The sequence below is a fragment of the Centruroides vittatus genome, unplaced genomic scaffold, assembly GCF_030686945.1.
Source record: "Centruroides vittatus isolate TY-2023 unplaced genomic scaffold, ASM3068694v2 contig_738, whole genome shotgun sequence".
Taxonomy (NCBI): domain Eukaryota; kingdom Metazoa; phylum Arthropoda; class Arachnida; order Scorpiones; family Buthidae; genus Centruroides; species Centruroides vittatus.
In genome coordinates this window covers 3,674,811-3,746,899 of record NW_027122474.1, presented here as the reverse complement: position 1 = coordinate 3,746,899, position 72,089 = coordinate 3,674,811, and the positions used below count along the sequence as shown (strand labels likewise).

The window sequence follows — 72,089 nt, the reverse complement described above, 5'->3', positions numbered from 1 at the left end:
AGTGGATTATTTTGTACATTACTGTAAATATAAAATTTGTCGTTTTCTTCTACTTCACTGTGTTATTTACATTATATCGGTATCTTCGGTTTTCGTGTATTGAAATTCAATTTTATATTTTCATACGTTGCGATCGTATTTCACACTTACATTTATGCTTGCATTCCTCGCATTTATATTCAGGCTTGCATTCCTCACATTTACATCATCATTCATATTACATATTTTAATCTTTATATTTATATTTTCAAGCAAATATTCCACGTATTTATTTTTAAACTTGCATATTTACACATTCATTTTCAAGCTCGAATTTCACATATTTGTATTCCTCTCTGTAATTTCAAACTTATATTTCACATATTTATTTTCATCACTATTATATATTTTTTTAATATAGAAAAGGAACATAGAAATAATTTAAATATTTATATACTGTACATTCATTTTGAATTGACAGCAATTAAATTGGTTATAATATTTAAACACAAAATAAAAATAAAATAATGCAATTCTCTAAAGAAATTTATGCTAACAAATGTACTTGGAGTTTAGTTATAAGGATCTTGAAATTTATTAAAGGTTTCTTTAAAGTTTTAAGATGTTTATAGAGTCCAAATAGCAGAATTCCCAATCTGATTTCGTCTATAAACAAAGTTTGGTAGAGCAACGACTAATAGTAAAGGATTAAGGTGGATTTACATACAAAAGGCTTTATTTTGAAAATCCAGATTGTCAAACAGATAATATTGTAATGTGTACAAAGAAAGAATTTTAAGGAAACGATTTGTAATGAAGTTTCCGAAAGAGAAACAAAGAATTTATTTATTATCTGAATTTTTGATGAGGGAATTTTTATACATCAATTAGAAAAATGGAACCGAAATAAAATTCTGAGATTTACTAAATAATACTTTTTATTTCCTTGGTTGAAAATAATTTTTTTCTAACTTTAAATTAATTTACAACTAAGAAATAACCCAATATTAAGCCAACAAACTGTAGTAACTAATGAAAGAACGTTAACAATTCCAAATAAATTATTAAGATGCGGATAAAATGCTAAAAAATAAGATTATTTATTATGTTTTATTAGATATTAATGAAAATGATAGTAAACAAAATAATGGGGAAAGAAATCAATTTTAAATCCTTGGTAATTTAAATCTTTTATTAAAATACGAAAGAAATTTGGTTTGTAGAAAATGGGTTTCTATATTGTTTAGATTGTAAAATATTTTATTTATAAGCAACCTTAAAGAACTGAAGTCTAGAGTAGGAGATTTTCAAATAGTATATTTTAAATTTAAAAATGCAATTTTAAGGAAATTAATAAAAATTTATTTATAAAAATATTTATTTACAACAATATCAAGAAAATTTTATTTTAATTCTTTATTAAATTTTCATTTTATAAAAACGAGATTAGCTTCTTACAAACAGTGATAAAATAAGAGAATCAATTCAATAAGATGAAAAGACATTACAAAAATGAGATGTAAAATTTGATATTATTTAGGTTTCTATTAAGAAGAAATTTTTCTATTTGTACTTTTTAAATGAAATTCTCGAGCAAAATTAATATTCAATACCAATTTTGCTATTTTTTTCTTCGTGAAATATCATTCTAACATTCAATAACGACAACAGCGCATCAAACTGACCTAAACTTTAACTGGTCATCTTATACAACATCAAATTCAATCACACTTACGTGAAGTAACACGCACACTACACTGTAATCGACACTACATTATAATATTCCAAAAATAATTCATATTTGTTGTAAAATAATCTACAACAAAAACAAATTTTGTTCTGTTCGTTGAAAATTATTTCAAAGCTATTCTTCTTTTATCTGGTTGAATACATTATAGAAATTAAATATAGATATATTATTACATTTTAATATAAACAGGTTGTTTAGTTTAACATTTATCCAAGTTCAAAAGAGATCTTCCTGGCATTACACGAGTATTTATATATGGTGCATTATATGATGTTTACAGTAAAATAAATTCATTCATTCAGAAAAAGGAGGCGTGTGTAAATCACGCGATAGTCCAAAGATAATTCTAGCAAAAAAACTAAAACCCTGTTGTTTTTTGGTAAGTACGTCTGTAAAACAGAAGTATCATAGAGCCCAGTATACTGAAATATATACAGCATACATCATGCAATATTATACAGCATGCATGCAACACAATATACATACATACAGTACAATGCACTGTGTACAACGCAGGTCTGCTGAACCCTGATTAATGTCTTTATACACTACTCAAGAATACTCATGTATTTTCTACGTAATAAACTAATAAATATTTAAACATTATTAAATTAATAATAAACACAATTCTCATATTTCATCCATAAATATACGTTTGATTAAAAACATGATGAAAAGTAATAATGATTATTTATCGAATGATTGATTAACGAACACTTAACACAAACAAAACTAACATTTACACTTATGACTAAGCTAATTGAGAATACATAATACAATACTTTTTAAAAGATAGGCTATAAACATTAAACAAACAATAAAACACCAGTTTAAAATTTATACCAGAAAAATGATTCGTAAACATTCAGTTTTTCCAATTGGGAGTATTTTGACTTTGAAAAATTGGGATGCATTGTTTTACCTCCTTTTTTTTCTGGCTAATTTACAAGGGAAAACTTTTCCAAATTTATTTTCCCACGACATGCTGATGCCAGGGTGATGCTACTCACCCACTAATTCATTCTCCCACTATGTGATGCTACTCATCACAGGATGAACCATCTTGCTGATAACAAACCTGTAGCATTAGCTCCAACGACGATTCATTGAGCTATTCGTCCTTCAAAAATCAAAGAGAATCGAGAACCCGCCCATTGGTGAACATTGTGACGGCTTGGGCAGGAAAACAAAAACTTCGGGGATTTTTCTGTATGTATGAAGTTAGTCTGCGTAGGGAGGATACGATATTGTTCAACCTCTTTAAAGCTTAATAACTCCTGTGCTTTCTGTCGAAAATTTCTGAAATTTTGTATAGAGATTTGTGTATTAAGAATTGATGCTATTAAATTTTGGTGGTTAAAGTTCGAGGAGTGGAGAGATAGCGGGACGTCAAGTGTCATATCTCGAGTGGGGTCGAATTTAATGAGGATTTTACTCATTATCATTTACAATTTTTTATAAAACCAATTCCCTTACCTTCGAAATTAAGCTTTCTGCCATTTTATAATAGTTAAAAATATAAAAAGATTTTTAAAATAAAATATCGTAACAAATGGCGCCAGCAAAATTTTATGTTGTCGGGAAAGTTAAGCAACTTGTTGGATTTTTTAAAGGAAATTGGTATCGTATGTCGTTACACGATTTGTCAGGATGCATTTTTAATTTCAACTTGTTCTTATGTTTGGAAAATTTACGTAGTCCCTCGGGTTACTGCGTGATTTACACGTCCTTTTCTGAATCAATTTATTTATTTTACTGTAAGCATAGCAATTGAACTAATGCACCGTATGCGTATACTTGTGCAATGATGGAAAGATCCCTTATGCGCCTGGTTAAATGTTAAAGTGATCATTTATAACAATTTTCACAATAATTCAGATGATAATATTATATGATGCATTTGCATTTAAGATTATATAATACGCAATCCTTTCAAGCTATCAGTTTGTGTCAAAATTTCAATGATTAGTATAGTTTCGATGTATCGTCATCTCGTAGCTATGTTAGGTCACATCATACAGATTTAATGTTAAATTCTTCGTTTATATATAGTGATAATTAGAAAAAATTCTACATTTTACAATTGTGTTTTCCTCTTAACAGTCTACAGCTATCCCAAATTTGTACCCCGCTTTCTACAGGGCCCTATAGAAGAAGTATACACTATGAGCTATGAACAAATTTAATTTTATTTAAAATATAATAAAGAATGAAAAATAAAAAAAAAATTAATATAATAAATTGATAATAAAATATTCATTTCACCTTCTTTGATTTATTAAAAATAAATAAATCATACTAAATATTATTTTTCCAACTAGAAAAAAATGTATTTTTATTCACCTTCCTCACAATTAAATGTATATTTTTCAACGAGCAATTGTTTTAATGTAACATCGTCATAATGCCAGGCTGCAATTTTTAATCATATTCTTAATTTATTTAATTAAAAATATACGCTCTCCACCTCAAATTAGTCGTGCCTTGCCCCTGTACATCTTTAAAATATATGCTATCCACCTCAAATTAGTAGTGTGTTGCCCCTGTACATCATACTTTTCCTAATAATAACAGAGTCATGCCACTCAGCTATTTAACTCCATTCTGGGGAGAATTTTTAAATTGAAATAACGTGACTTCTGGTCTAAACCGGAAGTCACGTTATTTCAATTTAAAAATTCTTTTTTTTTCCTATCCTCTTTCTCATCTCCTCACTCTTTTCCTTGTTTCAGCTTGTACCCTTGAGTAGGCTCTACCCCTAATAATAATAAATGATGCTATCAGTGTAAAAAGAAAAATCCAACATTGTAATGTTATTTTGTATAAATATAACAAGAAAATAAGATCTAAGTTTAGATTCTATTCTTGTAAAAATCTACAAAACTTTGAAAATTAAATCAGGTTAATTCTATCTTGTTTTAAGTTTTTTTTATGTTGATGTTTTTAAGTAATACATTTATTGAATTATTGCACTTAAGTTAGAACATTGGAAAGGAAGAAACATTTTTCAAGTTCTCAAGATAAATTTTTGGATGTTATCTGTATAAATTTAAAGAGAAAATCTAAGAGAATGTAAGAGAAGAAATGAGAATCTAAGAGAAAAAATGTTAAAAACGTTTTTATACATCAGCAAATTTCTCCAGAATAAATTCTATAGGTGTTTTTCTTATTAAATGGATAAATTTTTAATCATGTATAAATTTAAACTATCGTAAGGATCAATTCTATACCAAATTTATCGCTCTATATAGTAAGATAAGAATTTTTAACCGAAATCACGTGATTTCCGGTCCAGACAGGAAAGTTCTATCTAGTTAATCAAGGCCTCTGATCCCTAAGATTCCGTATATCGTCTCGATTTTTATCTATCTAACGCTTCTCACGAGATCAACGAAAGACGAACGGACAGACGGACGACATTGGGAATTTATAGGTCTGTAATTTGAAAATTGCAGCCTAATATAACCAAGCATTTTTTATACGAAAAATTAAAGTTGTTTATTAATTTTTAAGGGTTTTTAATAATATTACTATTTATATGTAAAATATATTTAATCTATTTTATAAAAATAGGAAAATTTTATTATAAATTGGATGGAATGTAGTAAAACAAAAAATAGCATTAAAAATATCTTTATATTAATGAATTGTTATGGTAAACATGATTTAATATTAATATAAATATTGTAAAAAATAAAAATAACATTTGTATAAAGTTTTAATTCTTTTTAAATTAAAAATGATTATTTTATTTTATTTGAATTCTCTTAATGAAAAAGTTAGTTTATATATTTGATTCTTTACTTTTTTATAATTCTAAAAAACGAAGAAATGAAAATAAACAACCTCAAAAATATAAAATGTAAATCATTAGCAAAAGCAAAAAATTAATTATAAACAAATAAATAAACAAGAAAAAACAGAAGGAACAACAAAAATTCTCTGTCCCTTCTGTTTCCATTTTTCATAGGTTCGACTGTTTTATTGAAACTTTATGAGAGTAATGTTATTTCTAATGATACGAGGAAGGAATGTAACAGAACCCTTTACTAGTGATACTAACCAATAGCGTAACAACTGTGTTGGGTGGGTTGAGAGGTTCAAAGGGGCCCTAAGGCCAAGAAGAGCCTCGTGAACTAGCCACTGTAGCTTCTATTAGAAGCCTTCTACTTTTCAACAAATCATTGTAAAGGAAGAATCAGCAAATGTAAGTTTTTTTATTTTTATTTTTCCGGCTGTCTATCCTTCCTTAATGTCGAAAACGGTTGTTAGATACATAAAAGTTAAGAGCAAATATGGAAAGTTTAGGAGCAGGAGGCTCCAATTAACTATATACGAACTTCCGATGTAAACTGAAAGTCACGTTATTTCAATTCAAAAATGTTCTCCCGAAAGAAGTTAATAGATGACCGGTACGACTCTATTGTTAAAAGTATAATGTACAGGGGCAAGCCACTAATAATTTGAGGTGGAGAGCATATATTTTAAATTAAATACATTAAAAAATAAATACAATAAAGATCCTACGAATCTAGTTTTTAGATTTAACAAACGGCTCAAAACATGTTTGATAGATCCTGATTTTATTCTTAAATCATAGTGATGAAGGTCCTAGCCTTCAAAAGACTACGCCTGCTCTGAATCCTGTGCTTTCAGCAACCAAGTGATCCTGATCAGTAGTGTAGCAGTAACGATCCGATCGAGGATTTACCACGTGCCAATGAGGCCGAATAATAACTTGAAGGAATGCATGGTGCAACATGGTCATTACCAATCAGAAGAGACGTTTGAGTGGGAGTGCTTAAGAAGCCATATTTTATGTATTATGGTTGATTGCAGATCACTCCCATCATCATTTTAAATGGGATTGGATTAATGGTATTGGAAGTTCGTCAGAGAGTATTGTTATACTTGTCAGTGTTGACTTTCACGCGTGATATTCATAACATTCTCGGAACGGTAACTAGTGCAAAATAATCATTCTCAAAACTCAAAACTATGAAATCCTATCTTTATTCAGCAATTAATCAAGAAAGACTGAGTGATCTATCAATTGTTTCTATTGAAAGCGAGCCACAAAGGATTTAATTATAGAAGAAATTGTTATATCCTTTTCAAACATGCAAGCAAGAAAGAAACTGTAGATTAAGTAGTAAGAAATCCAGCAACGAGTTGCTTAACTTTCTCGGCAACATTTAGTGGTTCCATCTGTTATCATATTTTATTAAAAATTTTTTATATTTTTCACTATTATAAAATGGCAAAAAAGCTTAATTTTGATGAAGTTTTATAAAAAAAAAAAATTCTAAATGCTAATAACGAGTAAAATTGTCATTAAGTCTGATCCTACTGGAGATACACACAAACCCTATTATCTCCCCGTCCTCTTGACCTTTAATCAGCAAAATTTAATAGCATCAATCCCCTTAATACACAAACCCTCCTGCAAACTTTCAGAAATTTTCGACTAAAAGCACAGGAGTTATTAAGTTTCAAACATGGTAAACAAAATCGAGCTCCCCAGACAAACATCCATACGTACAGAAAATACCCCGAATTTTTTTTCATTTCTCGACGTTTCAAGGTGTCCTGAGTCTAAAAATGTAAAAATCTTGAGGGTCATTCTTTGACCGATCGCTATACTTTCCCTCTGTTATATATATAACAGCCAGGAAAAAGTAAAAAGTCACACTGAATGCACTGTTCTTTTCTAATACTACACAGTAATGTCAAAGAGTGCTGTGTGAATTCATTTATAATAAAAAACCTGAAATATGGGCACCGATTTAACGGTCCAGAACCCGTTCTGTCCCCTTGCAGTTGGCACCCACGGCCTGAAATTACTTTTAGTATCTTAGTGAAGACCCTTATTATCCGTCAAGATCTTTACAAATGTTCCGTCTCGAGTTGTTCCTTACGACTCGAGAATGTGCGTTAGATGGTTCGAGGAAAGCTACACCTCCACACTCAACAAGTAGTTATATACAGTTTATTTACACTACAAATATTTACACAGTCTGTATAATGTTCAACAACATTACATACGCTACTGTAACAAAGCTGTGATGCCGCACGTCGGCTTGTCTGTCCAGGGAACTCAAGTCGCTTTTCCGGAGATGGCTCAACCGCGTGGCCGTCCGTCTCTACACTAACCTTTTTCCGGAGGACTTTCCAAGAGGAGAACGCTCTCTCTATACACCTCAAAGGATTACCTAGTGTCAGAGATCACCACGTATCCGGTCTCTCGCCCTTTCTCCCCGTTTTGCTCGCCACCCTACCAATTTAAGGGATCCTGCTACTACCTCCTGCGACCAATCAGTTCCTTCCCTTTCTTAGAGCTTTCAAAGACGTCCGCCCTATTTCCCGCCGACGTAGCTTACATTTGCGTCCGTGCTTTATTTACATTTTTTTCCCAAGCCGGCCGGCACGTGGCCAACACATGACCCTTAAGCGGAGACGCTACTCCTTTGATCCTTCCGGCCGTTTATGGCCCCAGCTCCAGGTGGGACTAATTATCCTGTCGTGCGGCTTTCGACTCAGGACGCTAAAAGCGACCTTTACAATCTTAATTTGGATTTTCGCGCTATGAATACGTCACAAGACAGCTAGAGATAGAGAATAGAGACATTGCCCCTATGAGGCCATGGTTCTATTCACAGGAAGGGTAGATAGGAGGCTTGAAAAAAATCTTCCAAGGAACCCGTGATCTAAGTTACGTCACTGATACTAACCGATAGTCAGTGGCGCGTTATCCTATGGGCAAAAAAGGTAATTGCCTGGGACATCCACTAACAGAAAGCCCGAAATAAATCTTTTATAAGAAAATATTTCCGCGAAGAAAAATGTCTGAAGTCAACACTGTACATTGGGCCCCCTAATTCCAATTCGACTGGTCCTGATGAAGTTATAATTGCCACTGCCGATTGTTGACGTTAACGAGAGTCCACTGTATTTTATTTTTAAAACAAAAATAAATACATAATGCATTTATTTTTATATTCAAATTTGAAAGTTTTCTTAGATTGATATTATTATTAACAAATGATTTTCTTAATGTTTACGTTCGTTGCCTGACATCACAATACAGGATATTACGTCAAATTCTTCCTCACTCCATTATCGAACGAGCCCGAAGGTGATCAGAAATGAAAGAAAGAAGATACAGTGGTGATAAGTTGTCAACTACACGAGGAATTTATTTGTGTCATCACAAATGTGATCGAGATATACAGCTGGATATTAAACTGGAAAGATTTTAATTAATTTCCCTAACGTTTGATATGTCTAATATGACGTTTTGTGATAAACTTTACGAATTTTTCCTCCTGTTTTCAATATAAATAAATATATAAAATTTAAAATTTTCAGTTCAAATTATTATAATTAACGTTTTTTATTTCTTTATATCTTTTATTTAAATATTTATTCGATTTTATTATTACATTTTTAAAATAATATATAAAATTCAAAATACTTTAAAAATTAATTTTTTTACAATTTATTTTATACCTTTAATTAATTCTAAGAGGAATTAATGAATTTATGAAGTTAAAAAGTTTAATTTTATCGTTAAATTTATAAAAGAAACATTAAAAATATTTTTAGATTAAATTAATTATTTTTATTTTATTAAATTCTTTAAGAAATTATTTAAAAAATTAATTAATCAAACGATTAATTTATTTTCATAATTCAATTAAAATTTATTTAATTTTTTATTATTTTAACTTCTTGTATTTTTATTATTAAGAGAGGTAGAGCATGCTTAAGAATCTGAGGAAAGGAAGAGAGTGAGGGATGAGGAAGAGGAGAGAAGAATCCAGTAGGGTCTGGTAGTTAGAGTGAATCAGAAAGTATGAAAAATAGCTGATAATGTTATCATTAGAAAGCATACTCTTATAAGGGTCTAAGCTGAGGGAAGGAAGAGAGTGAGGGATGAGGAAGAGGAGAGAAGATTCCAGTAGGGTGTGATAGGGCGACTCAGAAAGTATGAAAAATAGCTGATAATATTATCATTAGGAGGTAGAGTCTATTCAAACGTCTAAGCTAAGGAAAGGGAGAGAGTGAGGGGATGAGAAAGAGGATAAGAAAGAGAAGTTTCCTGAAGGATAGGATGAATCAAAATTATTAAAATAAATACGATGTATTTGAGAAATTTTTCTGCAATTATTAACGTTAAGTTTATAGATTTTTGCATCTTTTCTAATTAAAAATTTTCTTCATCAAAGTTAAATGAGGTTGTTTTTTTTAACTGGAAGTTTTAAGGATTTCATTATTTTACAAGTGCATTCTTCAAAAAGTCGTTTTGTCTAAAAGAAACGAGTGGTCGTTTATTATACATTTTTTTTAAATAAAAAATAATAAAAATATTTAAAATGTACGATTAATTACTTTTCTAAAAACTCCTTCACGTATCACTCTCATTAACTTTCGGTTAATGATGAAAAATATATCTATAAAAATCTATTTAATGAATGAATTTAATCGAAATATTTTATAAAATAAAACATTTTTTTTCAAGTTTAAAATATCTTTTTATATTTTCAGTTTTTTAATTATTATTATATTTTACTATTTTTCATAACTTTATATATATATAATATATTTATAGCTCTTTCAAGTCATGAGATACTCATAAATATATATTAAATTCAACAGATGGCGCCACGTAACATAAATAAATAAATATTAAAAATTAATAATCGTATTTTAAATATTTTTTTACGTTTGTCGTTGTGTTCTTTATCTAAATTTTAATTTAAATTATTACAAGTTTATTACTATAATTATCGTAAAAAATTGTTTATAACATTTTTAATTTCTAATTTAAAAAATGTAGACCCGTAAATGTCCTCTATCGTTCCTTAATCTCGAGAACGGAAGTAGATGAAAGCCGAGACCAAATATGAAAAGATTAGGGGCCTCCTGCCCTTAATCTTTCCATATTTGGTTCCTATATACGAACTTCCGATTTGTACTGGAAGTCACGTTATTTCAATTCAAAAATTTCCCCTGGAAGGAGTTAGATAGATGACCTGCACGACTCTGATGCTAACGGAAAAGTATGATGTACAGGGGCAAGCCACTACTAATTTGAGGTGGAGAGCGTATATTTTAAATGAAATAAGTTAAAAATTTTGATTAAAAATTGCATCCCGGCATTGTGATGATGTCACAATAAATAATTGTTCATTATAGTTCAAATGTTTAAAATTATAATAAATTCTTGAAGAAAATTATATTAGCTTGCTATTTATACAAGCTGTAAAGTATCAAAATAAACATTTGATAAGATTTAGGAATGAAAGATTCTTCAGTGATACTATTGAAAATTTGAAATTTAAACAATTCATCACTTTTCGTTTCATTTTTTAACAGTTAATGAGTTATTTTTACAGCTTTATGCATGAATGAACATGAGTTAAACTGAAAAAATAAGATAAAAAGTGGAAGTTAGTCTTTTTTTATAATTTATAATGGTTAATATAAAAAATGAAGTTGGTTATCCGTATAAATAAGGTTTTCTTAATTTATAAGAGGATAAACTAACCTTTTAGCTTGAATGAAAATGAACCCCATAAGACGTCTTCATTTTTTAAAACTAAGTATCTTACCTTGAATTTCTTAAAAATTTAAATTATGTAGATAATTAGAAAAATAAATTATGTATAAACGCCTCCATGCCTATTGATTAGTTTGTTAATTAAACTACGCGTTAATCTATAATAATGTGAGTATAATTTGAGGTATAGTTGTGATTTTGAATAAGTTGCCCCTGTATGTTTTGCCATTTTAAAATGTAAGTTATTTTCTGAATTTATAGAATTTGTATGATGTTAATGAATGTTTTATTTTTTGCAGTGTAGTTAGATTACAATAAGTGTAACCTAAATACACTACAATTCACTACAAATCACTACATTGTCACCTGGGTACACTAGAAATATACCATGTTGCAACCTGAATACACTATTAAGGCACTTCATTACAATTTCAATATACTACAATGCACTAAATTGTAAGCTGAATACATTATAAAATTACAATAAACTGTAGTTTTATACACACTGTAGTATTACACGACACACTATACATACACTATTGTAGCTTTTGTTTACACTTATACATACACTGTATACTCTACAGTTTATTGTAAGATTGGATTAATATGTGCCTCGTAAAGTATTAATATGTGTATATGAAAATAATAGCATATGAATTTATACGAAAAATTAAATATTTTTATTAATTTATGATAAGTATAGTTTGATTTTTATTTTCATAATTTTTCGTATAAATTCATATGCTATTATTTTCATATACACACATTAATACTTTACGAGGCAAAATTATGAATATAATATGTTAAATTTAATTATTTATCATGGAAAGAACTATACTTTTATTTATTTAGAACGTTTTTCTTGATAGGTTTGCGAAGAGAAACTCTCTAACTAAATATAGAATAAGTTCGTTTCTTTCTGTGATTAATTACTTCAGAAAGAATTAAAACAAATTATAAATGAGTTTTTTTTCTTGAGAATTTAATTAATTGCAGAAATGTTTTGCAGAAATTAAATTAGGAAACGTTAAGATTCATTTATTTACGGATGAATTTTGCATAAATCAGAAGCTAAATTAGTAGAACCCTTTAGAGTTGAAGTTGCAATAAAAAACCCCTCTAAATGATGGCCAGTTTCTTTTTGAAATGCAAACAGGACCTCCAAACAATGGCCATTTTTATTTTCCTAGCTGTTATATACTGTGTATAACAGAGGAGAAGTATGACCAGATGTTTCACCTCTTTGACACTAAATAACTCCTGTGCTTTTGTTCGAAAATTTCTGAAATTTTGCAGGGAGGTTTGTTTATTAGGGGGGGTTTTATACTGTTAAATTTTGGTGGTTAAAGGTCAAGGGAATGGGGAGATAATCGGGGTCGTGTGTATCTCAGTAGGATTGGACTAAATGACGATTTTATTCGTTATTAGCATTAACAATTTTTTATAAAACTCATCCTTACCCTGAAAATTAATCTTTTTGACATTTGATAATAGTCAAAAATATTTTTAAAAATTTAAATAAAATATGATAAAAGATGGCGCCACCAAAATTTTGAATATTGCCAGGAAAGTTAAGCAACTTGTTGCTGGTTTATTTTATTTATATTTATTATTATAAATAAATTCTCATACGAAAGAAATCATTTTTAATAAATATTTGCAATGCAGGAAAGCTAATATGTACACAAATTTTATTTTTGTATATTAATTCTCCTGGCAATTCGGAATAAAAAATTAAAATCCTAAAGGAATTAAATTTCAAAAAGGCTTTAATAAATTTTTATTTATTTGTATAAATGTTTTTACTAGAATTCTTTATTTATTTCACTTTATTTCAGAAAAGTCCTTGCCAATTATGTAACAAAATACATAATAAAATAAAAAATATTATTAAAATTAGAATAAATAAAGTTACAAATTTATATAAATGTCAAATTTTTAATGTTATTTTCATTAAAAAAAATTTATGCTAATTAACATAAAATTAATATAAATAAAAAGAAATGTTTATAAATGTTGGTTTTCCTGCATTACAGCCATCAATTAAAATTCATTAATTTTTATATCAATAGAGAATTATAAAGAAAAATCCATGATTAGAGAGGGAATTATTATTAATTTATTACAATATTTATATATAAAATTATTAAATATTATTATGGCAATTTATAGAAAAAAATCATCTGCATGAATTGCATGGTAAATTTTAGTTTTATAAGAAGATTCTGTACTTAAAATTTATATACTTAACACTCGAAGCAATGACTAAAATATATACTTTTGATTGATACTTTGGAAGAGGGCCAAACTAGATCAAAGTCGTAAGCTGTCTAAATGCTTTCCTGAATGTAATCTTAAGAGTCAAACAGTGGAACAAAGTATTATTGTCCAGCTTAATACTTGTCTTAAGACTTGCAATACTTAGTGAAGTACAGCATCTAATTGTTGGTATCAATGAAAGGTGACAGTTTGTCAACTTTCTTCAACTAATCTACCCTTACAGAAATCAACTTAACACAGGAAAACGTAGAAGAAAATATCATTTTCTTGAGCAACTTTCTATATAAAATTATTATATTCTACGTTTGTTTATTTACTATGGAGTTATATATTTTGATTGGTTTGATAGCTTTATTTTTGGAGAAAAAATTACTAGAAAAAGTCTTCTAGAATGGTTCTACACAAACACTGAACTGCTTAATGTCGTAAACATCTGGAATTTCTCATATATTTACAGATTTTTAGACATTTTATATATGATTTTTTCGCTCATTATATTACGCATAAAGATATCCTACGATAATTTAATCATATTGTTATCAATAAAAAGAAAGTAAATATTATTTTTTTTAATATTATGGAATTTTATTGCTTATTTTAAATAAATTTCTTCTTTTTAACTCAATATAACTGAATCTCATTTGAGTATATCGACTCATCTTATTCATCTCTGTGCTTTCTCATGCAAAGATAACATTTTTCATCCTCCCTTTAATGCAACTATTACTCATATTATATATAATATTATATGATAAACGATATACAAGAGATGGAAATACTTGTTTCTAGCATAAAATCTCGGTAGTCATCTATACAAGTTTATTTTTCCACCCCTCTTTCTTGACTTATATCTTATCATGTTTACTCTCGCCCATTGAATCATTGATATAAATGTTACATAAAAATGATCTTACAAGATATAAATGATAGGGAATTTACCAGAAAACTGTATCTATAATCTTATGAGAATTGCTGTTTTATATTCTAATTCATACAGTTGAAGTAACTTAATATTCTACTCACAATTTTTTCCTTATCTATTCTTTGTAACTAGACTTGTATTATTTTATTATTCTTATCCTTCATATCTATGCAATTCGCATCCGACACTGATTGCATATATTGCTTGCTTAGTAAATCAACATTGATTTATACAATAACAAGGTATCGTGACTTGATGTACGAATCTATAACTTCACAAGAAACTACTTTTATCTCCTTAAAAAATTCACTAAATTTAATAAAATTTTCCTTGTTAAATTCATAAAAATCTATCAGATTTATTGAAAATTGATCTTAACTTTATCTTTTGCTCTTTGCAAGTAAATTTCTAACAGGTTTTCTGTCACAAAACTTGATATAATCGGATTACATGGACTAATGAATGCCACCTTAAGCTCCGAAAAAGAAGGGAAAAAACTTTTTAAACCATCTTTTGTTCCAATTAAAAAAAATCTATAAATACTTTTACTAATATTTATACAGATTTTTATTAAAATTTTATAAGTTATTAATTAAAAATCGAGTTTAATTCACCAGTAACTGTGATGAAAGTCAGTCGAAGTAGCGTGTTTTTAAGTCAGATTTAACGAAAATATACTTATAAAAATTTACTATTTAATGTTAAAAATATAAATTATAATCATTCCTAATATAATTTTAAAATTTATAACATAATTTTTATTAAATATTCTATAAAAATTCCCATTCTTTTTTTTATCACATTAATAATATAATAAATCAAAATATAAATCAAATATATTTTAATTTTAAACCTTCATAAACCTTTAAAATTCTTTACAAATTATTCATTTCTAATATTTTTTTATCTTAGTTTATTATCTTTTAAAATAATTAATAATAAATTTATCTTGTTTTAAATTTTCTGGTGAATATAAATAATATTTTATTAATTGTTTTTAATAATTTATATATTTATAATTCGAATTTTTTTCCTAAGATGCTACTCTTGTTCATCCCTGGAAATCAGATTATAAGAGGCAGAAGGATGAATTGACGTTACTCCAGATACATCCTTCAACAAATTGTTCGTATGTCGACCTATCCACTTGTTTCAACAATGAATTCTATCATTTTATCTGAGAATTCTTTAACTTTAGGCTATTTTCTAACATTACATTATTGATAGAAGCTATCCAAGATGGTTATATATCAATAGAAAGAAAGCGTAATTATTTATAATTTAACTTTGTACTGTTTTATAGAAAATAATATAAATTTTATACAATTTAAATTAAATTTTATTTAACATTTTACATAAATATTTTTGATTTTATAACCTATAACGTGAGTAAATTAAATAGAGAAGATTAAAAAATCATTGTTTTCCAATGAAATTTTAATGATGTAAAACACTTTTAACATTAAAAAAATGCAATTAAATAGAATTTAAAACGTAAAAAAATTTAATTTAATGTTTAAAAATATAAAAATATAATTTATTTTACGAATATACAATTGATTTTTCTGTCGTTTATAAGAATTTTAACAGATTTATTTCTTTTTTTTCATTTTTCAGGAGTAAAATACCAATTTTTTAAAAATATTTTTCCCATTTTTTCATATTCATTCGAAGAATTTTTTGATAAATGATATTAAAATATCATTTATCAAAAAATGATTTTTTGGTAAAGAAAGATAAATTATGAATAAAAATTATTATGATTTTGTGTATTTTATTATGAAAAAAATAATATATCTTTAAATAAGTTCACGTACTTTAATGATAAATAGGATAAAATACAGCTTTAGAATATTAAAAATTGTTGAAAATTCGAGTAAATTGCAAAGAAATAAATTATAAAATAAATAATATTAATTGTTTATTTACTAAATTATGATGATTAATATAAAAATCTAATTTGAATTAAGAAAATGAATTTTAATTGGATTTTTGAACAACTTTACTTGTAATTTAAATAAATAATAATTCAATTAAAATTGCTGAAAGTTTTATAACTTTCTTGATAAATTTATAAAAATTATTATTATTATTTTTCTCATTAATTATCATTAAAACATAATAAAAAAATTTCTTATCCAATAAATGAAGCGAATTAATTGATTAATTAGTTCAAGAAAGCCAAATATGAATACAAATTCTTCAAAATTATCCATTAAAGGTACAAAAATTGAATTTTCTATTATATTTTTATAATATATTTTTGAATAATAAGGCATTGAATACAATATTTTTATTTTATTCCTTGAAGGACAAGTGACAATTTCAATGCAAATTCAATGGAAACCTCGAAGAATATCTTTTATTTTTTAGACTTTAAAAACTAAATAATAAATTTATATTTGAAAGTAAAGCAATTTTATATTCTTTTATTCATAAATCAATATTTATTTTTGATAGAAATTGTGAAAATATGTATACACTTACGTATACTGACGTAACAAAAATTGTTGTCGTCTACACGTAAATTCGTATAAATTGTAAAAAAAAAATGTATTTATTTATTTATTGTTTTAAAAATATGTATTTTTTGTTCTTTATCTTCTTATTTTTATAAAAAAAAAAACAAAAAATTGCTGAAAGTTTCTTACAAAAAACATAAAGAGATTCCTTAGATATAAACATAGAGAACAGCTCAAATTTTTTTCATTTATAGAATATTTTAAATAATTATTAAAAGAATAACAAATTAAAATTAATTTTTAATATATTTTTTTATATTTTTAACATAAAAATTTTACAGAATATGCGCTAATTTAAATACTTTCAAGTTGCTTAAGTAAGAGCTTTCCATACTTTGATTTTCTTTTAAATAAAATATATAAAAATTATATTTATAAAATTTATAAAAGCTTACTTTAATGTAAATTTTTATTAATATTTTAAATTTTAAATCCCAATTTAAAGTTATATTCTCTTAAATTTAAGAGTTTTGTAGGAGTTGTTTACATGTCTTTACTCATCGTTTACCAAAAACAAATAAGTTATTTTATAATATTCTGATGTCAATATTTAATTATTCGTTATTTTATCTTAATTTAATGTTAAAAAATAATTTAAATTATATAATTTTACCAAAAAACCAAATTTTTTCAGCAGAAATAAACGAGTTTTGTTCGGTTTGATACTTTCCAAATTGTCTTGTAACGTTATTTAATGCATCAATTCAATCATTGTTCCATATTTTAATGTTGAATGAAAGATTCACAAAAGATAATGAATCAATAGAATGAACATGATAATGATTTGAAACGATTTATTAAGTGGAAGAAAGGTTTCATTATCATGCCAATCAACAATACAAAAGACGAATAAAACTTTATTTTTCTCATTCTATTTTATATATTTTTTTTAATTAAACATTTTAATTAGTTATTTTCTAATTCACTAAATTGATTTTTTTAACCTTAAAAGTAAAAATAATAAGTATTTCCAATAGAGTTTTACATAACAAATAAGTAGAGAAGCGATGCAACGTCTGTAAACAAAATTAACTTTCCCCCCTTTATTCAAGTAAATTAAAAACAAATTTTCTTTTATTGGATAAATTTAGTAATTTTTTTTAAATCGATTTACCCATTTAAATTTAGTAAATAAGTTGATAAATTGCATCAATTCCATACAAAAGATGCTCGAGATCAATCGAAAGAGGCGCATTTATCTAAGACACTTTAAACATAAATGGTTAAATATATTAAAAATAAAACGTTTAAAAGGTGTGTTTTTTTAATTTTATTTTATAAATATTTAATTTTAATAAGTTTTAAGGCAATTAATAGCATGGATATATAACGGAATTTAGCCTCTAGTCTGTGGATTGAGGCCAGTGACATAAAATGCATTTTTAGAAAAAAATAATAATAATAATAAATAAATATATAAAAAAAAGGAAAAGGAAGAATTCTTTTTCACGATAACATTTCAAAAGAAATGACAAAGTAGAATAGAAAGAAGAAATATTTTTCTTCATTTCTTTGAAGTCTTAGACTTCAAATAGATTGATGATTGAAGTGTGTCGAAAATTCTGCTGGGACGGATGGTGGTTTGTTTCGATCATTGATATCTAATCTTCTACTTTCTTCTTTTTATTTTTTTATTTTTTGGTAAGTTTGTCTGTCTGTGTGTTGAAAAACGTGAGAATAAAGTTTCCTTTACTTCAAAAAAACAATAAAAAAAACGTTTCTTTTGTTTATAAACTCTTCTTCTAAAGCATCTTTTAAGTGAAATTAATTGGCATTTTATCAGTAAAATTCAAGTTAAATTTAAAGCTAATAATATTATATTATAAAATTTTTTATTAATAAATTTTAAATATTATTCTGCTAGAAAATTATTTTAAAAAAAATATTGGTAAACAAGATGAAATCGGTCGATGTTTTACAAGTTATAAATGCATTAAAATTGTATAAAATGAATTAATGATATAATATAAAGTTTTAAAATATTTATAGAATATTTTACAATCGCATTTTATTATAACATTATTATAATAACTAAAGCTGCTTATCTGCAATTCATTATTAAAGAATTTATATTGGATCAAGATGATGATGAAACATGATTATCATTTATAATAATTGGAATTATTTGGTATTAAATATGATCAGGAACTTCGTTAAGTCATATTTTCAATTATTTGTCACTAAACTTTTAATTATGTTTACTTTTCTAACTTTCAATTCCCTCTTATCTATTATTTTATCGCATTTTATATACGATTCGAATGTGATAAAAGATTTTAAAATGTAATTTTAAGTAAAATATTTAATTAAAAAAATTTTTTTTTACATTTAATAAAATTCTATATTAAATAATAATTTAATCGTTTTAATGTCATTTTATTGAGTTTTACATTAATTCTTATGTAAAATATTGTGGAAAATCAGCACCCCATCAATAGGAAGCTCAAGAGTAAAATCATTGTTAGCATCTTTCTTGATAAAATTCTTTTATATTTTATGAGTTTTTAAAATTTTAATGTTTAATTTTGTATATTATAATAATAAATTTTGTAATTAATAATAACAATAAATCTAATATTATTCATATTTATACAGAAACTGAATGAGATGAGATATGTAAAAATATTAATTTCGATTAAAACTTTTCTGTTAAAATTTTTATTTAAGTTTTTTTCATCAAATAATTCGATATTTTAATCCATTTTTTATGGACTTTTATATATAATAGTCAAGGAAATTAGCATCGCATGAGTAGGAAGCTCAAGATGAGTAGCATCTTCAGCATCGTACAACTCGTATTCTTTAAAAATTTATTTAATTTCTATTGAATTTTAAAATTTCAATGTTGTATATTTATATTTTAACTGTAAATATATAATATTTTAACGTTTTATTTGTTTATTTTAACAATTAATTTGTATATTTTAAATAATAACTTTATATGCATACAATTTATTTTCGTAAATCTATGATGTAAAATCTAAACAAATTTATAATTTTTAAATATAAACAAATTGATTTTAATAAATAAAATAAATAAATTATTTATATTTTATTTTTCGTATATTAAAATATATAATAGAATTTTTATTTAAAATATTTAGAATACGATAAGTCATAAATATATTTAATATTACCTACTTGAAATACGTTTTAAAATATTTATTACAAAATTTCATATTTTTGCTTATTTATTTTTTTTTTATATTCAACTTTAAATATTGATTTTTTTTTTATTCCCAATATATAAAAAATTCCGTTTTGGACAGGTTTACTGTATTTAAATTTTGTCTTTGAACCTCTTTGAAGCTTAATAACTCTTGTGCCTTTTGTCGAAAATTTCTGAAATTTTGCAGGGAAGTTTGTGTATTAGTGGCATTGCTGCTATTAAATTTTGGGGGTTAAAGGTCGACGGAGTGAGGAGATAGAGCGAGGGATCATACGTCATATCTCGAGTAGGGACTCGTTATTGTCATTTACAATTTTTTCAATCTCTATTTTCAAAATTAAGCTTTTACGCCATTTTATAACAATTATTTATATCAAAACATTTTAAATAAAATATCATAACAGATGGAGCAGCACACAATTTTTAATTCATGCCGGGAAAGTTACGCAACCTGTTGCTGGACTAAGCTATCATCTAGAGTCAGGGTTGGGAAAGAGGGAAAAAAACAAATTTACTTTAAAAATTTAACATTAACCATTAATATATTTTAAAACAACTGTTAATTTTGGTCAATAATAAATACAGAAAGTCAAATAAACAGTCTTTGAAGGCATTAATTGATTGGAATTTATGATTAACATAGATGCATTCTGTAGCGAATTAAAGAGAATTGGCCCTTTGTTTTCTGAAATATTCTGCTAAAAATGAATATTTTGATGGCAAATTTACGATAGATGAACACAATATGGCGATTTCTCAGACTCTTGATGGATCAGTGCCAGGTTTTTACACATTGGTTGTCAGAGCATATCTCAGGTTGGAATTTTATAAAATATTTAATTATATATATTACTAAAAAAGATATAGAAATTCTCCTCTTAATTGCCGTCCTATAGCCCTTTTTTCTGTTTTTGGAAGATCTTTTGTCATTTACTAAAAAATAGACTTTTAATGTGGATGAATGATTACTTACTAGATCCTTGGTTATATACAGTATTTATTTATATAAAAGTCATATCGAATAATTGCTGTTATATGCTTTTATCTTAATCATTTTATAATTACATAAACTTATTTAATTTGTTTTAATTTATTAAATAATGTTTAAAATGTATAAATATAATTACATTAATTCATTGTCTGATAGAGTCTTCCCTCAAGTCAATAAAGATTCATTTAATTGATCATTGCATAAACATTCTCACGTTAGAAAGCGTTAATTTATATTAAAATCTTCTTATAAATTTATTTTTACATCAAATAGTCGAGAGACTATCATCACATCAGTAGGAAGCCCAAGATGAAGATTATCTTTAGATTCTTAAATGTTCGGAAAAAATGAATATGAGAAATGAATAGGCACTCTTCGATTTTAGATATGTTAAATATTTCATATAAAAATCACACACAAGCGAAAAAATCACAAAAGTTTCGTATAAAAATCACACATTTAATGATCAAGGACACGTTTTGCTTCAAATTTAGTTATGAATTTCATTAATTTAATATCTAGACGTTGGAACAGACTTTTAATTTGATATTAAAACTAATTCTGTGGCTGTTTTTCTAATATAAAATATATATTTTAACTGTTTTTTTCCAGAAGAAAGACTAGTAACTATAAGAAAATTTATTGTACTGGATCGTGTTTACGATGTTTTATTATTATTTTTCTTGACTGTAATGTGTTAAACGAATGCTAGTGCTTTATTGATGTTCCATGTTCATTATTGTAGAATACTTTTAAAGCATTATCTCTTATACTTTCTAAGTTAAGATATTTAATAGCAGGAGAATAAATATTCATTAATCTAGATTAATTTAAATCCTTTTAATAGATGTAAGCTCTAATAATTCAAGTTTTGTAGTCATTAATGAAGCAAATTTCATTAAGAAATTGTTCCAGTTGCTTGAATAAAAGTACCTTTTTTTTAAAAAATATTCCTTTATAATAGTTTTTAGCTTTACATTTTGGTTTAAATTTGCATATAAAGATACAAAACATAATGTTAAATTACAAATTATAATCCCTCTTTTGTAAGTATTTTAATGAATATTCTTAAATAAATCAATAAGATTCTCTTCAAAATCCTTAAGCTGATTTTATACAATAGCCTAATCAACTAGTAGAACGCGGTAACTTCGAATAATGTACATATTTTTATTAAATTAAACGATATTTCTGTCGTTGGAAAGTGTAAATAAGGTTGGAAATATCTCATACAATAGTCTATAATATAGTTTCTCAACTAGTAGATCTCGACTCCATCAGCATCACTATCCTACGAGGAAAGAGCATTGCTCTTTCCTCGAAGAATAGTGATGCTGATTTAGAAATTCTAAAGATATTCTATAAAATGTCTTCCAGCTTTCGTTGTAATAAGATATATTTTTTAGAGTTTAAATTGTAATCAATAAAATTCTTTGTAATCATGGTAAAGAGTTTTCTCAGAATCTTGTATTTCTTGGAATTCTCTTCGAAGTTATACAATTTATAACCGTTTAAAAATGGTTTAAATCGTTGAAAGAGATTAATGAAGATGTTCAATTTTTATTTTTGAATTATTTAACATTTTACAATTGCAAAATCAAATCATTTATCCTTCACAAGATAGCAACACCATTAAACTTTCAATATATAAATGTCTCTTATAGTAGAATTTAAAAAGAATCTCTTTAATTAATTTTAAAAAATGAATTTATAAAAAAAAATCCAAAAAATAAAATTTCATTTATTATATTTATTAATAACTTAAAATATCGACTTTATTATTTTTTTTGTAGATAAAATATGTTATAAATGAGGTTATTAATAAGAAATATGAGTCAGTAAAATTAATTTTAAATTTATTAATTTCGACCATCAAAAGATATTTTAATATATATATAATGATCATTAATTATATAATTAAATAGAATTAATAATAAACATGTTTTTATGATGAATAAAGGAATAACTAGACTAATTACTCATTTATGGTGATAAAAATCATCTGGATATTTTCTTAAACGTTATAAACTTGTACTAAGAAAATCAATAAACGTATAAATCAAGAAATTTTGTCATTAAATGGAGTTTTATCTGCACTTAAAATTCATTAATCTTTTTTTCTCCCCCCCCCTTCTTACATGTCAAAATTCATTGTACATAAATTACTTGTTAAAAATCATTTATTCAAATTTTAAAATAATAATAATAATAATAATAATAATAATAATAATATAATATTATGTACTCTTTTTGTATATTTTTATATAATTTTTTAAATTATTTAAGTACAAAAATGTTTTAAAAAATTGCTAATTTCTAATTCTTAAAAAAAAATAATAAGTTTCAATTTTTTTTTATTTTATAAAACTGTTCGTTTATATTTAAAATATTAGAAATAAACAACTTTTTTTCAATATTTAATTGTTTAAAAAATTGTAAATTTCTGTAAAAGATTATTTTTTTAATTGTTTAAAAAATTGTAAATTTCTGTAAAAGATTATTTTTTTAATTGTTAAAAAAAATTGTCAATTTCTAAAACACGTGACACTTTTGGTATGTTTAGAAATTGACAATTTTTTTAATAATTAAAAAAAATAATATTTTACAGAAATTCATTTGTTATTGGTTAAAAAACATTTATAATAAATTATTTTAAAATATTTTTTAACCATTAAAATAAAAATTGTTTGTTTTAAATTATAAAAATCATATATAAATCTTATTACATGCTGCCAAATTTAGTGAATAATATCGAAAAAATTTATATATATTATATATATAAATATATTCTAAACAATATTAAAGAATAAAAATATTCACTTTTTTTTAATAAATATTTGTAAATATTTTTTATTTTGAATAAACCATATAAAATTTAAAGGTAACATCTTAAAATATTTATATATAAAATAGTATAGTGTTTATATTTAATAGCAGAAAGTTTAAGATATATTTAATTATTTTTTTAAGTATTTTAAAAATGTTTAATTCTTATAAAAATATAAATTAGAGGAAAATTATATTAAAAAAATATATGAAAATTTTATAATTTTAAAAAATATTTAATAATTTTCTAAAATTATTCCTCTATCTGATAACAAATGAAAGTATTGTTTACATGCTTTAAAATACATTTTTTTTAAATAAATTGATAAAACTTTTAAAGAATTTTATTAAACAATTTAAATTAGATTAAACAAATTCAAGATTATAAATTAAGTTTCATGAATACTTTAGTGTAACTTACAGAATAAATTACTTATACTGTATTTACATATCAATATAATATCACTTTAAATAGAAAATGTAAATATAAATCATTTGAAAAATTTATTTTAACAAATTTGATTTAAAGGAAGACTAATTTAGTTTATTTTATTTAATTAACTTCTATCCAAAGGCATTTCTAATATACTTTCTACTAAACAAACTACTGAAGTAATATACATTCATGTAATTGTTTAATTCAATATTTTAAAGGAAAACTACACTCTGTTAATTAATTAATTAATTAATTAAAAATTTAGAAATTTTAATTATAATATACATATATAAGAAATTATAATAAAATAGCAAATTAAATTATATTAAATTATAATTTCTTATGTAATTATATAAATTAATTATTTTATAATATAAAATTATAACATAAATTCAAATAATTTTTTTTATAAATACTTATACATTAAATAATATATTCTTTCTATTTAATAATGATTCATAATGGTATATGTATGTTGTGTGTATTTACATATGTAGATTATGATACATGCATGTGTATTTATATATATACACACCCCTCATGTACCATTATAGTGATAAGCAGGTGAAGGATAAAGACAAAAAGTATATATATATATATATATATATAATTTACATGTCAAAGGATTTCATATATATAAAAATCCTTTGACTGTGTGTATAGATATATATACTTGTATATATATACTTTTCGCTTTTATCCTTCACCTGTTTATCCTATGTGTATATATAGTCCCTATATATACAGAATACGAATAAGGATAGAGTAGAGACTAAAGGATTTTATATATATCATTTACCTCTATTCTTTACTTCTTATTCTTTATCAAGATGTATTTATTCAGTGTTCTGAAATAAAATGATTTATTCTTTCATATTAAAAAACGTGAAAATCGAATGTATTTTATAAAATATTGTCAAGAAAATTTCAAATTTAATATTATATATTTATAAACTTAATTATATACTATTCACATTACAGATATATGTAGTTATTTTATTTTTAAAATTAATAAGTTTCACTGTTAATAATATAATAAAAATATAGAAATTTTATTTAAATAATAATTAATAAATTATAAAATGCTTTTTTTAATGTTTTTTTTGTAATAATAAAGGGTAAAGGCCATTAAGTTTTATCTAAATTTGATGAAACACGCATGAAAGATTTTTCTAGGAGATCGACAGAGAACAATAGAAGCGAACTTTCTATTTGAATGCATTTCTTTAAAAATTCACTAAAGTTGACACTCGTAAGAAAAATTGCAATTTTTTTTTTAAATTGTATTTTTTAAATTAACCTCTTAATTTAAAAAAATGCGAGTAAATCTTTAATTATCGTCTATTCTTTGTAGAAAATTAGTTTAAATTAAACACGTCCTTCCCCTCTTACGAAGTACACGTTTTTTTATTGTTTAAAATGTAAAACTGTGATTAAATTGTATAGAATGAGATGATCCTATCAGAGATAAAATGATGAAGTATTAGAAACTCAGCTGATTATGACATGTTGTTCAGCAATGGTTCCGAAACTTGCCAACAACAGAAGATTTTCTCATCAAAGAGGTCGAAATCAATGATACACTGAATAGAATCTACTTTAAGGTGCCAGCAGGAGTAGAGATATGTAATTTCACACTGAATAGTGGCTATATAAATCCTTAAAAGAGTTCTAGAAAAATATTTTTTTCTTCGTTTCAATTATAGAAAAGAAAAAAAAAGCACTTAATTTGTATCCCTACACGTATTACTTTCTCTCCATTTATACGCGATTTCCTCCACTTTGTGACCATTATTTAAGGCTTTTTTAAATTTATATCTATATATAGATGACGTTTTAAGGTATTTTTCAAGTTAAAAAAAGTCATATAAATCGTCTAAATGGCGTTGGTGCCAATTGAATATTTTTTGAAAGTTGGTTACGTGCCATACAAACTTTACTTTTATAAAATCATTTTAATATATTAATTCATATTTTTATAAAGATTTTTATAAGATTTATAATTAAATTATTTATTAAAATATTTATTAAGATGATATAATTCATAAATTATGTGTTAGAAGCTTGTATTTCTTATTGTTATAGTCGAATACTTTTCCTCTTGAAATGACCATCTTTAACGTGTCATTTATGACATTTCTTTTATTATTTAATACCCTGAAAAGTTATTCTTATCACGAATCATAATATATAGAAGTCATAGGCAACTTTCGATAGCCTCACATCATTTCCTAACTTACTCTTTCCTGTTACTTTCTCTCATTTCCCTTTTTGATGACTTCTCTTATTTTCTTAGAACTTAAGCTTATTTATCATTCCAACACGTCTAAATAAAAATAGCTCATATATTTAGGAGATTTAAAGTTTTTAAATCAAACTTTAAACTTAAATATTCTGTTATAAAGAGTATGAAAAGGTAGAGAGGAATGAAGTGAAGCTAGAGAAGGATAGAGAATAAGTAGATTAAATAGCAATTAATTGAAAGAATTTTATACAATTATAATTACGTATATTAGTTTATACTGAAAATATAAATAAATTTTAATAATATAAGAACGAATTTTATCAGGTCTAACGAAATTCAACCCCCGTTTTTGATAAATCTTAAGCACAAGGCAAACGTATCTAACTCTGATAAATATGTAAATTAAATATAAAAATTCACTACTTAGCTCATTAATTTTCAGAGAAGTCTTGAGAACAGACATCCAGACAAACAAAATGAATATAAAAATGATTTTTTTACAGTCAAAACTGTAGATATTTCTTTAATTTCGAAACATTTTTAAATATATTAAGCAGAATAATTTTATAAATTCATACAACTATAAGTAATTCGAAAAATATGCCAAGAAGTTGATGGTTTAAAAAGAAGGGGAGGAGGAAAAAGAAAAAAAAATCGAACAAGTATATCATGTCAGAAAGTAACGGTTGATTGCTTCAACCAAGACATATCTTTGAAGTTAAAGTAGAAGCACATGGAAGACAAAGATAAATGGACAATACACGATAATGAAATGGAAAAATATTAGAAGAAAGTAAACAATTTAAAACTTAACATTGTAGAGAATATTTTATATTATTCTTTCAAGAAGATATTATACAAAATATACTGTTAAAAACAATAATTAAGGAGAAAGTCTCATTTAAATTATTAAATACAAAGAAACTCGAGAATGAAAGCAAAAAATGAGGAAGTAAGAATGAGAATTCTTTAAGAAAAGGAAATTATAATGATTTTTCTAGCTTTTTTTTCGTGAATCATTTAAGTGTTTTTACTGTTGGAAGTTAAAAAAATGGTGTCATGAATCGATCTTAGGTGTATATTTATATAGATATGTTAACTTACCTATCAAGCTTGATACCAAGTTTATTTTGCCTTAGCAATTCACTCGGCTAGCCACACCATCCTTGATTAAGCCGTTAAGTCAGATTTTATCTGCTTCATTGATGTCATGTGAAGTGATAAGACAGAAGCCACCAAGTTGGATGTAATCACCCCTTCACAAAAGACTACTTTCTAGTGAAGTAGATCAGACTAAAAGAAGAAAAAAAAGAAGTTTAAAAAGAAAATAAAGATGTAGAAGTAAAAAATAATTTAAAAATTATGTAAATTTCATCCAAAAAATCATTCATATCGTTACATTTGCAATACTTTGAAGGATACTTTCAATTGCATTTGCTAAACTTTCTTCTATTTTTTCATTGTTTCTCATTTGCAAACAAATTGCATTTTTCTGTCGAATAAAAGAAATAAAATAAAATAAAATGCTTTTTTTTACAAATCTAAAAGTTCAAACAAGTGTTCTTTTATGTTGAATTCATGCATGAATCTATCTAATTCTTTTTAATAGAATGTTTATTTATCATTCAATTTCGTCGAGTTAGTGAAAGCTAAAATAAGGATTTATCTACATTAAATTGTATTTAAACCCAAGACCGTAAGTTTTTTTCGTAATTTTACACCCTATTTTCATATAAAAATATAACGTTAAGTAGATATAATTATCGATATTTATGATACAGACTCTTAATTATAGTTATACGTCTTGCTTATATATAGGATTATCCTTATTATCCAGATAATTATCGAGTATTAATATAACTTTAAGTCATTTTTGGCAGTTAACCAAGTAGCTTAATCATCATCCAATGGCGTATATAGCAATTTGATACCGTGACTTACGCTTAAGATATGATGACTTAAAGATTGTTAATGATCATCATCAACACACACAAAATATCAGCAGACGTCATAAACTAATACATCAAATTTACGTATTTCTAGAAATCTGATAGCGTGGAGCAATTAAAAAAAGTAATATATATCATTATAAATGCTCAAGAATTATATTAAATTCCTATATTTACAGGTATAAAGATTTATAATTAAGTATTGTAATTTAACTCCTGTAATTATACTCTTGTAAGCTTATAGAATTTACAGAATATATTAAAAGCTTGCTTAATATACTCTTTAATTTTAAATACATTTTATAAAGCTTTCCAGTTTTTAATTGTAAAGTATGGTTTGTGCTTGGTAATAGTTTTTAAATGTATATATTTTCAAAGATGTTAAATATTAATATATAAAATATATGTTATTATAATTAATTAGTTGCTGGATATCATAAAATATCAGATGAGTTAGTAGTACTAATGTGAAAGTATCCTTAATCATCATCATCATCACAGCAGCATCCTATAATTCTTCAACATCTGGCATCTATGTTACCACGACTTTTAGCATCATTCTCGTATGTTCTACTTACTTTTATCTATAAATTACTTATTTTATTCAATAAACAAATACATTTTCTCTCAATTATTTTGCCAATTTACCCATTAACTCGTTTACTTTCCTTCTAATTTCTTTTTATAAATGTGGAGCATCATTGCCAAGATTTCGTTGAATAAACATATTTTACAGTAGTTTAAGCCAAATTTTAGCATAATTTAATAGTCGAGACATCAGAACGATTAATGTTGTGCAGTTAACTTGGCTCCATCTATCGAACGGTATCAAATTTATCTAGGTTAATCTATATGGATAACCTCCAATAGATATACATTAAGCAGAGAGTAGGGGGATGCCCGTATTGTTCGTTGTTTTTTTTTTTTTTCTGGAGAATTTATCTTATATTCGGGATTATTATTAGGTTATATTTTATTTTTTATATATTAGAGACCATTTAAAGTATTTTTTTCTATGTCCCAAAACGATTCGTGACTTAAAACGATCTGGAAAAACATATTGATGCTGTACTTGACAATATATATGTCCAAGATTACAACCCAAAGGAACCATACCATTTTTATGAAAGTGTATTGGATAGGCCTCAAAGGAACAAATCCCATTCCCAAAACAGATACTTTGCCAAATTGTTATTTACTTTAAATAAAAAATAAAAAAAATCAAAGATAAATTAGCTTCGATGATCCTTTGACTACAACTCAAAATTCTAAATTATCTAAAAAAAAATTGTAATTTTGATCATTTTTACATGAAAAATTTTTATGTAAACTTATATTTTTAGATATAACCAACAGTTAGATGTATATTTATATATTTTAATATATACAATTAAAATATATATCTTGCTCCTCCTCATCTTTACTTGATGTGTAAAGATGGAGAAATTTGTATTAATTTCTAAATATTTTCACACAAACTTTTGACTTTTAACTCCTCTATTGAATAATTTCGAGGTCTTTGCCATCGACTATTTTACATATTTTCCATTTTTTCCACTAAAACATGAATTTCAGGAATTTTCGATCTTTAAGTATTCCGGATCTGATCTTCAACAGTTTTCCAACAATATTCGTGCTTCGAATTTTTTCCAGTAGTATAAATCTTTATATTTTTATAGCAATAAAAAAATCATCTCCAGCTTCCTCTTTACATATATATTTATTTAAATATATAATAAAACTTTCCATCATCTACTTTACAGAAGATAGAAAGTTTACTCCTCCGCATCAACCGGAAAAAATGATGCTGAGAGGCAGATTAATTAATTTAAGTGAATAAACTTAAAATATCTTTTTTTAAATGTTTAAGTAATTTGTATTTTTAAGAGATTTTTCCAAGCTTATAAATGTCAAAAAATATCTTATAATATGTTATTTCAACCGTCAGATGGTACAGTACATAACAAGGAACCAAGCTATTTTTTATTATGGCAGGCATCATGTAAGCAGAGTGAATAAAATTCGTAAAAAAAAAAACCTTTAAAATTTTACAAAAATTCCATTATAAGTTTTATATGAAGGGAATTCTCTTCAATAAAAATATATATTTTATTTTATTTTATTTTATTTTATTTATTCTTTTTGGGGAAATATTTTTTATAGGTTCTATATATTATTATATTGAAATTGTTGTATAGAAAATAAAATATTGTATATTTTAAATATTTTATTTTCATAAATATATCTTGTTTTTCTCTACTTTTCTATAAAGAAAACAGATAAATTTCGATGAAATTTTCTATATTTTATTCAAAAAATGTTTATTGCTGATAGAAAAATCTTTTTTAAAAATTCATAAATTTATAAAATAATATAACTTACAGATATAAAAGTAAATAATATAAAATTCAATAGAATATATTTTATAACTCAGCATCTTTTTGTTATTTTTCCAGATTTTCCTTTGTTAAAATATTGAATTTTTAATAATAAAATTTCATTTTTACATTATTTTTATGATGTAAAATACAATATTATATCCAATTATTCTAATATATTTTTTAATTTTAGAAAAGTTTCGCTAATTTTACCTCTTTTTTCAACAAGTAGATCGCGATCTATAGTATCCCTATCTAAATAACGTTATGGTTTTCTAAAATAGGAAAAGGTTGGGAAACACTTACAAAACAATAGCTTTTTACTTACCTATACAAAAATTTTATTGTAAATTATTATTAAATTAAATAAGCTACCTTATAAAGTATATATATGTATTTATATTGTATAATTCTTTAAAGTTTACTATTCAGCATCATTTAATTTATTATTTTAAATTTTCAGCAGTTAAAATAATTATTTGCAATAATAACATTTCACTTACACATATTTTTGATAATGTAAATTATAATATCACCTTTGATTATTCTTATATACATTAGTTTAAAGTAATTTTACTACTTTTAATTAGCATTCCAACCGGTAGATTGCTATCTACACGAACTCTATCTAACTAATGTCTTGTTGCCTCGACTAACAAAAGGTTGGAAACGCATACAAAACAGCAGTTTTTTTTACTTAAATATGCAAAAATTTTATTAAAATTTGTTATTTAAATTAATTGTAAACAATATAAAGTTATAGCGAACAATTATTTATTGTGATAATTGTCACAATGCTCTCAATTTTAGTAGTATCTTGCCCCTGTAAATTATACTTTTCCTGTTAACAATGGAGTTCAGGAGAAAATTTTTGAATTGAAATAACGTGATTTCCGGTCATAGCCGGAAATTCGTATATAGGGGGCTCCTGCCGATTAACATGGAAAGCCTAGGCACAGCCTAGGCTTTCCATGTTTGGAGAAGAGGGGTGTGCGTGTGTATATACAAAAATAAAGCATATATAAAGTGCAATAACTGTTTTATTTTAATAAATAATTTCAAAATTTTCATGTTAAATTATATTTATTTTAAAATTTTATTAATTTATTTAAACATTTTATAAATTTAACTCGTTATATTGAGTGGAATCCCTAAAGAATCTCGAGCAATTCTTGTAGTTGTATGGATTGTATAGAAGAGTTGGACTTTATTGAACTTTATAATTATTCCCAAGTGTTATAGTTTATTGCTAATACACGTTGAAGCTCTTATATTTATTAAACCTGATGGAATACCTTTCAAACAATTTTACTCTCTCCTACATCACTGTTACTGATGCAACTGAGAATTGTAAAAGTTACACTTATCTCCAAACATATTTTTCAATTTAATTATTTTTAAATGAAATTTTAATAGTTTAAATCCATACTATAACCTTATTTATTAATTTTTTAAATAAATATTTTAGTAAATTTTAATTTATAATATAATAGGAAAAAATTTTTATGAGCAGGTGTTAAGGTAGTAGGGAGAAATAAATTTTTTAAAAATTTTTTTCAGGTGTAGTTACTTAAAAATTTTAAAACAACATTATATATATATATATAATTATATAATCAAATAAAAATATATACTTTAAAATCTGTGAAAGCCAGAACTTTCCGGCTTAAGCAAGTTTTCCGTTTTAAGGAGGTTGAAACAAAGAAATCATCATTCTTCAAAACGTGCTCTGGGGTAGCCTGGATCGAATTCAGACTAACAACCCTAGAAATTTCTCACGAGCAGTCCGTGCCAGATATGTCATATCATTCGGCCTTCCCTATTAAGGGCCTGGCATAATCCATAATGGGCATGAAAAAGGCCCTGGTATTGCCTACAGGGTTTCGTGGGATATGACAATTCAACACATGGAAGTTTCTCCATGCCAAGGGGAATTCTTCCAGGAGAAATTTCTATGGGAAATTGACCCCTTTTGGTGATACACACGTGAAGGAAACTCGGAAAACTCCACGTGGCTAGCCTTTTGGTGAGACGTGAACCCACGACTAACACTGGTAGTTTTCGTGTTATTCGTGATTTAACCACAGATTTAACCACTCCACCACGTGTCTAATAATAAAAGATTCTGTTCACCTAATTTGAAGCTTAATAAGTCTTGTGCCTTTTGTCGAAATTTTCTGAAATTTTGCAGAGAGGTCTGTATATTAGGGGCATTGATGCTAGTAAATTTTGGCGGTTAATGGTCGAGGCGGTGGGGAGATATAGAGAGTCGTGTGTCTCCAGTGGGGTTGGACTTAATGAATATTCTATTCGTTATTAACATTTACAATTTTTAATAAATCTCATCTCTACTCTCAAAATTAATCTTTTTGCCACTTTATAATAATTAATAATGTGAAAAGTTTTGTAATAAAATATCATAAAGATGGCGCCACACGCAGTTTTGGTTTTTTCGCTGGGAAAGTTACTCAATTCGTTGCTGGATTTGTTTATTGTAATGAGTATTACAATAAACAAATCATTGTTTATTGTAATACTCATTACAATAAACAATAACAATACAATAATCTTTAAAATATTACTTATTAATTTTATATACTTTTATTAACATAAAATTAAATAAATAAATATTTTTAACTATAAAAATATATATATTTATCAATATGTAAATGTATAATTTTCATTTAAAAAGTGGAGCATTTAAGAACAATTAAATCAAGTACCTTGATAAAGAGATTTGGGTTAGTGTTAACTATGGTTCCAAAATGGCGGCTCGTCTCTGATTCCAGCAAATAGAAGAACGGAAACAGTGGAGACGCACGTTTTAACCTAACCTAACCTAACCTAACCTATTCTAATAATTTTGTTGGTAATAATTATGGTAATTTATTAGAATAGGTTATCATCCATCATGAATCACTTCTGCTTACAACAAAGCCATCTGAATCTGCAATATGCCTTGGAATTCTATTGTATGGGAACACTATCATAGGATCCACCCACTGGCCACTTGCAGAAAAATTACACAAAACTGTGATACAGTGTTTTTCTTGTCCTGATGCAATGTTATAAAAGTTCTTATATGCTTTAGATCTCAAAAGTTTGCCACCTTTTGGACAAAATAACATCCCTGTTTCATCTGCATTGAAGATACGGGAAGAATTTTGCAGAATATCACTTGCATGTTCTTCTCTCAAATAATTATTTAATTCTTGAAACCAATTCCCTATCATCTCTTCTGAAACTTCTGCTCGAGCTTTGGATATCACTTCTGTATTCTTTGATGCTACATTAAAGTGTTTTTTTAGAAAAAGCTTTAGCCATTTTTTTTCCTGGGCGATCATCATTAAATGAGTTCTTTCGCTTTATATCTTTCATAACTGTCTTTTACTTCATCAGGATGCATGAGAAAACCAAATTTCCCAATAATCCATTTTTCCAACCTGTCTTCCTCTGTTTTAGTTAATGTTGCTGCGGGGCCCATTTTTCGCTCAATTGGTGCCTTTCCATGTAATTTATTTATTAAAGTTCCTTTTGGAATGTTAAATTTTTTGCTAGCCTTATTAGTATTCATTTTATTTTCACCTACTGTTTCTACAGCTGCATACAAATCTTCTTCACTGTATTGAAAATGTCTGTAGGCTTTCTTTTTATTTATTTCATCTGCCATTTTGAATTTATCTGAATAAAAAGAAATTCAAATGTTTTTAATTATTCATCTCAAACCATTTTAATATGCAGTAATAAATGACCACATAACTTTGAACCATGGTCATTTACTGGTACAAGTTAGATTTTTGGTCATTCACTCATACATTAGTACGAAACAACATTCACAGATTTTGAATTTTGTGCTCAGAAATGAAAATAACGCATATTACTTTATCACCATTAAATGACCGAAGTGTTCCTTCACTTTTATTTACTCATTTTAATTTATTTTATTTTATAATAATGTAAATAGTTTTTATTTCGATAGATGGCAGCACAACTTTTATAGCTAATATTGTTTATAATTTATTTGTATGTTTTTAATTTATAAGAGGAATATTATTATTTTTAATATATACATATATATATTTTAAATTTATTTTTATATTTAAATTAATTAATGATTGTGAATTTGAGTTAATGTTAATAAACAAATTTAGTTAATTATTTTGCTAACAGATGGCGCGTAATGTTCCTTTTTTAACAAGAACGGAACGGAACGGAACGGAACTGAATGAAAAACGTGAATAATTTTAGGTAAATAAGAAAATCATGTGCACAATTTTCGTAGATTTTCTTTTTAATTTTTAAGCTAAAAATAAACTTAAAAGTTATATTTAAAATGTCTGCCATATGCACTGATACTTAGTGGTCCAATGGATGAGAGCAGAGGGCATTAAAACATTAAATTTTTATCGCCATCTGCTGGATCTTGCGTGCATAACAATCAGTTTTAAATTTTAAATCAATATGAATATCAATATTTTATAAAATTGTTATTGATTAATAATATTTAAAATAATTAGCTATAGTATCTTGATTTTTCAAAATATTTTTAAAATAAATTTCGTATAAAATTAAATAATTTTTCTTAACATAAAATGCAAAGATATAATATCTACAAATAATTGCTTCATCTTTCAATAGATGGCAGCAGTATCACATTTTTTAAAATTAATTTTATATATTAAAAATATTATTCTATTGTTAAAATTAAAGATTTATTTTTAAAACATACATTTTTATTAAAGTGTAAATTTTAATGTGTTTATATTTAATTAAAATTTTTAAATAAGAAGTTTAAGTTTTAATTTGTTTAAAAAAAAAATAATTTTAAAAACTAAATATAAAATCATTTTAAAATATCATCATAACATTAAATTTACGTTAATATTTAATTTAATTTTTTTAATAAATAAATTTACAGATGAAAAAAATGTCTAGTAGTATGATTTCTGTACAGCAGAGGGCAGCACTATCTTATTAGCTCTCATCTTTTATAAATTAAAAATTCATTTTAAAATATAATTTTTTTACTTAAAAAATATTTAATTTTAAATTATTTTTGTGATTTATACTCTTTTAAAAATGTAAATTAAAAAAAATTAATTTTCATATTTTTCTCGTAATTAATCATAAAAATATTTTAAATAAAAAAATATATATATTAATAAAAACTATTTTTTAATATATATATTTAATTTTAAATTTAACTGATAAATATATATTTCTACCAATTAATTTATAATTTAAATACAATTTAAATTATTTTATTTTATTTTTTAAATAATTATAATTTTATAGTACGGATTTAGTCGCACATAAGGATCGAATTTATCATTTTTTATATAAGAGATAAAAAAAGTTACAAAGTTGAAATATCAGAATAAAATGGTGGGAGAAGATGGAGAAAGAAAAGAGCAGAAGGATGAAGAGGAGGAGAAGATACAGAGGTTGCATAATGCTTTGTGATTTGTGCTTTCTTCTCCATAAAAACGTGCCAAATTGATATGCAAGTGAGCCGGTTTTATGCTGGTAGAGCTGCAAAAGTAGAAGGAATTATGTGACGGGAACGAAAAAGTCCACAGGAGTCCATCCACTGGTTGCAGTGAGTCCAAACGGCAGTAAATGTCTTCATCCATCACCATCCATTCAGAGCCGATGGGGGAAGGGAATTTCTGTTTAGTGTAGGAAGTGCAGGCAATTCCACGGTGGAAACGGCATTTTGGCATTCGGAAGCTCACACTTAGTACGGGGAAATCCGGCCTCCCTGGCAGATAACGGAGCCGCTGGCCTAAAGTCTCGTCTAAATTCAGGAAGCGACCGATAGCGAAGGAGGCAGCATAGCTCGACTGTTATGACTCCCCTACAGTCTTGATTGAATCGGCTTCTGATGGAAATCACTTCCGTTTCTGCAGAGAACCGATCGAAGGCGAGGCGACGACCGACTGTGGATCAACACTCCCTTCAGTGACATCGCTTTAGTAACTTTCTTTTATATACTCACTCATGGCCACGCAGAGAATAAAGCTATTTACCTTCATATGTACCTTGCAGATAGTTTCGTACGTGTCCTGATGATACTCGATGGAGAAATAGCGCTCCACACTTCTTCTTCTCCTTGCTAAATGTCACAAGAATAAATCTAACATAAAATAAAATATCCGTCTTTCTTCTTCTTCTTTTCTTCTTGGTTTTCTAGCGTTAGAAACAACTAGCTGCAAATTTCTTAACTTTTTTTAAGAATTAAGAACCTTTAAACTACTTAATTTACATAAATAATAGCAGAAATGTATCAAACTTTATCATTCGGTATTTTATTTTTATTAGTTTTCGAATTAAACTCAATTAAGTTATCTAATTAAATATTTTAATGCGTTATTATCAATCGTTTTGCTTTAATTGTTGTCAATACACAATTTTTTTTTTCTTTTCCATGTGTCAATTTCTTTCTAATTATTGAAATCGAAAACATTTTTATATTATTTCTTTAATTGTAATTAATTCTGAAATTTACAGACTTTTAATTACAATTAATTTTGAAATTTACATATATTTTTTTAATTATAGTTAATTCTGAAATTTACAAGTTATTTACTTATGTTTAATTGTTATACGTCTCTTAATTACAATTAACGCTGAAATTTACAAGATTAATTTTTTAAATACAATTAATTTAGATATTCACAGATTCCGTGCGTGATATAATGAACATTTTCTCATTTATATTACGAAATAAATAATAGCGAGGGATCTTAAATTAGAAAATCGGGGAGATATGAAAGAGGTAAGTCATCTAAGTTATAGTTTAAACCATGTCAAAAAGAATATTGAAAATATGCCAGAAAGAGCGTTAAAGAAATGGAGGACCATTCTAGAAAAGATGGATAATCTATAAAGAAAATAATAAAATATTTTCTAAAAAAATATGACTTAGACTTTGTAATTACTTATATTCAGTAAGCTGCTATTCGTCTAATTTGAATAGAATACTTTACTATATTTTAAAGTTTTCTTTATTATTATTTAATTTATTTAAGTTTTTTATTATTATTATTATTGATTAATTGCAAAATAAACTGCAATATCTTTATGGTGTTAGCCTCAATTTAATATAACGTAATACGTAATAATCGTTTAAAAATTATTTTATAAAACTTAATTTAAATTAATAATTTTATTAATAACGGAGGAAACGTTTTTATACTTTACTTGAATTCACGGTTTTAAAAAAATAAAATAAAATAAAATAATAAATAATTTAATTTTAATAATTTTGTAAAATTTTATGTATAATAATATCACGGTTTTGTGGCTTATTATTATTATTTTTTTAACATTTCAGAAGCGTAAAAAAACGTAGTTTTAACTGGAAAAAAAGAAAATAAGAAATAAAATGTATGGAAAATGCCTGTGAAGTCCCCAATTTTTTTAAATATTTTGATAGAAAACGTTGATAGAGAGGAGCGTAATAAAATATTTAGTGGCAGATTCTTTAAAACGTTTACTAATTTCTTACAATTTAGCACAATTCAATAGTTTTGGTGCGATCATCAACTATTGTCAACGGATTCAATTACTTGGCAAGTAAAGCGCGTGTAATCAATTCTGTAAACCTCTTCAATCAGAATAAATGATCTTTGAAACAGTTTAAAAGTTTTCTAACGCTTCATCAAAACGTCCAAATGGCATACGAACCATTTAAAAGACACAACACTGAGTAATGATTATCTAACACCATCGTATCAACTTTGGCATACGTTCAACTACCAATATACTCACTCTCTTAATCCCGGCAACAATCAACGATCCCTTTAATCCCATTTTCTGATACTAGGGAGCTCAATTAATAGCTTTTTATTGATTATTTAACGTAAACTCGACTGTGTAATTATCGAACGTACAGACACCCGAACGGACCTCCTGTTGTTCGTAGAGAAGGTTCGTCCGGAAAGCTGCAGGATCTCCGGCACCGATTATTCAAATCCCGTCAGAACGAAATGAAGTTCTCAGCATGTGGTGGAACGTAGACTTCTATCTAAATCCCTTCGTTATGAGGTGATTTTTCACCAAGTTATACCACTAGTTTTGGGGGACGAGCACCTCACAAACCAATAGTAGTAGTGAAAAAAAAAGGAAGTAAATAAATAAATACTACTGTTCTTTATCCGGGTGTGTTCTGATGCTGATATCCTTTTTTTCTTCGTCTGACAAGAAGGGGGTGGCACAATGTAAAAAATTACTAAGTTGGATTGTGTTTGTCTACTCTTTCTCTTTACATACATACTTATATACAGCTTATATACATCATATTTAGTCATATCTATATATATATATGACTAAATTTTGGGATTTTTATTTATCCAGTGCTCAAACTAAATGGGCTAAAGTTACCCTCTACCTAGTCTAGACACTGTATACATACATATATACAATACATGCAAGCCTTATATATGTAAAGAGAGGAAGAATATATATATATATAGCCTACACAGACATATATATATATTTATTTATATAGACTTGAGATCGATGAGATTGAAACAGTATAGAGCCCTAGTCTTCTCTGAGTCTTAAAAATATTTTAAAAATCAATAAAAAAATTAGATATTTTTTAATATAAAGACCTGTATATATCTAGGGCCTAGTGCCTATATATATATATATATATATATATATAGCCCATTATAGCCTATAGCCATATAGCCTATATAGCCCATTTTGTTTGACACCAGATAAGAAGGAACCTCGAAATCTTTCATTTTTTATTGATTTTTTTTATATTTTTAAGACTCAGAGAAGACTAGGACCCCTGCACTTAACTGTCCCCATCTCATCTTTCTCTATATATACATGTGTTTGTGTGTGCTTGTAAGGCCTGAGAATTGGGGCCTGATAGTTAACTCTCTGTATTTAAATATATAGATCTGTGTATTTAAATATATACTTACAATTCCAAATAGAAGGGAGTGTCTACTTATTTAATCTTTCAAAATCTTCATATACTAATTATCTACTGTTTAAAATTCAGTATATTTAACAATCAATATCCTCCTTTAAGATCTAAAAAGGATATTGAATTATTAATTAATTAATATTAAAAATTTGCCATTAAATTGCTGATATCTTCACGTAAAAGGGGTGATAACGCTCTCTCTCTCTCTCTCTCTCTTCTCATTGTCTTAACTAATTAGCATAAATTATGCAAAACACGTGATTGAGTAACAAACATAAATGCTAATTATTTTATTCTCAAAATGTCTTGCATATTAATAATTTTAACAGCTTATTTAATATTTATAATATTAAATTAATCAATATTTATGTTTATAACATTATTAAATGATTTTATGCTAATTAACTGTTAAATATTTTTCACTTTAATCGTATCAATTACGAAATTTTTATCGTAAAAATTACTTTTTTTATGCTATTTTATGGCTCAAATTTTTAATTTATCATTTTTAAAGTATTGTTTTATCATTTAAATGACAAAAAATAACAATTAATTGAGATTTATTCTCATAATTTTTTAATGAATTCTTCTTAATTTTAATTAAAATTTTACGTATATTTTTTTAATTAAATTATTATATAATTTAATTTAATTTTTTTATAGTAAATCTGTATTTATATCTTATTATCGAGAGATATGTTAATGTAGTTTTTTATGGGGTCATAGATAAGTATAAGGTAATCATATTTTTCCATAATGAAATATTTATCTTCCTACATATAAATAATGTTGTTATGATGATAATAAATAAATATTTTATTATAATATTTATTTTTTATAACATGATTAAGATAAAAGTTCACATTTTGGGTGTTTTATTATTATTAAATCATAGTCATACGTAATGCTTCTCAGCTGTGATTTTGCTCATTATATTATTAAAATATTTTATACGTTAATTAATTTATGGATAATTTAATGTATTTTTTACAAAATAAAATTAAAAACGTCTTAATTTTAATCGAAATATTTCTTTTTTATTTTATTAATTTTGATTTAGGCCTACTTACTAAATAATGAATTAAAATTCAAGAAAATAAATTATTTTAATAATTATATATCGAATTTTATTTAATAGAAAACTTATAATACATTCAAACATTTATTTTTTAAGCATAATTTTTGGAATTTAATGTGTTAAAATTAATTAAATTAACTATTTTTATATACAGGAAAAATTAATTTTTTTTTTTTTACAATTTATTATCTTAAAACATTTTATAGATTTTAATTTTAAAGAAAATAAATAAAATAAACGATTCAAAATTGCAGATTTTTGAATTTCTGAAACGATCAATTGGAGCAGAGTACATATCATGAATGGTTACATCAACTCCTATTGGTTGTTTCAAACTTAGAGGCGTTTCGTTCTTCCTGCTTCCAACAATCATCATCATCTACGTCATTTTCTTGAATACGCGTAAAGCAATTTATATTTTAATGCTTTTTCATTAACTTCCTACTCAATAATTTTCTATACAGATACAATTCAATTTAACAATATTACAAATGATTCTTCTGTCATCATCTCGAGAGCATCCTCAGCATCACTTAGCTTCACGTATCGTTGGTAAGAAAAAAAGAAAAACCTATAATATAATTTAAAAATATAAATTAAAGTTTAAATAAAAGCAAAATTTATTTAAAAACTTACAAATATTTATTAATTTTTATTCAGTTTTAATTCTAAAATAACTACAACTTCGATGGTAAATATTTATATTTTAATTACGTGTGTAGTAAATTAGGGATTGAATAATGTTTTTAGAAAGATCGAGTGTAAATAAAGTTACTAAATCACTCTAGATTAACATAAATTTCAACAGTTAATATTTAACGAAGATAAAAATCCGTTCAGTAAACACGAGAGTCATCCCCATGCATCTACTAGTTAAACATTATGTGCAAACTAATGCACGCATTAGCGCTTTACCTTCACATTCACGATGGGGAAAGTGTGTTTGATGGTTGACTTTTTTTATGTGGCAAGTCAAAAACCGCTAAGTAAACCTTTATTTGTTCACCTGTTCCATCACGCGATACCTTTTCAAATATCTCACTTACATGTGTCTTGATTTTAATGATTAATTAAACAAATTTATGCGATTTATCTTCTTTAAATATAAATTGATAAAGTAAATTATTTACTTAATTTATAAGCATAAAAATTAATTAATTTTCTTGAATTCACAACTTAAATTTCCGTCTTTTTTTTTAACTGATAAATTAAATATATTTTGATGTGAATTAATTGTGATTTAGTTACAGGCCATACAGTACATATTTTTGTAGATTAGCTTATAAACATAAGTCAAAAATTCTAGATATGAGCCTACTTATACGAAGTAATAAGTAAACTAGACACTACTGTAAATTTAAATCACTTTAAAACACTAATTTTTAGATATTATCTTCGTTTGAACTCTTATAATATTAAATATAAAAAAGAAACTACTGTTCCACATTGACACACCTATAATTGCATCTTAAACAACGTTAAATAACATTAAATAACGTTGCTTTATCTTCATTTTCACGTTCATGGCATTAGATATAAGGAGAAACCCCTTATTTTCTATACTGAACAACGTTACGTTACATTAAGTAACATTAAACAGAATTATTTTACGATTTATCCACGTATAAACAGTAAACAAATCTGCTGACAAGTATTTTTTTTGAACAGTTTACTATACTTTGAGATATAATAGAGTATATCCTTATTAATTTAAAGATAAAGCGAATTTAGAATCATTTCCTATACCTTACTGATAATGTAACAAAACGTAAACAGAGTAGGGATATTATTAGTAAAGATGACCGGAAATGTTGACGTCACTTATGTGTACTATGCATATAAATAAATGGATTGAGTAAGAGAACCCATCCCTTTCGATAATCGTCCAAATGTAATTCGAAGAGCTTATCTTTAGAACTACTAAACTAATAACAGAAACGACTTTTGTTAGATAAAAGTTATGATTCATTTGCCAACTTCCGTTCATTTACGTCATGATTCTTGACTATATTCCGTTTATTATAAATCAAATGACAATTATCGCTTGAAAGAATTCAATTTTGTTACAATTAAACTTTACTTTTTAATATTATTATTTTTTTACTTCTATAATCATCAGTTATAACGTTCTAATACGATTTATGTAATTGTATTTAACAGTTCTTTGCTACGTTTTAATTAGCGTGTGTGTTAATTGTTAATTCAAATGGATGATTTTTTAAAGAAATTTATTTATTTATAAATGAAATTGATAAGTTTTTAACACGTGATTGATTATTTTATATCATTATTACGTCATTATCAATATGATTTTTGGAAATTGATACGTCACCTGACGTGAAAGTGATTATTTTATTATAATGAAATCGACACATTCTCAACATGAAATCGAGTATTTTATGGTAATGAAATTGATACATTTTCAACATGAAATCGACACATTTTCAACGTGAAATCGAGTATTTTATGGTAATGAAATTGATACATTTCCGAACATGATATTGATTATTTTATAATAAGGAAAAGTGGCATGTGTTCACCATGAAATTGAATATTTTATGATAATGAATTGATACATTTTTCAAATGTAAAACTGAGTATTTTGCAGAATTAATGCATTTTCAATGTGAAATCCATTAATGAAATGATAAATTTATAATATGAATTATTATTTATAATGTAATTTAAATTACGTTATAAAAAAGAATCAATGAATATAATTTAATATTTTATTCTATAAAAAATACAAAAATATAATAGCAACGTAATTTTTCTCATCCGTCTTAGTTGCAACTACTACTCATTCATGATGCAAATGTAGTAAATATGACCATATTTGGTTTATCTTTAATGATAACAAAGTAAAACTATTAAATTATATATAAAGATATATCAGCCTACTATTCTTCAACACTTCCGACATGGCTTCTTTCACTGATCAGATATAAAGATTAATTAAATTTTAAGCTTTTAAGTAGCATTATTAGTCGCTTAAAGAAGAGATAATGATGCAGAACTTGAACAGTTTTGTTCAATATCTTGATGAACACGATTTGCCGAAACCTGTTAAAGAATTATGCGAGATGAAAATTGTCGAAAACTTTCATTTATCTGGTAAGAATTTTTCATATTTTTATTGAAAAATAGTAATTAAAAAGCCATCATTACTTAGCTGTTCCTACTTTACAGCAGTACAGTACTGTACATATACTCTATGATTAATTTTTCAACGTAAAATTTGATTTATTTTTTATTATTTTTTAAAATAAAAGATATTTTAAATTATATTTTAATATATAAAATATAATTTAATCTATTAAAACAATTGTCTTTAAGGAATTTATAGACTCATTTCTGTAACACGATTTTTATAATCGGCTTATTTAAGTTAATTTAATGAATTTAAATTAATTAAATATTTAAAAATTTTTGATTTATTAATTTAATGACTTTTCAGCAACTTAAAACATATCAAAAATTTAAAAAATAACGTTTAATTTGATTATTAAAATTCTACACATTATTCTTACATGAGTTTGTTTTGTACATGAATTTATTGAATATAAATGAAATGATTTATTATTTTAACATGGAATAGCCTTATAATATCGTGATAGCTTTACTATGACTTTGCTATCATCCACTTCCTTTCCTTATATCCGAGCCTTCAATACATCCCCATTCCTATTGCTGATCTAAGGCCAACATAGATTCACCAGGAAGAAGGGCTTAGTGTTAGAAGCAAGTAGATCCCGTCATGAGTACTAATAGAAATACAGTAGATATGACTAACTGCTAAAAAAAAAAGTTGATAAAATACATCCCTCCTCATCTCTATCTTTCTAAAACTTTGGAAATTCATAGATTCATCACCAAAGAGCGATTATATAATCGGCATATTTAAGTTAATTTAACGAGTTTATATGCGTAAAATTTATTAAGTTTATTATTTTCTGACGTTACAGCTCTTCCGTAATTTAAATAAAATTAAATATTTAAGATATTTTTTAAATCCGATTTAAAAGAGTAAAAAAAATAAATCGAAATCTCAATACTTAAGAGAGATAGATCAACCACAAACTTCTAATTTCGTCACTAAAACCCATTTTATATTAACCCATTGTAAAAAAAAAAAAGGGAATTACCGAATGGAAGAGGTGATTTTCTATCCTTTTTTTTAACCTCTTCTCTATTCTTATCCGTTTACAAAAGATTCGACACATCTAAAGGAAGCTGCCATTTTGTTATGGTAATACAATCCTCAGTATCCATTCAGCAACGTTACCTCGGGAATATAGAGCAACAGATAAGGAGGTAACGTTATTGTAAGTGGAAATGAGCGACTACTGTAAGCTTTGAAGTTAATGGGAAAACGTTGCCGGTTTTCAATCACTCGGCCTGTCACTCTGATAAACCGACGAGTGGCGAGCTACAACTTAGCCTTCTACTGGTAAGATAAGAGAGACAAAGAGTAAATTGCAGGAAGGAAGCGGTGGCTGGTTGTCTCCTGTACGTCAAACGTTCATGCGACAATGTCGACCATTGTCGAAACTCGATCCTTTTCTAAACGTTCGCATGTTCCATGGCCATGCTACCGATCTGTTCAACGACTTTACAATTATTGTTCAACATTAATACACCTCCCTTTAAGCATTCTCTACATTCTTTCTCCTTCTTCTCTACCATTATTATTATTTTTTTTTAAATAAATTTTGCTCTAATTTGCTCTAATTCTGCTCTAATTTTTAAATTATGATATTAAAATATTGTTTAAAAATAAATTGGATTTATTACAGCATCACCTTAATATATGAATGATAAATATATTTTTATCAAGCTCGCTGCGTGAAAATTTATTAAATATTATGACGTATTTTCGTGGAAAATTAACTTTAGTGATGCCGTAAGTACTTAAATTGTAAAATAAGATTAACAGAACTGATCTTTATATTAATTAAACTTGATATTTCAATACATTTCTTAATTATTTTGAGCTGATTACGTTAATAACAGCATGATTTCTGCATTAATACTGTAACGCGTAAGTTCTGTGCATGGTTGTTTACGTAAAAGACTAAATTTTAATGACTTAAATACAAAAATGTCGGCAAAAAACAATAAAAGAATTACATATGTAGATGTTAGACACATTTTATAATATTGCATTTTATTATAAAAATATTCTAAATAATGCAAGAAATTAATTTGAATAATTAAGTTTAGTTCATTTCTATTTTATTAACATCAACTTTCACTCTTTACATTAATAAAATAATTACAAAATTATTTATTTATTTTGTTTAAAAAATGATAAATAATATAATATTAGATTAAATTATAAGTATTTTTCAATGTAATTATGCTTTATTTTATTGATACTTATAAATTCGTTTATCCTCGAATTTTTTGTACATTTTAATTATTATCTTGCCTTATTAATATTTAAATCATAAGATATTTAATTATATAAAACATTTCTCAGCTTAAATCTGGTAAAATTAAGGCATATTATACTTAATTTGAATAGAAAAAAATCCAATAAAAGCAACCCAATAATTAAACCCCAATATTTTTCGAATTATTTATCGATTTCTTTTTTTTATACCCAATTAATCAAAATAAGTGATAAAATAAACAATAGAAAGTGTACTAAAGACTTGAAATGTATATAAAAGCAACAATTTAAGGCTGAAAATAACAGTTTTGAAGTGTTAACGACACCCAAGATAGTATTGTCCTATTCTTTCTCCCAATGGTCCAGACAGTGGCGAGGGTCAAGTGATTAATAACCACTCTGGGGGATTTTGGACAGCTTATCTACCAAGCGGGACACAGTCACGATAGTTAATAGATTCATTATATTTAGCCACGTGACTTTTGACACCTCTATTGAGTTTATCATGACTCGCTAGTTCCCATTCTTGGTTACATCAATATGATAGCTGTCACAACTTCCAACTGTTATAGATTTTGGTCTCACTGGATTTGATCTTATCAAAACTTAAGTGATTATGCTACACTCCTTCTTGTTACATTAGCCAAGAGGAAGGAAGTGAGAAGTGAAACAGCTTTTGTTCATAGTCTTCTAACAATCGCATCTCTTGTTTAATCATTCAATTATCTTTCGATATAATCCCTTATATATAATATATTTTCTTCTAAAAACTTCAATTCTTTATAATAATTTATGTATCATTATTTTTATATGAAATATGTGAAATCTTGCATATAAAAATCTACTTAGAACGAAATTCTTGTTTTACATTTTGTGTTTTATTTTTAAAAATTATAATTTATTTATTTGTTTTATATAAAAATAATTAAATAAATTGTATATATAAGAATATTAAAAAGTTAATTTTGTTTTGTTTTTTAAATTAAATTCTTAATAAAATATAAAGATATAAAGATTTTATTAGTTTTAATTAATTAAAATGATTTTTTCTGGATTTATAGAAGTGGGATTTATCCTTAGTTTCCGTTAAGATGTATAATTAGATTTTGAATTTCTAATGAATATATAAATTTTTAAAATTTAACGTAATAATAAGATAACAATTAAAGCGAAGTATGAATTATTTTATTTCTATGGCCCTTCTCCATCTTCACTTGTTCAAGTGAAGATGGAGGAGTGAGAAGAGAAGCTGATACTGATCTTTTTATACGAAATACGTTTTCTGCATTAAATTTCATGATATTTTTTATTACTTTTAAACATTTTAATTGAAAAATATTATCAATAGCTATCATATAATTAAACTGTCATCAAATCTTAGTAGATGTTAATAAAGATAAAGCTGAATGAAAAGTAAGTCTAAACATTGATGGCCTTCTATTAATTACAAAGATAAAGTATCTAAAATATTTTAACAATGATTGGGTAGTAGTAAACTAGGTAGACACACAGAAGTAAAAGAGAGAAACTTATCTCTACTTCACCATTTTCTCAACCAATTTTCATTAAAATAAATGTATTTTTAAACAATTTTCTTTAATATTTTCAAATAAATTTTATCTCTTTATATAAAAGATTCTATAATATTTATATAAAATATAAAAATATAGTATATAAAACACTTATAGAAAGACCTCTTGAAGGAATCATTCTACAATTATAGAATTTTTCTTACTAAAGTTTAAGTCATCTATTATATATTATATATATTTAGAAGCATAAAATACATCTAGAATCATATAAAATAATATAGAAAGTTCCCTATAAGAGCTCTTTCTATGTGTAATCTGCAAAAAAGGAGCAAATCTTAGAAGGTGATCGCTCCATTTCCTACTTTTAGACCAGTCTCTGATTGTGTGTATTATAGATACAGAAATCTTTCTATGTATATTTTACGTGATTCTATAATACTTATCATTCTTTCTATATAAACTAAATCTTCTTTATATAGTTTTAAATCTTAATTTGTGTTTCCAGATTATAAATTCATCTGAATTTTACTTTTTTAGATATTTAATAGATGCAAACGTTAAAGTATTTTAGCTGAAGGTGTCAATGTTTTCAACCCCGAGTTCCCTTTTAAAATGATCTAATACATTATAAATTTCCCGTTTATAGTGAATTAAACCATTTATAAACTTATAAAAAAGATGTTAAATTAAAATTTTAAAGCATAGTATTTATCATATAACTTTATTATGTTTGCAATATACTTACATTATTAGAGTTTCAAGACTTTTATGATAAGCTTTCAGTTTCAATTTTGTTTAATTCTGATTTTTAAAAAAAATAAAAAGTAATAATATTTTTATTCTTTAAATATGATTTTTATGACGTTTATGTGCTATAAAATATACTTATCACAAAAATATAGGGCTTTTATGTAATACATAACGGGATAGAAGCGCATGGAGAAAAATCTTATTTATAAAATATTTGTGTGTATTTTTATTAATTTTTATTATTTAAAAATAAATTAATTCGTGGAAATAGCATAGAAATCACGTTTAGTTTGTTATTTTTTTTATTAGAAAAGTGCTGTTTTTTTGTAGTAAAATTTAAATTAATTTTATTATATGTTCTATAGAAATTCTATCGGTTTTATTCATTCACGACATCATCTTTTTTTAAAAAAAAAAAAAAAAAACATTATCCATAGAAATCTCAATTTAACATAGTGATAAGAATGTAAGATGTAAATAAAAAGTGTCTGACTTACCATCCAACGTGCTAAGAAGAAAGAGGAGAACATTAGTTATAGAGTGTATCTGTGGCTAACCAATGTTTCCCATCAAAAAACTGTCTCGCTATCATTGTATCCGATATATCATTTCCTCCATACCATCTACTTTCGGTCAACCAACGCCTCCATGTCGAAACCTCAGCCAAGAATAGGCGGAGCCATGCTTTACGACAGCTTAGCGATATAGTGAAGTGATTGGTGGAGAGAAGTCGAGACAAGAAGAGAAAGGCAGCAGTTGCTTGGAGACAGGCGGTCGTCTACTGATATCTAGATAATCCCTGTGACTTCTCGGCCATCATTGATTGGATCTCATCGTTCACCTTTAGTCTCCGTTTGCAAACCGATATTTATCTAAAGAGAAGTTGGATAGAGAAGAGAGAGTAGACGTTGTCTACATTCCGGCAATGTTCGTGACATTAAAAAGTTCCCAAATATGTACACCTGAGTAGTGTTTCGTTGAACGTTTCACCGATCCAGAATTTACTAGATTTTGTTATTGTTTGAGTTATTTTATTTTGGAAAAAAAAATAATTGCTTTTAAAAAAAAAATCTCTTAAAGTCGAAGATTCTGATGTGTTGTATAGAGATTGAAAAAGAGGAAAGTCTGGGAGGTCTAAGTGTGGATGCAGAGATTGAAGACTGAAGACCGTGTTTCTACGGTCATGCTGTATAGTGGTATGTTTTTTTTTCTTCCCCCTATCGACCCTATTCTATATAATGTTCATTTGTTCTTTAACAGCTATTATGGCTTTAAGTGTAATTTAAACTTTTTATTTCAACAACCGATACTTATCTTTTAATATTAGAAAGGTTTTCTAAACGATCAGGTTAGTCTCTTTTATTTTGATGAGGTAATTTAACAGGTTGACGTGTCTTTCCCGTAAAGTATTCTTGTTTGTAATGCTCAGCTGTCTGGTTGAGAAGCCGAACTCTAGGCGTTAGTTTGTGTTTTATTCTTAATTTCAATTAAAAATGTCCAGAATTTTATAATATAATTAAAATTTGAAAACGTTACAATGTTTAAATGCTTAAATTACAATGTTTACACTTATATTTTAATTTTTATACAATTTTTAAGACATGTTTACTTTAGAAGATGGATAGATCTGACTTTATGATGTTGAATGTAAGCTTAATTTTAATTGTATTGATGTTTAAAAGTCTATACCATTTCTTTTATATTACAGAAGCATCCCAGTATACAGGAGGAGTAGTGAAACCTGGATGGACAGCTTCTCCAACTAGTGGATCCCCCACTTATGATTCACAATCTCCTGTTAATCCTGGTAAATATCTTCATCATATCTTCTACATATTCATTAAATATGTTATACTTTACGCGTTTAAAACATGTTAATTAAGATTTGTTTAATAATTTGTGTTTATTTATTCTTAAAACACATCGAAAAGGCATTATATACAAGTTATCCTTGCCTATAATACATAAACTCATCCCTGACTCTCTTATTCTGTACTCAAGGATAAGTTTATATACTTTTTCCTTAAAATTTCTGTTTGATATTTTTCTTTTAAGTATAGAACTATTAAAATAACAAACGGGAAGCCATTTGAAAGTTTCTTTTAATTATATTGATTAATACTTGACCGCCATCTTTGTTTATCTTTATCTTTATAGGTTTCTCTACTACTCTGACAGGAGCAACAACATCTAAACAGACAGACTCACAGGCGCAAGGTATCTTAACAAAGTTAAATATATAAAATTTATTTTAAGCAATGCTTTAATTGACTGGATATAATAAAATGTCAATAAATTCTTAAATTATTTATTATATTTAAAAATATTTCAGATCCTTACCAATTGTTGAGTGCTGCAAGCAGTAGATTAGCTTCTCAAGGTAATTATTTTATGTAGAATTTTAAATTCTTTTCTTTTTAGCTTTAAAAAGAATTTTATTTAAAATACCAACACATATTTTAATATAATCATAAAATTTTTAGGGAAAAATTGTTTTATTTTATATCTTTAATCATAAATTTATCAAACAAACTTATAGTTATAGAAATTGTTTTGTTAAACTAAAATAATGTTATTTTATTGAATTTTTATACTTTATAAAGATTATTTATTAAATAATTTAATGTTTTTATGATATACATAAGCATGATATCTATATTTTTAATGTTTATATCCAAATTTATTAAGTTAAAGAAGAGCAATGACGATATGTGTATAGGCCTTAATATTAATTATTTTTATCATAAATATTGTCAAAATAAACATTTTTATATTGTTTTATTTTACCGTTTACGATATATATAATGGTCATATATCAAATATCAAAATTTATGACTTAATCTGTCTTCTTAAAGGAGAAAACATTGTATATAAGCTAGATATACGTATACTAAAATATGTTTTAAATAATACATTTTATAATAAGCTTCCTCGCGCATAATTCTTTATTTATGAGAAAGATATTTTATGTTTTTAAAGCCTTCCATAGAGATATACGTAGATATACTTTACATCTAAGTTAAATTTTTGGTTGTAACTTCTCAAGAAAAATACTAATAAATGAAAAAAGAAAAATAAATAAAATTCATTATAACAATCAGACAACAGATGCGATTCGAATGAAGCAGATGCACAGAAAATTAGCAAGCCTAGTTATGAAATCTTTAACATATTATCGCACCGCCCACACATGTTAGAGTGTGTAAAGAATGAATAACACTCGAGAGACTTCATAGAAAAGATCACAAGTGAGAGAGAGGAAAAAAGGGAGCTTCTGGGGATGAAAACAGCGGTTTCGAGGGTTGAAAATGGGGGTGTGCAGAGTAAAGTGCACTCTCTCGTTGCTGCAGGCTTAACGGTGCATAGAGCACTCCACGTTGCGGTAAGACTTATTTACATATCATTTTACCGCCATTAACGTGCTCGAAGTTGGTGAGGATGCTATTTAACGGCAAGTTGCACACCAATCTGTTGTATTAGTCACGAACATTTAACTCCTGAAAATCGCTTTAACTTCTTTTTTTCTACCTTCAATGAATGGATGGCGGATAAATTACCTTTTTACCCCCCTCCACTAAATTTATGAGAAGAATATTTTAATTATCTAGACACGATCTCTTACTTTATTTATTTATGACGTTATTTTTTTATTTTTTGTCCTCTCTTCGAGTTGTTTTTAAAAGTATTTTGATTAATATCTTTCTTATTTGTTTACATAGTTTAATCGGAAATAAATTCGATTTTTTATACGATTATTTTCTACGTTTTTTTAATATAGTTATCGCCTATCTAATAGCAAGTTTCAGACGTTTATATAGCTTTAAATGTACTTAAAATGTTTATTTAATATAGAAAAATATACTTTTTAAGGTTTACTCGTTTATATTTTACTTAATAACATGATTATTTTTAAAAATAAATTTTTATATTTAAATATTCTAGTTCCTATTTTGGCAGCCTTTTAACAGTTTGGTTAATTAATTAAACGTTTAAAATATTTTTTTATTACTAGATTAGAATGTTTTTTTAATTGCCATAAGCACTAAGTTTAATTCAGTTATATGCAATATAACTGTTCAATACCAGTTAATTTATTATATTATTAAATTAATTGCGTTGCTTTAATTCAGTTTACTTTCTTTCTATTTATCTATTGTTTTTTTAGGAAGTGGACAAATACAACTGTGGCAATTCCTTCTTGAATTGCTTTCCGATTCTAGTAACTGCAATTGCATAGCATGGGAAGGTACTAATGGAGAATTTAAGCTTACCGATCCAGAAGAAGTGGCTAGGAGATGGGGAGAACGAAAGAGTAAACCAAACATGAACTATGATAAATTAAGTCGAGCACTTAGGTACTATTACGATAAGAATATTATGACTAAAGTACACGGTAAAAGATACGCGTACAAGTTCGATTTTCACGGTTTAGCCCAGGCATGTCAACCACCCACCAACGATAGCCCGGTATATAAATTTCAATCGGATTTCTTTCTGCCGCCTTATCACGCTCATGCACCGAAATTAAATTATCTCAGCACAAGACCGAGTACATCACAAGCTCCTTTGTTTACACCAGCGGCTGTACCTGGATCATACTGGTCTGCTACACCTTCCGGTGCTTGTAACCTTTATCCTAATATATCTGGTCATGCTCTATCCCATCATGGGCATAGAACAAATGGTATAGGAGCATATTATGCATAAAGGTGACTAAAAATCCCGGATTTTTATGCTTTCTACTTGGTTTTTTGGTCTTCTGCGTCACTCCCCTCTTAAATTATTCATTAGGAGGCTTGACACTTTTCTTTTCTAGTTGTTTTTAGAGCGTGAAAAGTTGGGATTAAAGAGTATAAAAATTCGGGTGATCCATAATGATGTAGAGAAAGAAAAATGTGTATATGTCACTTAAAAATATATAACGATAACATTAAGAATAATTGATTAATATAGAAATATGTACAGAAAAAAAATTAAATATATATATATATATATATATAAATGCATAAATTGTATAATTATAACCCATTTTGTTTAATTTTTTTTTCGGGTAAGATTTTTATTAATTTATTAAAATAAATTCTATGCTTTATAATGTAAATCGATGTCGTTCAATAGGCCTATTATTATTATAATTAATTTTCTACGTTTATAAATATTTTAAAAGAAATAAAAGAAAAAAAAAAGTACATTAATATTTGACTGCTTTTTTTTATTATAAATTGTAAATTTTATTATAAAAATATTTGCTAAATAAAGAAAAATATCAAATTAAGATTTTCATTATTACGTTTAAATTTTCTTTAAAAATATTCAGTTTCATATGTTTAAGTGTAATTGAGTTGTTATTATTATTATTAAATTAAAAATATTCAGTTACGTATTTAAACATGAAACTGAATATTTTTAACAGAACAATTTTTAATTGTTATAATTAATAAAAATATCAATTTTTTCGTTGTTTTCTGGAAATTTATTAAGCGTTCTGGAACAAAATTAGTTAAAAAAAATAAATAAATAGCATTATTTTTGAAACTATGAAATAATTATATTAAATAAACTCAGTTTTCTCCCCTAAAAAAATATGAAAGAAATTAAACACTGCCGCATTAATATAGCCTTGTATGCACTCATACTTGTGTGACGAAATCTCTATATATAAACGGTATTATTTACACAGGTGTGACTAGAATTACTTTCTTTTAGTGCCGTATACTCGCGCCATCTACCGAGTGAAAAACAATAGTGAGTGAAGGTATCGAAAGATGGCGCCACCTCTCAAAGACAATACTATATCTTACTTCAATAAGAATGTATGTTATAAAGTATTCATTTACGTTATCTTATTCAGAAAATAGTTATAACATCATTTATTCAAAAAAATAATAATTTTTATATTAAATATCAAATTTTCTTTTAAAATCAACGATTAAATGGATGTGTTTTCAATGCTAAATTCTGTGACAGGGGTCTTTTTATGGTTCCATTTTAGGTTTTGAGCATACATTCTAAAGAATCTGGAGTCTAACATAAAAGGGCTTCAGTTTACACATAAATAGAGTATTAAGTGCAGCTGACGGGAAACATGTGGTACCCAAATAGGGCTAAACTTTGTGCCATATGAACTTTATTATAAATTATACTGTAATAACAAAGTTATGCCAATCTAATGGTCTGTTTTTAAAATGAAATTAATTAAAATTTTATTGGTTAAATTGTTTATAGGACGAAATTATTTAGAAAAATTTAAATTTTTTTATAATTTATTAGAATAATTTTTGGGGGGGGACTTTGATTTAAATTAAACCGAAAGTGTTTGCATTACATAACATCGAATTTTTAAAAATAAAAATACACCTTATGTATTATACTCAAAAACCTGTTAAATCAATTATCATACGATAACATTAATATTTTATTAGATAATTTATAGTCCTTGTTTTCCTGAGTCATTAGAATCTATGATTCATAACCTGAAAAATGTGGTATTCTGTAGACATTTGACACTTCGAGGAAGTATGCAACAAATAAAGAACATAGATTTATAATAATTTAAGTTACATAAAAATTTTTAGAAATGCTTTAGGCAATCTTATTGTAGAAACACACGCATTATGTCACTAAGTCTAGGTATTTCTCTATTTAAAAAAGTTTCGTAATAATACAAAATATATTATCATTCTATCCCTCTTCTGTATATATTTTAATGTTTAAGAAAAAACCGTCGCCATATTTTTTTTTGTTCGCTCCACTCTCGGTATTTTTATATCTTTTAACTCCAAGTGAGTCAGTCAGTGAGTCAATCCCTTGAAGGTTTTTATTAGATATTTAATTAATATTTTTAAATACCCAACCTATATAAAGTCCTACAAATTATAGTGCATATAGTCACTTGTATAACAGCGTGTATATACAGTATTTATATATATATATAGATTTGTTAAATATGCTAGTTTTTATAACACTTCTACTGTTTAAATTCTAAATAGGAGTTTAATTATCGTAAATTAATATTAAAAATTGATAAAATTGAATATTTTGTCTTCCAGTCCGATTACTGGAGCATTTCATTTTGGACTTTGGCTTACTTCAACCAGTAAGCAACAATCTATTTAAAACCATTTTGGTGTACTCTCTACTAATTATAAGTAAGAATCTTACTTATTGGAGTTTAAAGGTAGTAAGAATATACTTTTCTACTTCATATATTCGAAAGCTAAAAGTATATTTTACTTAGGTATCATATAACAACGTTCGTGGTTCTATTAAGTGTAAGACTTGTTTATTTTCTCAATTATTTTTCTTCTATCTAGTAATACGATATCGTATGATAAACAATGATGCTAATGATTATCGTTTTCTGCATACTAGACAGTAAAATAGACTGATAATGACGTATTAATTAAGTTAATATCGATAAAAAACTGCATAAACTTTAAGGAAAATGTGTTTACGTTACGTATATGTAGAATTAAAGTAAAAAAAAAGAAAAAAAATTCAAAATTTTGGCCGTGGTAATTAAGACCTTTTCTCATATAGTTCTAAGTAAGATTTCAAGGAAAAACTCTTCTATAAATAGCATTTTTATTTAAAATTATATACATTAACACTTCAATTTATTTCTTTTTTTGTAATTATCACGATAAATTATCTTCCAAATGGCAAAATTATCAGTTTCTATTTTTTTCAATTAAGAAACCTGTTTTATTTATAAAATTTTTAAATATTTTAAAGAAAGATGTTTACATTCTCCCTTTAAATTACATAATAACTATAAATCTAAATTAATTATCAGTAAATAAAGCCTTTAGAAGGCCATTCTTACAACTTATTATTTATCTGAATTAGTCATATGTTTGCAATTTCTTACAATCTTATCAAATATTTCTACTATGTCATACCTTTCCTAACTACCAATGCAAAGTTCCTGTCGTTATGGTTTCTACTATTTCCTGTTAAGATATATTGTTGTCCAGTGAAGCGCCAGGTCAATGTTAATATATTCTAACGGAAAAACATCTAAAAAACACAGGAAGTGTATAGTAATTCAAGTTTTTCCTAGTTCGTCACTTGTTAGATACGGCCACGCGATGTAGTTTGTAAGCTAGTTTGTTTGTTTCGTGTTGGTTAAATAACATTAATCGTTATTTAAATATAATTAGAACACTGGAATTGATTAATCTTAGCTAAAATTATCTTTTGATGATATCGGCAATTATTTTAAATATAATTAAATTCTGTTGAAATTAATTATCATTTTCAGCAGAATTAATTATGCTTATTTCAGGAAAAGTTATCTATTTCATATTTTGGATGATATTGACGACTGTTTTAATTCAATTTAAACTTCTAAAATTGATTATTTTAAATTAAAATGCTCACTTTCACTGGCTGATCGATATTGATTATTATTTAAATTTAATCATCTCTGATATTGATCATTTTATCTGTGTTTATAATTCATATGATCGTTAAACGTAATTAAAGTTTTGATATTGATTATTATTTAAAGTTAATTCAATCTCTAATGTTGATCATTTTATCAAAGTTGTTTATTTCACAAGTTATGATGTGGCATTAAATATTAGCCTATTTAAATACAAAGACTTTGATACTAATTATTTTTAGCTAAAGGTGTTTATTTCACAAGCCATGTGATATTGATTAACTAAATACAATTAACGCTAGTGATATTGACAATTTTAAACCAAACTGATCAATTTCACATACACGTGATATAGATTATTGTTCGAAAAACAAATCATAACAATTAACTGTTACATTAATTGTTATTATTATTATTTTGAAGTTGAAATTTTTACTTGACAAATAAGGTTAACTAAAACACCTGCTAATACACCATCCCAGATGTTTTGTTCGATAGAAAATTTAAACCAGTCTAAAGCAGATGCAACTAAGTAACGGAAACATTGCCAAAAAAGAACCAAGAATACGATTGGAGACTATATATTTTTTTTATACATACATTTTCACTTAAGAAATCCGAGAAACAAATAGAAGAGACGAGAGAGAAAGTATATTTTAAGAGATGGTCCATCTGCAAAGGTTTTAATTTACACTTTCTTGAAGTCGAATACTGTATTAGTAATGAAGCTGTAAAGAAGTGAAGACAGTAAAAATAGCTTTTCAACATTTAGCTATATATCCTTGGCTGTGTCGCTACTTCAAAGACAATTTAAAGTTATAAAATAAGGTTTTGAAGAGTTAGGTGACTGATGGACAAAGGAGTATAAAAGACGTTTGTGTCAAACAAAAAGAAAACAAAATGTTTATTGTGCTGCCGCCATTTTATTGAGAATGTTTTAATGTTAAAACGTTACATTTTAGAACTACACTAAATTGTATTTTATTATAATATTTAATAGGGAGAACAGGATAAATGAAATTTAAAAAATAAATTTTTCCTGAATCCCTTAGAAAGGTCTTTAAAAAAATTAAGAAAAAAATCTCTCACGTTATTAAATTACTTTCGTGAAAATCATAGAACGGAGCAAAACTACTGTTTACATTAAAAATATCCTAAGGTAAGAAGAGATAATTTGTACACAAACATACAAGTCTATTATTGATTTTAAAAAATAAATAATTTGCACTTAACAAAACTAGTTAGGCAAAACTGATCTTGTTGTTTTGTAAGAAATGAGTTAATGTAGCGGAAATGTCGATTCCTATCTTCTATAAAAAAAAAAAAAACTGATCACCCCTTCAGAAGACACTTTAAAAATGGTTTAGTTGTCTTACCTGTTCGTGAATGGAATATTAATTTACAACGGTGACTCATAACGTTTAAGGTCATAGTCTTGATTCTTGAGTACACGCACTTTAATTATTTCTAATTAAAATTTTTTTTTACATATATATATATTTTTACATCTTAAAACAATTAAATTGAATGTTAAACTAATTGCTAAATTTTCTGCTAAATTTAAATTTATTCTGAATTCTCTATGACCTATTAAATTTCCCAGAAAATATCCTTAAGGCTACAATTTACTTCTAAAGTATAGAATCGAGTTAATAAACAAAATATTCTCATGGATATATAAATTATCTTCATTTAACAATAGAATTACCGTTTTGATTGACAAGTAAATAACTTTTTTTTATATAAGTTAACGTTGTAAATGGAGACGTTTATGATTTAAATTCTCATTCTTATGTAGTTCAGAACTTAATATAAGCCGGTTTATATATGCTAAACCACTTTTAAAGAGATATAATCTTGTTTTCGAAGTTAGTATTTGAGGACAGATTAATACAGTAGCTTAGCTATTTATAAAATATAACAAATTTATTTCCGTATTTTTTTTTTTTATTGTAGACGTGTAAAGGAGAATAAAAAAATACTTTAACGAATAAAATTGATGTGTGAAAATACGTTTTTAAAATAATATTTACATTAAATTTTATAGATCTATAGATTTATACAGCTCTATGTATACCGTGGTTATTCCTAGAAGAGTTAATTTATAGGCATTATGTACTAGTGATATCGATATTTGGATATAAATTATAGATTTTCTTAAGAAGGATTCTTTTTTTTTGTATATTTAAAGTTGTGTTTTACCTTATTTATGAGGATATATATATTAAAATTACCCACAAGAAAGGAAATGTATATATAAATTTAATAAATAATTCCACGTAACCTACAAAACAAGTCTTTCTTGGGTCATATCTTTATACAAATCTTATTATTAAACAGAAGAAAATAGAGATAATCATATGTTTCTTATTAGGAAAAACATGCAACTTTATGTTTCAAATTTCAATTCCTTTTTTTCTTTGTATATTTTTTTAATAATATTTTTCAATAGCTATTATATCATGAGTCAGGTTCTAAGTCAGATGAATCAGTTATAGACTTAAGTCATCGTAACATGATTACATGATGCCAACATAACATGAGAGCTTAAACGATGATAATTATAAAAACAGAAGAAAAAATATAGTGAACAGCTGAAAGAGTTTAATTGGAAAAAGAATAATATATTGCCTGAAGATGGACTTAATTAATGAGTGTGAAATTTCAGTTCATGACAACGTGAAAAAAGTGAAAAGAATAGATTGACACTTGATACGAAAATAGGTTTGATGATAAAGAAAAAGGCAAGAAACATGATAACTTTGAACTATTTACAATAGAATATTATTATAATCTTCATAAGAAATATAGAATTTATCAAAGCCATAACTTAATTATGCTATCATCTATACAATTCTTAAAATGGTTCAAATTACTAATGAAATTATAAAAGAATTAAATAAAAAGTTGTATAGAAAATCAATTTATTTTGTATAATATTTCAAGTTTATATAAAACTATACTTCCATATTATTGTACAAGTAGTAATTGCTTAATAGAATTTCAATTCGCGTTAAAAATTCTTAACTAGAATATTTATCTAATTTATTAAGTAATTTATATTAAACTATATTCTTTGTTTATATATTTTGAAATTGTATAATAATATAAATATTTATAAACTTTATAATTTATAAATATTTATAAACGCATTTTCTTATAAAATTTGCATAAATAAATTTACATTTATATGGGGAAGCAACGAGAATTCATGGTTACTGGCGCATTTTGATTTTAACTTAATGCTATGATTTAAAAACAAATTATTGTGTATTTGTGTTTTAAATTTATTTAAAGAAACCACAGATGACAAAAGTAAAGTAATTTTATGCTTATGCTAATTTCTGGAGCTGACTCTAACTCAGGAACTTTACAGAGCTTCAACTAGATATGAAAGTTCTCCATTAAGTCGTGCTAAATTAGTCCAGAAAAGACCGGTTTATAGCTTCAAATTCAATAGCTTCTAATAAGTGATTTTAATCCTCTGATGGAAAAGGATTCACTCAATTTCAAGAATTCAACAGGTGAGTTAAAGACTTCAAATTCTTCTCTACCTGTAAATTCGAAGGAACTGTCAAACATTTCGATCTATGATACAGAATTATTGATTTAATAAACATATTTAAAGAAAAACTAGCTAACCAAATAGGAACAATAAAAGAAGATTGATACTCTATTAGAATTAATATAAAGTCATTAACGACTATCTTTTATATTGCACGATCAACGATTACATTTACAAAATAAGGTTAATGTTAACTATGGTTCCAAAATGGCGGCTCGTCTCTAATTCCAGCAAATAGAAGAAAGGAAACAGTGGGGATGCACGTTCTAACCTAACCTATTCTAATAATTTTGTTGATAATAATTATGGTAATTTATTAGAATAGGTTAGGTTAGAACGTGTGTCCCCACTGTTTTCTTTCTTCTGTTTGCTGGAATCAGAGACGAGCCGCCATTTCGGAACCATAGGTAGCATTAACCCAAAAGGATTATTGCATCTTCCAAGGAATCAAATATAAATAAAATAATAATAATAATAATAATTAACTATAAATATCGTTTCAATTTTTAAAAAGAACTCCTAAGAATCATTTAAATCTATAAATAATTTTATCAGTTTTATACATAAATATATTAATCATGTTTATATTATTATTAAATTAATCATGTTTAACTTAATTTTTAACATTTGAACTAAAGTCTAAGTTTCAATTTTGTAACCACAATAATAATAATAATAATAATAAATTTAAAATACTTTTGTATATCTCTAAGATATCTTTGTTAGTAATTTGTTGTTTTGTGTTGGAATGTTGCAATTTTATTCCACGAAAAAGAAGGAAAAAAATTATAAATAATAAAAAAGTCAAGTTGTACTTCTTGGTATAGGCGTATAAAGGTTATAAATAATGGAACTTTCAACTTAAAATACGCAAGTCCAAATGTACAAAACGTAACTTAAGTTTTATAAAATATGGGTTAAATAAACATTCATTTTCTTCGTTAAATTTTACATAATTTATTCGTTAAATATTTTTTTTTTTTTAATTTAAAATTATAATATGTGTATATTAAAATAATTTTAACGTGTAAAAGACTTCGAATTCTTAACTCTTTTCTAAGAAAAATAAAATAAATCACTTTACAGAATTTAAATTATTCGTCAAAATTAATAAAAATAATTTCTTATACACATATATATATATATATATATATATATATATTTATAAGCCTACATACACATATATTTATTTATTTACAGATATTCACAATGATAACAATAATAATTATAATCATTAAACAAAGTCTATCTCTCACATAGTCTCTTCGTCCAACTACAAATCCTATCAAAATTCATTCACGCCCCTTTCCAATTAGGACAGTTCATAACACTCGAGGGTGGAACGAGTTTCCGGGAAACGGACAGACAAAAAATAAATTATAAAACCCTTTTTGATAGGCGTATTCATTGATATATAAGCTACAGATATCGTTTACATAGAGGAAACCGTCTCGAGAATCTTTACAAATTGGCACTAATTTAATATGATGCTCTTTATCTAAATAGTTTTTAGCCCTACTACTTTCAATTAGTATATTCCATGTTTAAGAGATACACGTAACTGTCTTCTTATTAAAAAAAAAAAAAAAAAAATTCAATATATTTTAAAGTAGTTCACATTATAAATTTTTTTTTTTTTTTACTTTTTAAAATTAATTTTTTGAAAAATTAATCGTCTGACATTTAAAAATTGACCTAATTTGCAGTCATTCAACCATTTTATTTGAACAGTTATTGCTTAATCTTGTTAAGAAAAATCAAATAAATCAATATCAAGGCTATGATTAAAAAGATTTTAAAAAAAATCTTTTTTTCATTTTTGAAAATGATTATTTATATCAATTTCGCGTTTATTTTTTTGTATTTTTAAAAAATGTAATTGTATTTTATTGAAATTGATCAATAAAATCGAAATAATTTTAAATTTTTGATATTTTTAAATTAATAATTAAGAAAAGTGTATTTTTTATGAGTAGCTTTCTAGCTTTATTTTTATTGAGTTTTTCTTAAAAAAAACTGATGGAATAAAAAAGGAAATTCGATTTTTTTTTATAGTAATCACCTCCCCCAAAAATATAATAAAAAAAAGATATTTCAATTTTTAGAAACGTGACTGATTTTTCTAGCAATTGTTATTATTTTTGTCTATCATCAAAATTTTACTGGCGTGTTAGAAACATGGAAGATAATGGTCGATACTTAGATTAAAGAGGTCAAGGACTAACATAGTACCAAATTTAGATACGCTCTTTTTTTTCACTTAATAACATACCCCAAACCGAATTTTGTTATTAGAAAGGTTGGTGTATTTCCTCTTATTTTTTGCCGCCAAAGAAAAATAAATTATGTTCCTAAGATGGGATGTCAAGATATATAACTAATATAGGTACTTGCTGGTATTCATTTTATGGATCCTTGCACATAGTATATGTACTGCTTAATGTTATAAGTTAATATTAACTCAGATTAACTTGACAGTTTGGGAAAAAGATTACAGACGAATACATTTCCCTAGGGTATATATATGGATATATATAATATGTAATTTCTAATTTACGTATTATGTAAAGCGTGTAAAAAAATTGTTTACAGCTATTTTATTCTAACAAATTTATGCTTTTTTTAAAAAAAACTGTCGTCCTTTAATTATGTAATTTATTCGTCACACTAGTTTGAAATGATTTCCTCGTGTATAAACATCGCATTAAAACTTATCACCTCATTTATTTATCGATTTAAACGAATTTTTTTAATGATTAATTAACAATTTGACATCGTATAAATTCAATTATTCTTACTACATTTTAGTTAATTTAGTTTAGAATATAATTTAAACAATAAAAAACTTTTTTGCTACAATTAGATACTCTTCACTGCTTCTTGGTGAAGTTAAGAAAGTTAAGCAATATCCTATACCAGATTTGTTAAGGAAATATTGTACTGTATCTTAATAAAATCGGATGTTTGATAGATTTTAACTTCCTCGTAATGATAAAGTAAACGAATTATTGGCCTAAATCTATGAATTATTCAAATGAGACAAACTCAAAATTAACATTTCTTCTCCCTTAATAATTTACATTTTATCTAATTTGTACAATTTTAATTAATTTTATGAAAATTTTATACAAATTTTTTAATGTTAAGATTACTGGATTATTTGCATTGTTGTTTATAAGAATAAGCCTAATTATTGATGATAATAAGGTAAATAATTAATTATTAATGTTTTTATTAGCTTAGTTTGATTGGCAACTTCGTACGGTATGTAAATATTAATATAATCTATGATGGATAAGTATACAAAGTTGAATGTGTGTATATATATATATATGTATACACATTAGACTTCGGTGTGGGTATATTTGCATATATATTATGTAAATGTAGTGGACAATTTTGGAAAATAATACAGACTAATTCGATAAAGTTTAATCCAACTTTGTGATATTTTGCTTCCTCACAATGAACCAGGAAATGTGTACTATTTAAGACCAATTTTCCATTTATTTTCATTATATAAATCCTTCCTTTTATACTATTCTATACTTTTCCTGTATATTTTACTATTTATTTATTACTGTGTGTAGTTTAGTCCGTTTACTTGCTTATTCATGTGTTACATCAACAATATATTGTTAACTGCCATTGAAAAATATATACAGTATATATAATGTTATCTCAATGACAATGAGCAATTTTACATCATATAAAACTCATGAAAATAGATTTATTTTTTAATTCTGTCAAATTTTTATATATAAAAACAGCGAAAAGAATTTAATTGAAAGAGAATTATCTAAGTAAAGTGAATTAATTTTCATAAATATCTTGCATTATGAGCTTCATTTTTGAAATGTTTTTTTTGGCGATTTAGGTGAATTTTCTGTCTTTTTTTAAGCAAATTTTTCTAAGTAAATAGTCCATAGTTCGCTATGTAGTACTAGGAACAGGTTAATTTTCCACTACATTATCATTAAGTGATTCGAAGAAAAATATGTAGCAAATACTGATTACGCCATTTTCCATAAACGATCTTCAACAATATCGTACGAAAATCTTAACAGATGGGGTCTATTAAGTAATCAGTAGTATAATTAGTAAGATAATTACGTCTATTATCTTAAAACTGTTAGACATTTTTTAAGGTAATTTGCAAATAAATTAGACCTCACGCTGAGTTATTAAGGATATCAGATTAAGGGGAAAAAAGTCTTTAAAAATAAGATAAAAGATTTTAGAAAGGACATAAATTATTATTTTAAAAAAATATTCTATTGTTTTCTTATTAAAATTGATCTTTTATGTTTCTAGGAAAAATAGCTTTACGTCAATAAAGAGTTGAACAAACAGGGTAGATCTGTGTAACCAGTTTATAGAAAAGAAACTTCTAAAAATTACACTGTATTGTTCTGTGATATTTCTAAGAAAAATAATCTTTTTGAGATACTAAAAAAAAAAAAGTCCGATTTTAATGTTTTTGGTTCAATAAATTCTTAACGGCATGCCGAGAAAGTAATTAACTTAGAAAGATAGAACCTGTTAGTATAGTGTCTGTTGTTACCTAATTACATAGGGCTCGTGTCAAAGATCTTAGTGACATTTGACAGCGAGTATCAAGGGCAACTCATACATAACATGTTATCTTGCTGAGAACGTCATTATCCCACACAGCATTAAGGTACTGTTGTTATAAGAAAGTAATACATCTAGAGAAAATATCTAATAACAACAAAGAGAAACATTAAGGTTTCTAAAAAGTGATCCAGAGATATGTCCTATTTTGTATCTTTATATATACGTGCATCATTAACGACACTTCTAACGTATAAGATTGTTTCATTAACATAATATAACTGCCTTCCTGAAGGTTTATACAGTATAACCTACAAATTTCTAGATGGTGGAGGTTTTTGATAATAGATACAGCTTCAAGAAAGGTTTTGTTTTGTAAATTACATTAAAAGGAAAGGTTTCTGAGAATTTATTTTAAGTCACGTCGATTCAGTTTGCTTTATTGCATTGAATTCTTATAATTGCTTCCAAAGATACACTTAAATCTTTCCGGATACGATAATGTTAACTAGTTAATTGCTTAATATAATGTTCTATATTATTTTTAAAAAGGATGTGTATCGTTTACACTGTATAGATTTTGATTGAATATTCTACAAAGACAGATATAATGATAAATATATATTTTTATTGCTATTTAATAAAATTAAATCTAAGCCCTATAACTTGATCAATTTATCACAAGTAAATCCTTTTTCTTCGATTGACCTTACTTAAATTATTGCTATTTTCTCTTTTATATCTGTGTTTAAAATGTTATTTATAGTTACAAAAATTGATTGGAAGAAAGATTCTGTTCTGAAAACGTTTCCTACTTAGACTATAATCTTGTTCGTGTCTTGCTGGGACGCCAATATTAAGGCGAAATGATTTATTTAATTGAAATTGATAGCGATAACGATGATACTGAACTAGATATTGATATAGATACTTTTTCATACAAAATTATCATGCTTTAGCTACTATGTATATGTTATTTATAGTAGAAAAAGAGAAAATTAGATTATATAATAACATTTTCTTTGCCAAGAACTCGAATGGAAAAGTTAAGTTTAAAATAGCAAAAATTAAAGTTTTCGTCTCTAAAAACGTTTTAAAATATTTTAATTAATTATTTTTATTACATAATTCCGATAATTAACCTATTTTTAATGTTTTATATATAAAAATAATCTTATTCGATAGTAATAAATAAGTATTTTTGATGATAAAAATATGATTTAATTAAGTTAATGGTAAAGGAATTAATAAATATAATCAAAATTTAATTATATAATTTATAAATATTTAAAAAAATAATAAAATACATATTTTTATGCAATTAATTCGAATAAAATTCTAAATATATTGTTTCATTATCATGTAAATATTCCTTTTTTCCCCCCTTCTTAAATCATGGGTTAAGATGTATACCAGAAAATAACCACTAATCATTCTCTCTCGTCGAGATTTTTCTAAGAAAAATAAACTTTTTCCAAATATAGTTAGAGCTAAACGTCAATGAAAAACTATGCAGTCTGAGACTGACCTCATACAGTTCGAAAGACCCTAAAGAATATAACAACACAGTTAAAGTTTACATTTATAAAAATATAACAATTTAGTTTGATAATTCTTATAGTTTCAAACTAATGATTTTCACCTTTCAATAACACTAACTCAATATATAAGCAGGATGCAGTAAAATGAAAGCCAGTTACAATCACACAGTTGAACTACTTGAATCTGTACTTATAGATACACTCATTACTGGTGTATAGATGTAAACGGGGACTCCAATCTGATAGCCAAGCAGGGACATCCGGATTAGACTTGATCAAGTATAAACGAAGATGGACAGCTGGCTACATATGTGAGAAACGTTATCAAGTCTCATAGCAGCTAGAGTTAAAGAAATAAAAATTAATTTATGATTGATTCTAAATAATTTATTCATATATGTATATATATATTATCGTTTATATTTAAATAAATAATTCTGTGTAAATAAAATCTAAATAGTCGTTACTTAACACCCCGTTGTCACTATTCGTTAATATACATCTGAGTTGACATAATATATTAATATATATTCGTAATTAATAAAATTGATTATATTTTTATAAATTATTTAAATATATAAAATATATATATATTTTTTATATAAGGTTTTTCTCATGAGCATCCATCAGGATTAATATCAACTGATGATAAAGAGGAAACATTAGAAATTCACTTAAAGAAAAAGGTTAAAGACTTCTAAAAATATCCATTTAATTATATTTAAGAAGGTTTGATAGGTAGTTCTTTAACCCTTTAATTCATACCTGATTAGTAGAGAAGTATCTTTGATTCTAAATCAATTTAACTCACCTACAATTCGAGCCATTTCCTAATTACGTCTATGAGAAAACACAAAACTTCTTAAGAGATGATTATACGTAAAATGAAACATATTAAAAGATCTACTCTTTCATATCGACATCCTCGGTGATTGATGACTCTAAACTCACTTAAACTAATAACATATCTCCTTACAGCGATAAAAACACGAGCAAGTAAAGTTTAAAAACCATTTACTATATTAAGATGATGACATTTAGTAAGAAAATTGCGCAAGTGAGACAAGTCAAAGCATCAATAACTTAAGAGTTTCTACTTGTTAACTTTAACGAAATTTATTATTATATAATTTATTGATAAAGGCTATTTGCTAGATATATAAACTTCTTATATATATATATTTATTTAAGCATTCTTAATTAAGAATTAATAAAATTCAAACTTATATCATTGATATATTGTTGATCTTAGTGTAAGTAGATACTTATATATCCTACTTTTTATCTTTAAAATATAATCACTTTATAGATTTAAAAATAAAGTTATGGGTTATAAGATAAGATTTGATAATACTCACCATCCTTGCACAAAGGCATCACTTAGAAAGATGATGATGATTAAAATTTATCTTCGTGTAATGAGGTTAATAGTGCTTTAACTTAATTATTAATTAACTTATATTATAATATTTAAATCTCATAATTAATCGAAGCCATTTTAATACTGAGAACACAGTTTAAATTTGTTTTTGGGAATTTTTCTTTAAGTTGGAACCAACTTTTCTGTTCTTATAAAAATCATTTCCTGAAACAACTTACCTAATTTTATTACTATAAAATTATATTCGAATTGATTTATTCTCTTTCTTGTTAATCATAAAATTGCATAATTTCGTTCCAGATAATTAATATAAGATAATAAAGTAAAATTTCCTAATATAATAAATTAGCATTAATAATAATATTTAAATCCTTTTTAAATAAAATAAAAATACTTAATTTATTATTATAATTAATTTAACGATTTAAAAACAACTTTTATTTTGTCATAAACAAGTTCTCCCTTTACATTAGATTAATTACAATTAAAGATTATTTTTATTAATTTTTATATTACTTTAAATAATACAATTGATTAATTATAATAATAAGAAATAGTCAACTATTTATGAATATAATTTAATAAAAGTTATATTATTATAACTTATTTGTCTTAGTTTAAATTTGAAATATAAATTTTTAAATAAATAAACCTGCTAAACTTCTATAAAAAATATTTTAAAAAAATACATTTAAAATACAATTTTATAAAAATAAAAGTTTGTTTACTTTGATAAATAATTTATAAATTTATATTTTTAAATTTAATGTAATAAATAATTCATTTTTAACTGGAATTTTTATCTTCAATAAAAGGAAAGTAAATAAAATAATTTTTTAAATGTTTATGATTAATAATAAACGATGCTTGTCATGAACAAGTGAAGTGTACTTTAAACTTATTTTTTATATTATAAATTATAATATATTAAATACATTAAGATAAAGATGAATATTTAATATTATAAATATATTTTATGCAAATTAATTGTTTATATTCTCTGAATTATGTAATAAATTAATAAAGATCATTATTTTTCTCTTTCATAATCACACTTTAATTAAATTATATACAGTATTTAATTTAAAAAAAAATTAATTTTATTAGCTTAAAATAAAATAGAATATTCTTTTTAAATAAATAATTTATATAATAATAATAATATAATAATAATAATAAATAATTACTTAAAATTAATAAGATAATTCTCATGAGAGAAAAATTAATTAAGCAAATATTATATATAATAAACTATCAAAATTAATCTATAAGTAAAGTTTAATTAATTTTATATTTAAAATAATTTAATAAATTTGAAAGAGTGGACAGGATATTTATATAGCATAAGTGTAGAAGAACGTGAATTAATTAAATAATTAACATAATTTATGAAATGAAGATAATATATTCATAAATTACTTTAATTATTCATAACAAATATATTAAAATTTTAATATATTATATAAATATATTATAATTAATTCGTTATAACTAAATGTCAATTCGTCGTTTTTGTTATGTAATTATATTTAAATTTGTTTTCTTTTTAACGTGGCAAATACTTTAAAATTAATTTTCATTACTTTATATAACAAAATTTATAAATACAATTATTAAATATTTTTTTTAAAAATTTCAATGCTAGAGCTTACAAATTAAATTACTTATATTTAAAAAAATAATAATAATAATAAAGATATAAATTAAAATAAGTACCTTACGTTAACAGCATGCCACAATTCCTAAATACCCGAATAAATTTTTGACAAGCGTTAATAGTGTCCTGTTTTTTTTTTTTTTCTTTATATATATTTTTACTTAAAGGATTTTATTATTTATAGGTTAACAGTTGTAGAGTTAAAAGTGCATTCACAAGGTAAAAAAAAATGGCGGAGATATAGAATAACGCATGCGCTACTGTCTAACGTTCATTCATACTTATAGTAAGTAACAAGAGCTTATCTGTTGCTTTACCGCTTGAAATTGTTCCAAAAATAAAAATAGAAAACTGACAGAGTGATCAGTTTCCACTGTCTTCAATGAGATTTCTTTCCAACAAAGACAAGTTATGACTTGTTTGGCGATTCATTTTATAAATGACACTAATCTAATTATCTAAATTGTAAATAAATAAATAAATGAAATTTTATTATTTTTTTGTTTTTTTTTTAATTTAATGAATATGCAAAAAAATTAGAAAACAATTTGTTTTTCCTCTCTAAAAATACAGAAAGTATAGAAAATGATACATTTCTCCCTGTATTTAAAGACTTTTTTTAAATAATAACTGCTTTAAAAATTTTAAATACATTAAATAAATAATTTTTTTTAAATGTTTTTCCTCTATAAAAAGTCAAAAAATATAAAGTTTTTGACTTTTTATAGAGGGGAAAAAACGCTCGTTTTTTTACTTTTTTTTACATCCTCTAATCTGTAAACATGTAGAAAACTTTAAATATTTTTTCTTATTTCATAAATATAGATAAAAATAAGAAAATAATTTTTTTTTACTCTAAAAAATATAGAAAAGTTGAAAAAAATACTCTTTACATCATAAAAAATATTTTTAAAAAATTATAAGCTTCTTTTTTGTTTAAAAAAGTAGCTTATAGTTTAACTTACAGCTTATAAAAAACAAAAAAACATCAGAAAATGGCCCCCTTTTTCGCTATAAAATACAAAAAAAACACTTATTTGAAGTAAAAAAAATAATAATAATAAATAGAAAAAAAATCAGGAAATGGCTCATTCTTCACTCCGTAAATGTATAAAATATTTATTATATTTTGCTAAATAATATAAATTAATATCATAAAATATTAATAGAATTAAAATGAATCTTTACTTTATGTTTATAAAGTAAATAAACATAAATATTATTTACATAATTTATGTTAATGCGAAACGTTTCGAAAGTTGCAAACGTTATTTATTAATATTATCAGAATTTACGTCAAAAATTCTAAATCTATGTTGTTATCAGTAACAGCAAAGGTTAAAGTTAAATAATTTATTTATATTTTCTTTTTAGTGTATATATATAATTTAAGAGAAAATATAACTTTGCCTTTTATTCGAAAATTATTAATAATTATATTTTAAACGGTTATTTTTATATTTATTTTAAATGTCTACAAGTTTTATAGTGAAGGTTTTCTTTGATTTGTTCGTTCTAAAAATAGAAGTGGTAGTTACAAAACCAGACGTAATCAGGTCTGTGCTGAAGGCTAGTCCAGATTGCTCGCTCCAATGAAGAACAAAGTCAAAGTTGGACTCGACGTAGTTTCAATATTTCACCTTGTTTCATCTTGTTTTAATTACTTTATACGAGAACTATTGAAAAGAAGGGAGAATTATAAGGGAGGAACAGGGTTACACATGAAGATAATTGACTTTTTTACACGTTAAAAGTGACTTTTTATCATATATATTATTATGTCGTTGAACTTGAAATTTAATCGTGTTTTTTTTTTTTTTTTTGTTATTTTTGTATAAAAATTTAAATTTATCTACATTCACGCAATCACTTATTACGTCAAATCGTTGTTTGTTTAATTAACACGAAAAATATGAGTAATTTATATGAATTCTTTTTTTGCTTTAATAAGCATCGTGTGGTGTTTGTTTGAAGAAGAAATTCTTCTTTCGTTTATATATATATAAACGATACTTTAATGTCATTGATATGTGGCCCACCGCTTAGAAGTATATATTAAAATTTAGCAAAAAAAAAAAAAAAATCTCAATGTGGGCCACGTAGAAGTGTCAAAATTATTTAATGTTTCCTCCTCTTAGCTTTATTGTTGGAATGATTAGATGCTTCACTGGTATAAATCAGCATATGTGTTGTAAGGAAATAGGAGATCTTAGAAGGAAAAGAAAGTAGATAATGCTATAGATGGAGATCTTTTATCCGTTTTTTGAGTAGTA

At 25.3% G+C, this 72,089-nt stretch overlaps 1 protein-coding gene and 1 long non-coding RNA gene across 3 annotated transcripts; one reads left to right on the top strand and one right to left on the bottom strand.

The window, feature by feature from the left end:
• Window positions 1–43,964: 43,964 nt before the first annotated feature.
• LOC136980926 (transcriptional regulator ERG homolog) lies at window positions 43,965–53,431 on the top strand. 2 transcript variants are annotated; one of them, XM_067277125.1, is made up of 5 exons: window positions 43,965–44,148; window positions 50,420–50,518; window positions 50,869–50,928; window positions 51,044–51,091; window positions 52,877–53,431. In XM_067277125.1, exons 1-5 carry the CDS (start codon window positions 44,040–44,042, stop codon window positions 53,416–53,418), a joined length of 858 nt encoding a protein of 285 aa, XP_067133226.1. In that variant the 5' UTR covers window positions 43,965–44,039; the 3' UTR covers window positions 53,419–53,431. The 2 variants fall into 2 exon arrangements, with proteins under 2 accessions (XP_067133226.1, XP_067133227.1); XM_067277126.1 differs by lacking the exon at window positions 43,965–44,148 and adding an exon at window positions 49,227–49,907.
• Window positions 53,432–66,622: 13,191 nt separating this feature from the next.
• On the bottom strand, window positions 66,623–70,007 carry LOC136981018 (uncharacterized). The gene is made up of 2 exons (XR_010881635.1): window positions 69,876–70,007; window positions 66,623–67,118 (listed from the first exon to the last, which is right to left on the bottom strand). It is a non-coding gene; the product is annotated as an uncharacterized lncRNA (long non-coding RNA).
• Window positions 70,008–72,089: the final 2,082 nt, after the last annotated feature.

What these genes read in the sequence shown, in the direction of transcription:
- LOC136980926 (XM_067277125.1), top strand. Translation starts at nt 44,040, where the DNA reads ATGATGCAGAACTTGAACAGTTTTGTTCAATATCTTGATGAACACGAT. An exon ending in CGAAAACTTTCATTTATCTG is followed by an intron (nt 44,149 to 50,419) that starts GTAAGAATTTTT and finishes TTTATATTACAG; the next exon opens with AAGCATCCCAGTATACAGGA. An exon ending in CAGTAGATTAGCTTCTCAAG is followed by an intron (nt 51,092 to 52,876) that starts GTAATTATTTTA and finishes TTGTTTTTTTAG; the next exon opens with GAAGTGGACAAATACAACTG.